This window comes from Phragmites australis, chromosome 15, assembly GCF_958298935.1.
Source record: "Phragmites australis chromosome 15, lpPhrAust1.1, whole genome shotgun sequence".
NCBI classification, from domain to species: domain Eukaryota; kingdom Viridiplantae; phylum Streptophyta; class Magnoliopsida; order Poales; family Poaceae; genus Phragmites; species Phragmites australis.
Window position 1 is genome coordinate 15,813,551 of NC_084935.1, and position 72,089 is coordinate 15,885,639.

Here is a 72,089-nt window from a genome sequence, read left to right on the forward strand (position 1 = left end):
AAGAAACAAGGTTATGCGGATGGACTTACCCAGGCGTTAGGTCCTATCTGGTGCCCTAATAAGGGCATCAAATGCTGGGACATGGGGGATAATCTATTCTTGTTCATGTTCAATCAACCTGGGGATGGAAGAGAGCAATTGTGGATGTCCATGGGAGTTAAGAGGGGATCTCTTGGTGGTCGTTCCCATCAATGGAACTCGTCGCCGAGAAGATCATCAATTTACACACACTCAAGTATGGGTTCATGTGCATAACCTTCCTTTGGGCATGATGATAGAGGAAACTGGAGAAGGAATTGGGCGACATCTAGGAGAATTCTTGGAGGTGGATACAAAAGAAAATGGCTCGACTGCTGGCAGATTCCAACACATCAAGGCGCATATCGATATCTAGAAGCCGCTGATGAGAGGGGTCACCATGATTGTGAAGAAGGAATAGATCGAAGAGAAGATTTGGTGTAGGATGGAGTATGAATTCCTTCATAATTTTTGTCACTTGTGTGGTATTCTTGGCCATGTTGATCGTGAATGTACTAGTACTGGATGACATATGAGGGACAAGTCGTATGGTAATTGGCTCCATGTCTTTCCTGACTAGCGTTGTTTTCAGGAGAAAAAGGAAGGGTAAGATTTAGGGCGGTGGTATGTCGGGGAGTAGGCACACCAAACCTAGACAGGGAATCACTTCTAAGATGCGAAAAGACAAAACTCTAGCAGATTTTCTTGGAGGAAGGAGGTGGTTCCGGGCAACATTAATGTCCCAGCCTTCTGACAAATCCCATGTGGTGCAAAAGTCTTGTGCAGATATGGTGGAGGAAGAGGAGGTGGCTGCGCAGGAGGTAGCGAAATCAGTGGAGGAGAATTGTTCTGGGGAGAAGGCTAGGGATGTTGATGCTGATGTCGGTAGTTGGGATGAACAGACCAACCCTGGGGTGGTGGGGTGCAAGTGCCGCTCTTGGTGCAAGGCACGCAGAGTGTTAAGGAGTTGCACAATACCATGCTGTGGGTTGATAGTGAGTGTATGGAGATGGTGATGAATGATACAAGTGAGGGGATTGAGGCTTCTAAAGCACCTGTGCACACTGTCATGAAGTTGGATCATATACAGGACCATGCAAAGACTAGTTATACATTGGATGTAACTAAGAAGTAAGGTACTTACAAAAAAGCTCACTAGAAGCCTGCTCTTGATATAAGCCTGCATATCATTATTTTTTCCACACTTGCTGAGCGCGTTATGTGCTCACACTTGTTATTTTCCCTACACCATGTGATATGTATGTTGTTGCTCAGTGAGTGACGATGTTGAAGACTATCAAGACGAGGTTGTGACGTTCTAGGCGCGTGTCTCCCAGTCAGTTGCATGCGGTGTTGTTGGGCACCAGTGCTTCTGTTCCGCTGCAGATATCTTCATAGAAGACAATATATGTCAATTGCTGTAAGAGTTTAACGTTTATTTAATAAAAGTATTACTTTTGTTACTTCACCTGTGACGTCCTTATGTGTGTTGAACATCCTGGGCACATATAAGCCGCATCTGGTTTTGGCCGTTAAAACTGGGTGTGACAACTTCATAGCAGTATTACCACGGTCTCGAAAGTAGTCAACCGTTCTATAGAATGTGAGCTCAATGATGGCACACAACAGGAGGGCCCATACTCCCTTTAGGATATTGTTGAACACCTCCGCTATGTTCATTGTCACGATGGTATACGTAACAAGGGATACAATAATTTTAGAATGCCTATTTGCATAAGAAAGGGTAAAATACAATCATTAAAATTCTATGTGCTAACCTGGCACCATGAGTGTCATGGATTAGGGCCTAACGCTCCGTCGGTTTCCCCGCTATCCAATGGCTAAACATAGCATACGAATGGCTAACGATAGTTTGGCCCCCAACCATTTGTGTTCACAGATTTTCCTCATGTGATTGCTACTCTGCCATCATCTTGTGAGTGATCTCATTTAACTATCTCCATATCTCGTTGAAATTCGTCTGATGGTTCTGCAGACACAACTTTTTGAATCTCTTTACAAGAGACTTGATTCGGTACCTTGTGTACAGGTTCGCTCCCAAATGTCGTATGCACCATCTTCTCTCCATATCTGGCCATGCAATGGAGTAGTTTGTGCTATCGTGCGGCACGTGCAACGCATGCAGAAGGCCCTTGTTGCGGTCTTAGATGATGCAAACTTGTTCCCTATTGCCCACGATACGTGTCCTCACCAAGGTGAGGAACCACAGCCAACTATCATTGTTCTCACTCTCAACTATTGCAAAGACGACAGGAATAATCTGATTATTTGCATCTGCCACCATCGCTGTCATAAAGGTACCATGATCCTTGTCGCTCAGAAATGTGCCATCCACCCATACAACCAGTCTGCAATGTCTGAAAGCTTCAATGCATTATTCAAAGGACCAGAATAACCTTATGAGGTATCAATCAGTGATGTTGTATGACCCATCCTCTAGCTTGATCGGTTCATCCGCCATGGGCCACTGAGTCCCTGGATTCATTATGGAAATCATCTGCAATAGCCTCGGAGCCTAGTTGTAAGACTCTTCAAAGCATCCAAATAGCATCTTCAACGCCTTCTGCTTCGCTCGCCATACGGTGTGATAATTGATCAGCATACTTGTCTCAGTCTGCACCTCCCTATAATCGATTTTGGCGATAAACAAATGTTCGTGCCAATAAGGGTGATGAGGAGTTAGGCTATGAACCTCGCATCAACGTTGTGGCTCACATTCCTAATAGCCTCTTCGCTGCATGTATATGGGTGTGTCTACAGATCATAAAATAGTTCTCATATTTTGGCTTATGACTCGTACGAAGTAAGGACAATTTGGTTGCTTGATACACCTGATCTCATACTCTGTAGGGTTATACTGGACGCACTTGTGCTCCCTTCTTGTTATGACGGCATAGTTGCTAATAAAGTGGATAACCTATCCCCTGTTATAAAACTGTTGTCCGATCTGGATGTTGCTATTCTAGTATTTCCAGTTAGATAAGGTGTTATACTCAACGATGACACAATCCAGCAGCCCAATAGAATGAAAGTAATAGATCGTCAGCACCGAGTCATCGTTGTCAGTAGCTTCTTCATCCCCGCTACCACCGGCTTCATCATCTATGCATCCTATATCTATCTCAAAAGGGTGCACTCTAGCTCTCTCTCTACAGGAACTGCCCTCCCCGACTACCCTCCATCCTCTTCCTGCATCACCTGCTGGCCTGATCCTTCCATAGTGGTCACTACATCACCTTACATAAGTCGTAGCACTATATTTACGTACACCCTCATATCAAAGTTCTCTTCCAATACCTTACGTGAGTACAAAGCCCATGTGTTGTTTCTACTCATCTCGAATAACGTATGGACAATGACCGAGCTATTTGGAACAAGTCGTGGTCGCACACCCTCTAGAATAATAGTATGGGACTACTGGTTCACACGCAAAATGCTCATAACATGTGATTTCAGATCATGTAGTTCAATAGGTATATCAACCGAACTCTCTATGTGCTTGCAGCTATGAATTGTTATGAGCCTCCCGTGCAAAACAACATGACGTTCTCCAAAATAAATATGAAAAGTCATATCGTATCTGCTAAATAAATGTACATGTAATAAAATAACTACTCAAATGTTTATACCGTACACAACTAATTACGCCCTTGATAAATAATAAGTAACGGTACTCACCCTATTTAAATAATCTAATTAATAATGTTACTCTACTTAATTTAAGTGATTAAGTTAATTAATCAAATAAATACAATTAAACTAATTAATAAGATTAATCAAATAACTCTAATAATTCTGATTAAATTATGTAAAAAATCTGATTATACTAGTTAATGACATGCATACAATTATACCATGGGAATAATCTAATTACATTGATTAATGAATTTCATATTTTTAAACAAGGTACATAATCTAATTACACTAATTAATGAAATTCATATAATCAAACTATTCAAATAATCTAAATACTCTATTTTATCAACTTAATATAATTTAACAAATATAATTGAATGGATTAAATAATCTACTTACTCTAATTACTATTACTAATATAAGTATTAATTACATACATAATTTAAGTACTTACTGTAACCAGAGGTAACATTCTCAAACTGTTCAACAAGCGCTAGAGCTCCTCTCCTCACGCTGATGCTGCTCCTCTCCTCGCTCCTCACCTCGCACTGATGCTGCTCCTCTCGGTTCTAGCCTCATGTTGTTGCTTCTCTCCTCACCTCGCTATGTTGCTGCTCTTCTCGCTTTGTGCTGCCGCTGCTCTCCTCTCTTTGTGCTGCGTTGCTGCTCTCCTCGTTTTATAGCATGTACGACCACCACGCGACGCACCGAAAGCAAAAAAAAAATAGCAGCACGCGGACACACAACATCAAAACCGGACGATGCGATGTGACTGAGCAGTGACAAGACGACAGCGGCTTTCGGCAGCGACGTGACGGCACGAGGGCCTGCAGCTTTCGGTAGCTGAGATGCCGAATACGGTATTGTTCACCGTATTCGACAGCTCAGTTACCCAAAAAAGTGGGGCCGACCGGTTTTTGGTTTTTGAGATTCCAAAATTTGGTTTTTAATATTTAATGTGCCGAATAAAAATGTTAGATTTTTAATGCACCAGTATATTATCTATTTTAATAAATTCGGCAATATATATTGTTTTTTTTTCATTTTCACTTATGAGTATTGGTAGGGATGTCAATGGGGAATTCCCCGTCGGGAATGGCTCCCCATCCCCGTCCCCGCATGAAGGAAAATTCCCCGTCTCCGTCCCCACCCCCGCTCGCGGGGACTATTTTCTCCCCATCCCCGTCCCCGCGCAGGGAATGGAGACCCGACAGGGAACCCGCCCCGCCCACCTGGACCGAGGCTACCCACTGGGCCTAGCTGGGCTGCGCGCTAGCGCCCACCTGGGCCGGTCGCGCACGCTTGGGCCACCACCGCTGGGCCGAAACGGGTCCCCGCGGGAAAACGGGGACGAGAAATGCTTCCCCATACCTGTCCCCGCTAGACCCGACGGGGATATAATTTGTACCATTTATATCCCCACGGGTGACGAAATCTCCCAATCCCCGTCCCCTAATAGGGGAATTCCCCGCGGGGAATCGGGGATATAATTTGCCATCAACACATTCCCAGCCCTTCCACATAAGCTGGTGCTTCCACTTCTGCTCTCGCACAGCTGCCCATGTTGGCTCGACAAAAGCACCGTCGATGGTCACATTCACCCATGGTATGATCATAGGATTATAATGGAGATAAATATTCATTGATAGGATATAAGAGAAAGGACTAGACTATAGATTAGAAAGATCTAGATTAATTCTTATTTGTTTGATTACCATGATATATGGTTGCCCCTTTATATAGAGGGGAAATTACAATCCTAAATCGGTTTCAAATCCTATTTTTTCTAATTTATCTCTAATTAAATTGAAAACTAATCAACTTTACCTCCTAATCCAAATCAAATCCAACATCTACCAAACTTATCTTCTAATTAAATAGCAAGCATTGATCCCTTACCCATAACATCTCCTCTCTCATTGCGAGACAGTTCGTCCTCCAGCTATGGTGACAGCCATGGCGATATTCTTTGGCAACCTTGTTGACTTTGGATGCGTTTGGTTGCCTGTATATAGCTCAGTCTGACCCATGGGATGCAAACAACAGGTGTTTGATTGCTTGCATGTCACCCTAAGCCTGGCTCTTGGGATGAAAATGCATGCACTCAACCTGGCTTTGCAGATATGGGATGAAATGCGTTTCTACAGAGCTAGGCTCGTTGGATGCAGCATAGTGCCCAACTAATGATGTTATTAGTATGTGATTAGTGTGTATCAAGTGATATTAATGTATTTTAAAGAATATTAAGGCTTAATAAGATAAACTAATGACTATAACAGTACAATGATATAAAATAAATATCATAATAACACTAACTTGTACATTTTTTCTCATGCAATATATCTTCGTGCGAGCAAATAAACATCATCCCTTCTCAGTTAGGCTAAATAGATATAGGCAACCAAATAAATTGCTACTATATGTACTCAGCTTGGCTGAGATGAGCCTAGCTCACAAATACAAGCCAAACTTAAGCATGCGAGCAACCAAACGCCCCTATGTGTAGCCTCACACCTAGACGCCAACGAGTGGCTTCTGCTAAGTTGCGCAGTCCTCTCTGCACATACACACAATGACCGAACTTCATCGTGCACCGACTCCATCTGCGCCCACGATCGAACGAACAAGCAGATGTGCCGGTGAGCCACACCACACTTCAACCACATCGAAGAGGATCCCGAATGGCACCGCCTCACCCCAAGAAGTTGACTATCCTTGTACTGCGTGTGTGTAAACACCGTCGTAGCTCCCCGATCAATGCCAGCTTGCATGCCTCCTTGCAAGATGCCACAGTGGCAAGGTTAAGGGAGGAGCGCACCACCCCAACCTGCTTGTAGCCCTTCTTGGATGTCACCACCCGGTTTTACACCAGGACCACTGCAACTAGAGCAAACGCACCCGCTTCTCCATGCAACAACGCCGTCGTCGCAGAACATCGATCTATAAAGCTGTCATGCCAACGCCGCTTGAGGAGGAAACATTGTCCATGTCAGACAAAGGTACAGTAATAGCAATGATGTTTGTCATGCCATGCGCACCTCTGCCACCACTGCCACATATTGAGGCAACGCAGTGACTACTGTACAAGCCAACATGGATGCTGAGCTGATGTATAGTTGACGCCTTAGACAAGCTTGACATTGAAGAGGAGTCCCAACTAGCCTCCAATCTCATGATCGCAATATGCTGCACCCGGTTTTGCTAATCTATGTCGCACAGCATTGCTTTCACGATGTCGACGCGATCCAACTTCGTTAGCTTATATAGACTTAGAATATTAGAAGAGACTTAGATTAATTTTTCTTTTGTTTGATTACAATAACATATAGTTGTCCCCTTATATAGAGAGGAAAAATTACAATCCTAAATCGACTCCAAACTCTAACTTCCCTAATTTACCTCTAGCTGAATTGGAAACTAATCAATCTCTATCTCCTAATTCAAATCAAATCCAAATTCTACCAAATTTATCTCCTAATTAAATGACAAGCCTTGATCTCCTGCCCATAACAACCCAACCCTCTTGCTACAATTTCCAATGAATTGGCTGCCCCACATGGATCTTTTGCCGTTTCTCCATCAGATGCAAGGGAGATTCCCCTTTTTCTTCATCAGAACCTGCATTTTGTCAGATCATGAACAATGATTAGAAACAGCTTGTCATGAAGTAAACAGTGCCCAAAACGAACTGAAACATGATAACAGAATTGCTTACAAGTGACTAACCTTGAGAACTTTTGATGACTATACTACAAAAATCTTTGGTTCGGAACTAAACTCACAGATAAAACGAAGTAAACTCTGAAAATCAAATGCATAGTTAGTAAATGACAGCCACTAAAAAAATGTAAAGGTGAGCTCTGACTAATCACTTCTTCCACGTTGACTGATAACTATTTGGTGCCGTTTTCAGATAAGTTCTGTTTCTGTCCAGCCAAGCAGTGGTCATGCTTGATTAATCCAACAGGAACTTTTTTGTGATGATAAACTGCAAATGCCTTCATCATTAAACAAACACCAGATGGTCGGGACAGAACACCTGTAATTTGTAACAGCAAGATGAATCAGGGGGCTGGCATGTGACAATACTCACACTTTGTACATTGGACAGAACTGTGTAAAACTGTACATTTTTAAACGACATTACTGGTACAGACTAAGAAGCAGGCTAACCATAGAAATAATTTGGATTGCAGGGCACAACAATTTGACAAGAAAAACATTCCATATGTCACATCTGAGATCACAGAGGAGAAAAGCAAAGAGACCCTGATCAATCTGTACGAGTTGATTGATTAGAATCAAGTCGGCATATTTGAGAGGGGTTAAGCAGGATCAGAGGTTGTGCACGCACCTGTACCATACGCTTCTTGGCGGCCTCATCTTCTTCCCAACAGTACTTGGACATCACTGGAAAATGATAAGCCTACAGCATGACTGAGCCACTCAAAAAACTAATCTAGATTCAGCAACATGGCAGGATTCAATAAATCATTAGAAGGTGGTCTTTTATATCAAATTAAAAATCCCATACAATTGAGCAAAAAGATAAAAAAAAATACATATGTAGCTTGAAACTTACTGTATTACGCTGCCTCATGAAATTTCGGCATCTGAAACATTGTGACTGCAGCACTTGACTGAACTGAATAGAGGAACAGCTTAGATTCCAGCAGTTTTAAAAAAAGTCTGCAATCAAACCAATTTGGCAATATCACTGTGTTCAGAGATGACATGTGCATTTGAGCAAGCAATTGTTTTTTATTTTGTAGCTTGTCCAGCTGCCTGAACCACTTATGATCTTTAACTCTGCAATTTCCACACAGTAGCATCAATTTCAGAAGTGTTACCTGCAACCCACTCTTGCATTGCCAAATACTCTCACTCAGGAAAACAGTTTCTCTCAGTCTTGCAATTACCATTGCCTTGCCAATCTTGCATTGCACTGACTCAACAATCAGTAAGAATAGACCCTCAAACAAACAACAGCACACCTTGCTCGATTGTGTGTGAATCAGGCAAATCTGAACTACAACTGTTTCCTTCAGCATGCTGTAAGACAACAGGTCCCATAGCCACAGAACTGATAAACTGCTGTTAACAGCATGATATTTACTTGTATTGCTCTTGATATCCAACTTGTCTGCCCGGTAAAGAAAACTTCATTGTGGCCGTTATCATTAGTAACCATCAAGCACACCTCCACCTGCTCGGAGAGAAAACCAGTATGCCAACAGCCCCGAGCAAGCATATGACTTTTCAAGTGCCTGATTTTTCGTCAAGCTGGAGGCGGTCATGGGGGCTTCAGAGCCAACTAAAATACCAGCTTGCAGAACCGCCATCAACCGTGGTGAAAGACGGCCACAGCGTGGGTCTTAGATCAGCCCCATCATGCATCACCTTCAATTGCATAGGTGGAGACCATGGCTACTGCTCGACCTTCTTCACCGGCGTCTGCCACAGGGCCACCGTATCCACGCCGCTGAGCTCATGTGCCGATGTGAGGTCAGCGCCCAAGTTGGCAATTGGAAGATGATGTCGATGTCAAGCACCGTGGTGGTCGAGCGTGTATGTGAGGCAGCCTTGGAGATGTTTCCAATCGGCTTCAGGATGATGCAGTGGATGGACTCCTTAGCGAAGATGGAAGCCGCAGGAGGTCGCAGCAACGTCGGCGACGAACTCGGAATGGCGTCGCCGTCAATCGCCTCCATGGCATGGCGTGCTCTCCACTCATAGCCGCCTCCATGGGAAGCTACCCAGAGCTGAGGACACCCAGGGGCCTGTCCGCCCCGGCACCCAACCTCGTCTCCATGTTATCAAACCTCTCCATGAACTTGTCCTCGAACCTTCGGCACATCTTCCTGAACTCGACGAGGAACAATTGCTGCTGCGGATTGAGGAACAATATGGTAGTTGGGGAGTGCGCGGCGGCTTCTATCCTCCTCTCGTCAGTCACGTGCGAACTGCTGCAGCGCGGGCGCGTCTCGATGGAATCACGGAGGGGAGGAAGGAGCCATGGCTCACTCGTCCCCAGCAAGAGTGGATGTTGGGCCGTGCGCGAGGGCGAGGATGGCGGCGGCAGCGGAGATCACGAGTAAAGGTGTGTTTGGCATGGGTAGCAAGAGTGGATGTTGGGCCGTGCGCGAGAGCTACCACAGCAGCTGGGAGAGGACGAGGGGATTCGCCGGCGGCAGCTGCATTTCCTGGCATGGCGTTGAGGCTATAGGATTGACGAGCGGCGGACACGGGCACGAGATACTTTGTGAGAAGATGCGAGCGTGCCAGCGGGAGCGATGCGGGTGCTAGTAAACTTCTACCACTTGGGATGACCATTCTTCCTGCATGTACGGTACCCGTAGGTAGTGTGTTCGATAGATGCGGGCGTGTGTTTGAATTTTTATCTACAGTATAGTGTGTTAGGTATTTGTGAAGTAGTGGGTTAAGTACTAATTTTATAATTTATCCATAGGTATCATAGATACATTCATTAGATACCTTCATTAAACACTGTTGGTCTAAAACTTTCCAACCTAGCGCATAGATCTAACCTTAGTTTTGCTTTTCTTAGTAGTCCACGAGGACCCTTACTCTTTCTGTTCTCCAGCCTCTCATTCTCTCCTCTCATGTCACCGTCAGCTCGTCACCATGGAGGCTGAGGCTGCCGTCTCCACCACTGAGGAGGCCGCGGCTGCCATCACCGTCTCTACCACTGACCGCCCCCTTCCTCGAGCACCCCCGATTGATCCATGTCCCCGAGCGCTGTCCCTGACCATCGCTATACCCGAGCACCACCTCCAGGCCGCCGTCCCCAAGCGCCGCCCCTGGCCACCGTCATACTCGAGCCCTGCCTCCAGGCCACCGTCACCGGACACTACCCTCGACTGCGCCCGCTCCACGCTTCCTACCATTCGCTGGGTAGGAACCACCACCCGAGCTCGTCACCCCGGCTTGGTTGGATCCTCTCGTACGCCACTAGCTTCCTCCCGCACTCCCCCGTCGTCAGCCTCTCATCCGCACGCTACCGGCTCCGAGCGCTAGATCCGTGTCGCTACCCTCGGTCGCCCCCTTCCCCAAGCGTCGCTCCGGCCAGCCCCATCCCCAAGCGTTGTCCCCGAAAGTAGTCGTACCCTAGCATCATCCCCGGCTCCCCGCTCGCCACTCGCCAACCAACGACCCTCATCCCCGTGGGCAACCCGCGGGTTTTGGGTACCCGACAGACACGAGCATGGGCACAATATTGTGCTCGTCACCCTTTGCGGGCGCAGGTCAGGTAACCCGAATCAGGTCATTGGTTGAGCACAGTTCTGCTTCGCCCGCACCCAACTCGACTCGTTGCCATCCTTGCTACTAACGCGGGCGATGCAGAAGGGGAGTGGGTGGGATAGAGAGGGAGAGCGTCGGTTTGGGATCGGCATAGCATGAGCCGTTATTCGGGACTGCAGACCATCGAATCTGAGGGTGGTAACAGGTCGGGTAGAGGTTGAATGGAGCATGAGCATATCTGATCCGAAATCCGAGATCTAAAAGCTGATCCAGCCTTAAAATTGCAAGATTGCTAAACTTTGCCTGGGCAATCTTTTTGGCATTCTCACCCGGATCTGTGTTCGTCTGTTTTGTTCTGTGATGCGCGCTGACGGTTGTTGGCGTGGGCTGTTTTGTTGTCCTTTGGGTGGGCTTGGACCATAAAGACTGTGTCTTTTTTGTGTTTTGTATTTCAGGAACCTAGCATATGTGTTAATTAGGCTAAAGAGTGAAGCTGCTCACATTCCATTTTGTCTATTCACATTTCTGTTTCATTTCTCTTGAGTTGAACTGCAGTTTCTAGGGTTCATCATTGTCTCTCTCTCCCTCTCTCTCTCTGTCCACCAGATCTATTCATTTTGCTGTGGATTTTGAATGTTTTGATCTCCATTTGTCGTTCCCCTTCTTGTTTTCCATGGATTTTGCGATGTCTTGGTGAGAACCCGTTCGATTTTATCTCTCGAGTTGAGTCGTGTAGCATGAGTTAGCGCAGCGATTTTGTGAGTCGTTGGGGATTTGTGTTGTTCTTTTGATCTCCATTTGTTGTTCCCCTCCTTGTTTTACCATGGATTTGCGTTGTCTCGATTAGAACCGTGTTTGATTTTGTCTCTCGAGTTGAGTCGCGTAGCGATTTTGTAAGTCGTTGAGGAGTTTTGTTGTTCCTCTTCAAGCTAGTTGTTCTCTTCATATTTTTTCGATTTTGATGTCATTTTGTTGGATGAGGATGCTATTAGAAGATGTTTATGTGGATTTCTTGTTTGGTTAAGGTTTGGATATCGTATTTCACCTTCTATTTTGGTCATATAGTTCATACTACTTATGTTCGTGTAGTTTGTGTGGTGGATTTGTTGGTTGTAGGTGTGATTAGGTGTTGTTTATCTCGATTCCTTATTTTCCTACTGTTTGGATACATTTCTGGGGCATATCTTAGTGGTTCGTGTAGTTTTGGGGGTGGATTTGTTGGTTCAAGCCGTGATTAGGTATTGATATTTCCTCATTTTGGTATTGTCTCAATAATCTTCACCAATTTATCTATTCTAGTCTTTTTTATCATTATATAGATAGTTGTTGAATAATTAGTTTTTTGATTCATTGTAGATCATTCCAAAATGATTACTCTATTTTTTTTACTTCATGTTGTTTGTTCATTGATTTATCATTTTTAGAATAATTCAATGTTTTATCTAATTCTGTGCAGGAACACATATTCGATTTCAGGAATTTGTTGTCGAATCTGTACATTTCAATTGGTTATGGGTAAATTTATCAGTTTTTAAACTCTTATATATTGCTTTGTATCATCTTCAGTTAAGTTATATAGTTCTTAATGTTTAAGTAAAATTGCAATCTTGCTTTTATATATGAAACTTATGACCAAGTCTTTTGTTGCTAGTAAACATTGGTTCTATGTTTTTAAGAGTTTGGTTTTTGTTTGTATAGGAAATGGTTAATGTTCTGGAAGTTAACTTATTTAGGATAGTTATGAATCAGTTGATGTCTAGTTTTGGTGCTCAGAACTACCTGATTCGTGTCACTATGGTACATATTGAGTTTCACCCTTTGTTTACTGTTGAAAAGGTTCTTTATCGTGTGCTTGGTCATGGTTCTTGCTCACTTCTACTGAGCATGATGGAAAAATTTATGTCAAGTTTTTCTTCCCGCTTAATCTCATTTTATTCATAGATCCAATATATTGTTGAGATGATGCTATTGTCATATGTGATCGTGTTACTTCAGCAGAGCCACATCTTCTACTTCAGCCCAATGTTGGTTGCATAGTTCGCTAGCTGTACTCGAGTCTTTTGTGTAATATTAGATTATTATATGATAGTAGTGTACTGTCATTAGTGTTGTTTTGTAATATTTGAAGTTTTAATGTATTCAATGGGTTAATTGTTGTACTTATGAGACTTATTACATATTTCTAGTGGATTTGTGTGTCATTGGTATTTGTAATATGGATTATTATCGTACTTAATATATAGTTATATATTATTGTAATGTTTATTTTTGTTATTTATTATACTGTGTTGTTGTGTTTTTGATCTAAAATAATTAGATGGCTCAAAAGAGGCCAAGCAGTTTAGTAGATATTGATAGCATTGATGAGTCTGATGATTCTAAGTTTGAAGATAAAGAGAAATTTTTTTCTGGCCCTCATAAAAATACCAGTTCTGATAGTGGTACTGAAGTTTCCTCTGAACCTTAGGTAAGCTATTGTTTTGTAATTTTTTATTTATTCATATATATGTAGTCTTGTTTGTATATCTTAATTATGTTTTCTTTTGTGCTTGCTTTTTTTAGTCTGTCATTCCAGTGATTTTGAACAGATAAATGTTATTTTGTATGACCGTTGTTTGAAATAGGTACTATAATTTTGCTTATTTTCCTTATTTGCTATGTTTTTGAATTTAAAAAATTCATTCTCATGGATTTAACTTTTTTGTATTGTTCCAGCATTCTAAGCTCAAGAAGTTGAAGAGAAAGTTATCCAACTCACTTATCATAAGGTTAATGTTTTCTCCTTTTAGTCTCAATTATTATGCTTCTAGTTTATGTATGAGTTTCTTATTGTTTTTATTTTATTAATACAATTTGTAGCCAAAGAAGTATAAAATGTGACAAGAAGTTGAAGGGTGAATTCACCAGGTTCTCTGTCTCATATTTCTCTAAGGTGATTGAGGCTTTGAGCCCTAAGAGAAAGGACATTATTGGAAAGTATGGGTTTGGCTCTTTGCTGAAATTTCAAAAATGCTTCGTGCCCAACAAATTTTCTATGTGGGTTGCTCCGTAGATTGACTATAGATATGGTGGTATCATATTGAGTGATAAAATCATATCTATTACAAAAGAATCAGTAAATCTTGTTCTTGATTTGCCTATTGGTGGTATCCCTTTTCCATCTGATTATAACAAAGGGAAGTCTATTCTGTTGTCTAGATTTGACAAGGAAACAATGCCCGCAGTTAACTTCTTTGGTGGGAAGCTTATCAACAATGATCCTATGTTTGATGAAGATGTGTTCATATGTTTCATTCTGGTTGCTCTTAACTGCTTCGTGTGCCCTAATTCTTCATTGTTGCAAAGCTCTAAGTACCTTGGTATTTTTCAGTATATTGAAAATGCTAAAGAGTTAGACAGGTGTGAATACATGCTTCAGTGGCTTCTTGATAGCCTAGATTCTTTCAAAAATGGAAAACCTCTTCCATTGCATATAGACAAATAAGGAAACATTGCACGAGTTTGTCCGCCGCTTCAATAACTCTCGGAACACCATCCCCAAGATAAATTATTATAATGTCATCCAAGTGTTTAGTCACGGGGTCAGGAGCCGACAATTCATTGAAGACGTCACCATGGAGGAGCCTGAGACAATCATAGAACTCATGAGGTTGTCGACACGGCGGCCAACGCTGAGGAGGTACTCTTATTCATCAAGGAAAGGGACTAGAACATCAAGCGCCCTCAGCCTAGACTAGATGACGACGTGGTGAAGAACAAGAGCAAGAAGAACTCTAAGAGAGGTAAGGTCAAGAAAACCAAAACTGACGAAGTTTTTGCAGATCTTCCTAATACACGTCTCGACAAAGCTCCGGCTCATCTCGAGGTAAGAGTTACAAGATAGGCACTGTCAAATGTGATGGCAAGCCATGGTGAGACCTTCACCGGACCGATGGTCACAACCTCCATTATTGCCGCACCTGGCAGAAGCTGGTTAAGGTTGAAATCGACAAGGCCAAAGGGAAGAAAGCCCAGGTCGTGACTCAAAATAGGGACTCCAGCTCCAGTAATAGCGAGGATGACTCTGACCTGATGTCCTATTAGCCGAAGGAGAGAACCGTTGACCACATGTTCGGCAGATCCGCGTCCTACGAGTCCAAACGACAGTACAAGACGTTGATCCGAGAAGTCTTAGCTGCTGTCCCCAAGGGCCATCAGGCCGTCAAGTGGTCAAATATCAAGATCTCGTTTAGCCAAGATGATTGCTTAGAAAACTTTGTACAGCCAAACCACTTCTCGATAGTGGTCAAACCTATGATCAACAACTGCAAGGTCTTCCAAGTGCTTATCGATAGAGGAAGTTCTCAGAACATCCCCTTCTTAGGTGGACTTGATGTGATATAGATCTCCTGATCTACCAACAATCCGGTTACACGAGCCTTCCACAACATAGTACATGGGTCTTTGGCCATGCCCATTGGCCAGATATTGCTCCCCGTCACTTTCAGAAAGCACAATGACTTTGGGACAAAGAAGATTATATTTGATGTGGTTGATTTCGAGACGGTATACAACACCATCTTAAGATGACCAACTCTGGACAAGTTCATGGTCACCATACACTATGCCTAACAATTTGTAAAGATCCAAGGGAGTCATCACCGTTTGGGACTACCCTAAGATAGTTATTCGCTGTGACAAGCACAATCTAGACATGGCGTCTCAACGCCAACTCGACAAGGAAGCCAAGAGCTCAAGGATAAATTTGAACAAGAACCCTGCATCGTGACCACAACTAGAGCACCCGAGAAGCATACCCGACAACCTGGGGATCTGGTTCCATGATTAGGCTCAGAACCAATGAACAACAATGCACTACCCCTGAAGTAGAATGGTACATGCATATTGGTTAAATCTAGTCTGTGTGATTTATGTTTAAGATGATAGGTCCACAATAATTCATGGAACGTCAGTTAGATATGTAAGTCCCATATGTAAGTGCTAATAGTATATTCATAATAATAAAGTTCATATGCCCGGAAAGTCACTTGAAACCCTTTTCAACCTTATTTGTCTTCTCTTGCATCCTAATCCTCGACAACGGGGCAAGTCACTTACTGGGTATCTCTGCCCATGCGCGCACCCAGGGTTACGAAAAACTTTTCCACGATTAAAGGGAAATATGAGTGCTTTTTACCTTATTACATTATTTAGCTTTTTAAATTCTTGACTGCCTACCCAGAAAAGTGTTCACGAGTAGACAGTTGGGGGCTTAATGGGTACTTAGTGCTGGAACTATAAATGACATATTGTGTAAGTTTTCAAATCAAATTCCAACAAGAAGTGATGGATCTTTAAGTTGCGACTTCGGGGTTGTGAAAAGGTTCGTTATGGCATCCCATAAGTGTCCAAAGGCTATGATACCTTCCACTCAAAGCGAACCTAACGCTGATCATAATATGCGCCTTGACTACTGACTGATGCGGCCTGAACTAATCGAAGTGAAAAGCAAGTAAGGCTACCATGAGATGTTGTCAAACGTATCCAGTACCAGGCGTCCACGATGTTCTTGATTCAATCACAAAATGTTCAGAATAAAATTCTTAAGCCCCATCAAACTATCAAGTTCTTATTACAAGGCTGTAGGAAATAAGAGTTTCAAGTCAATGACAAAAATGGCATTGCATCCACGTATCCCTTGACCAGCCTGAGCATCTCCTCCACCTTCTAGATCGCCTCCTCCTCCATCTCCTCGGGGAAGTCCACCTTAAGGACATCGGTATCGATGTTCTGGAAGTGCACTTTCAGAAGGGCCAGCACCTAGGCGACTGCCTCCTCCACACCTCGCTGGGCCTAGCTCGAGACATGGTCGGCCACCTTCGACTGGAGGCCTCCAAAGGCCATGGCTAGTTTGGCCGCTCGGACGGCTAGTCCGATGGCATCAACATCTTCCACAGGCTGCACTTGGATCCCGACTCTGGCGAGGGTGTCCTGGAATACATCCAGAGCCACTACAAGCTGCTATCAGATGGAGGACATCCAGGCCCCCTCCTAGGATTGGATCGCTGGTCTCGGATACCTCTACAAGGCATCACACTCAGAATAAGAAGGCGAAGGCATGGCATGTCCAAGATGTCGGGGGCTTACCTTTGGACTTGCCGTCCAGTTTAGAGCACGTCTTCTCATTCTCGGTGGCTTCCTACGAGAGTTGAGAACCCAACTCTCGCAGCCGGCGGTCCTTCTCAGCAAGCTCCCTCTTAAGTTTTGCCACTTGAGAGTTCGCCTACCGGGCCTCACCATAGAGCATGTGCAGTTGTGACATGTACATCTGCAAAATGTCGGGTCAGTACCTATGATTCCATCGATTAAGCCGTCATTTTGCAAGGAAGCACATACCATGAAGGAGCCAAAGATGGCCTCCGGGTCAAGATCACCTGGGCCTTGCCCCCTTCCAGATGACCTCCCTCCAAGGTGTATCACCGGCATCAGATTCGCATCCGTCCGAGGCAACGAAACCTCCACTTCCTAGCTTTTGTCAGTTGGTGCTCGGGGCTCGGTGGACACATTCCCACACCCTTCAAGGGATGAGATATCCTAGATATGGAGTAGTCAAGGCTCGGGGGCTAGGGTGGAGCTCCAAGTGCCCTAAGAGAAGGAATCTGAAAATTGTGTTCCTATGAACAAGAAGAAGGCATCCACGATGACACACATACCTAGACCGCTTTATGCCCTGGAAGGACTTCAGCGAGAGCAAAATGGGAGCTGGCCTCTTTGATGGTTTCTAAATGGCACCCCCTCATTCTCTACTCCTGGTGCAGGTAGGATCATGAGAGTCAACACGTTTGCGAAGGTCTTTCCGCGATCCTGATCTAGCACCTGTTCGCAAGTAAAGTTAATTATCACGGCCATAGGGCTTTAGTGAGAAATCTGACGAGCCACGACCCACTAGGAAGTCATCCTCATCCAGTGCATCACCGCTGACAAAGGAAGAGGCCAACGACATGACCTCTCCGCCTCCACCTTTATCTGGGCTTGTGGCTCCTGTGATCTCGACATGACCTAACTCGTTGTCTTGGATGCCCGCGTTCTCGGCCTTTGGGTCAGGCCACCTACGTCCCGCTCACTTCAGGAGTCGTGCCGATAGTCGCTTAGGACTAGGCCTAGTCAAAAAACAAAAAAAAACAAAAGAAAAAAGAGGGGATAACAATGCTTATCGACAAGACCTGGGCCTGCACGCCAGCCTCCTTCTCCGCGATGGGGATATGAACAACCTAGCGATTAGGCTCGGTGATTGTGTCGAAAAGAGACTTGGTCCTCTTACTTTCGGGGAGAGATTTGCGGATAAGAAACAACTCGTGAGGGGAATGCCCATAGCTCCCCTGATAGCTTGAGCTTGAGCTTGAGCTTCCTCTTGAGAGATATGGACGTCATGTGATGGAAGTGGTTGATCATCTTTGTCTTCATCTTTATCAACTTGGGGTGCCATTGAGGTGTGCGGTATTGAAGTAGAGGGTACATCTTCATCATCCTCCTTAGGCTTGATATCCTCAATTGCCATATTCATCATTGCATCTCTCAAGGGTTCATCATCTACATCATCATAAGAAATATCTTCTCCTTGGGAGCCATTAGATTCATCAAACTCCACATCACAAGTTTCTTCAACAAAATCGGTGGCATTGTTGAATACTCGATATGCTTTGGAGTTTAATGCATAGCCAACAAGAAAACCAATATCACAATATTTTTCAAACTTGCCTAGGCATTCCTTTTTCTTGTAGATAAAACACTTACACTCGAACACCCGGAAGTAGGAGACATTGGGTTTTCTCCCGATGAGAAGCTCGTATGGCGTCTTTTTCAATAGTCGGTGGAGGTAGACTCGATTAGATGCATGGCACGCCGTATTGCTTGCTTCCGTCCAAAACTTCTCCGGGGTACCATACTCATCTAACATTGCTCTTGCAAGTGTGATCAAGGTCTTGTTCTTCCTCTCCACTACTCCATTTTGCTGAGGTGTGTATGTTGATGAAAACTCATGTTTGATGCCTCTTTCTTCAAAAAATCTTCAATTTGAGTGTTCTTGAACTATGTCCCATTGTTACTCCGGATCTTCACAAGTGTGGACTCAAACTCATTTTGAGCCCTCTTTGCGAACTTCTTGAAGATTTCAACGGTCTTGCCCTTGTCATCTAAAAAGAAAGTCCAAGTATATCTTGTATAATCATCAACAATGACAAGACAATATAAATTACCACCAAGACTTTTGTAGGTAGTTGGTCCGAAGAGATCCATGTGTAGAAGTTCCAAGGGTCTTGACGTAGACATCATGGACTTGTATGGATGAGGACTTGCAACTTGTTTTCCAGCTTGACACGCACTACACAACTTGTCCTTCTCGGAAATCACATCTTTCAAACCAACCACCTTCCCATTCTTGAATACCTTCTTGAGTTGGCTCATCCCAATGTGTGCAAGCCGACGATGCCAAAGCCAACCCATAGATGTCTTGGTGAAGAGGCATGTAGTCAAGCTAGCTTCATTAGAGGAATAATCTACAAGATAGATATACCCGTGTATAAAACATTTGAATATTAGATTATTATGCTTCTTACTAGTTATGATAACATCAACATCACTAAATAAGCATGTGAAACCCAAATCACATAATTGAGCTACGAAGAGTAGATTGAAGCTAAGTGATTCTACTAAAAGAACATTGGAAATAGAGAGATCTTTTGAGATAGCCACCTTACCCAAACCTACCACATTTGCTTTAGAGTTATCACCAAAAGTAACTTTATCATGATTACCCACTTCATCTTCTAAAAAGGTGAACATCGTTACATTGCCGGTCATATGTTGTGTACATCCGCTATCAAGTACCCAATATTTTTCACCGGCTTTGTAGTTCACCTACACACATGTGATCAAGTTTTTTGTTTAGGTACCCAACCAAGTTTGGTACCTTTCATGTGAGACACAAGAGATTTAGGCACCCAAAGTTGCCTAGGAAGTTTGCCCTTAGCTGAGTTCCAATGAATTTTGCTATGATTTTACCATTTTTAAGCTTATGCAATAGAAAATGATGATCATTAAATGTGGACTTGTATTTAGAAGGCAAAATAGGAAAAGGTTTAGTAGGAATTGGACACTCCCTTGTGTGGTGTCCGGTGACTTGACAATGTTGGCCATATGAACCAACTTCCTTGATGAAACAATTCTTGATCTCCGGTGTCTTTATGACCCTTTTTACCGGGTTGGAGAAGCATCCAAGTCCTTTCTTGTTGTAGTATAAAGCATTCTTCATGAGGATTTCCTTGTGCTTGTACTCCTCCTTAGTCAACCGGGCTACACAAGATTTGAGACTTGCAATCTCACTTTCAAGCTCTTGCTCCCTTGCATGGTTAGTCTTAGATGATGATGTAACATCACATGATATATCAAGAAGATCATCACAAGAGGTAGATGCATTGACCTTAACTACATCAATATCAACCAATTCATTCAAGCTACGATCAATGGCATCATAGGTATACTCAAGTTCTTGGTGTTTGTACATCAAGCCATTATGCTCAAGTTTTAGCTTGTAGTTACTAGCCTTGAGAGACTTGCTAGATTCAACTACTTCATCATGTTTCACAAGCAAATTATTGTATTTAGCAAGCAACTCATCATGACTAGAACTAAGCACGGAATTAGCATTTTCAAGCAACTTGATTTTAGCCTTTAGCCTTTTGATGATAGTAGCATAGTCATTCATTAGCTTAAATAGATCATTAAGAGAAAGACCATCATCATCACTATCATCTTCCTCACTACTCACCTTGTTGTTACCTTTTGCCATGAGGCACATAGGTGGTGGAGGTAGAGGTGGATCATCATTGACGATTGCGAGACCCGCGAAGTTGTTGTCATCATTATCACTTGAGTCATCACTTGAGCTCTCATCGGAGACCCATTCACCAACAATGTAGGCCTTGCGTCCTCCACCTTTCTTGTTGAAGAGCTTCTTCTTTTTCTTGTCTTGATCCTTCTTCTTGTGCTTGTCCTCATCCTCACTTGCATCAATCTTCTTGGACTTGTTCTTGTTTCTCTTGTCAGGATGAGGGCAATCATATGATATATGACCAAGATTACCATAATTGTAGCACTTCTTCTTGTCTCCACCACCGAACTTGTCAAATTTTTTTGAACGAAATTTGTTCTTCTTGGGATCATAGTTGTAGCCCTTCTTTTGAAACTTAGAGATTATCCTTGTGGTTCTTCTCATGAGATGAGCAAGCTCGGTGTCGGAGTCATCATCATCATCTTCATCACTTTCACTTGATGATGGAAGCTTGATCTTCTTCTTCTTGTTGTCAACCATCTTTGCTTTGAGAGTAAGGTTTTTCTTGGATGAAGGCTCATGATCTCCAAACAAGAACATCTCATGTGCACATATCTTTCCAACGGCATCGGTGATGGTCATGTCATTGATGTCCCTTTTATGAAGAAGAGAGATAACAATATTATATTGTGGCTTGGGAAGTACCATCAAGATCCTACGAATAATGTCTCCATCGGACAACTGTGTGAGTTCAAGAGAATTGATTTCTTCCACAAGCATGTTCATACGAGAATACATGTTCATACGAGAATACATGTCATTGCATAGTTCATTTGGAAGCATCTTGAATTGATTTAGAGCATTCATAAGCACATGATATCTTTCTTCACGAATTCTCCTAGATCCCTCATGAATTTCACAAAGAGCAACTCAAATGTCATGAGCAAATTTCTTACTTCTAACTCTAGAGAAAACTTCTTCACTAATTCCCTCAAATATAGCATTCTTAGCCTTAGCATTCCACTTAACTTCTTGTTCGGTAAAAGGTTGATCAAACCCAACGGAGGTTGCTTGCCAATACTCGGGGGAAATAGCCTCAAGATAGCTCGCCATGCGAACTTTCCAATACGCAAAGTTCTTTCCCTCGAACCTTGGCACGCTACTTCCGCTCCCCAGGACCATTTCTCTAGGATTTTAAGCCTATCAAGAGAACGTGGATCTGATACCAATTGAAAGGATCGAATAGCCCAAGAGGGGGGTGAATTGGGATATTAAATAAAACTTCTACCGCTTAAGCAAATAAAACTAAAAAAGGAATGTGACTACGGGATTTAACAAGATAACTAATTAAGCAAAAAATAACCAAGAGAGAAAATCTTAAAGAAGAACTTGCAATAGTAACAATGCTCAAAGTAAGATGCGAGAAAGTAAATAGTTGGAGAAGAGAACACCGATTTTTTCCTGAGGTTTCGAGAAGTTGGTACTTCCCCCTAGTCCTCGTTGGAGCATCCACCAAGGATGTAGCTCCCCCTTGAGTTACCAAGGCTCAAGTGCTCCCTCTTGATTACCCCTTCTCCATCTCCGGATTGGCGGGTATCAAACCAAGTACACCTTCTTTTCTCGGGGCTCCCACAATTCCTCCAAGAGCTCACCGAGAAATCCTCCGATCACCAAGACCGTCTAGGTGTTGCCAACCACCAAGAGTAACAAGCCTCAAGCTTCACTTGACAAAGACCAAGCCTAGACAACAGCTAGATGCACACTTGTTACTCCTCAAGCACTAAAGAAGTCCTTAATCTTCAACTAAGAACTTTGAATTTACACAAGTGCTCTCTCTCTTGCTTCTAAATGACACACCAAGTGTATGAGCTGCTACAGGGTCGCAAGAGCTGCTGAGAGGTCCAAATGGGTGGGTATTTATAGGCTAAGGATCGAAAATTAGCCGTTGCCTAACAACCCAGAATTTTTCTTAACGCCGAACGGTCCGGTGTGAATAACACGCTTCACATCGGAATATCCGGTGCTAATACTTCTGACAAAATAGCCGTTAACTGTTCCATTAGCCGTTAAACCTCCGGTGACTAATCCTGACTTACGGCGGATCATCCGGCACATTGAGATGAGCCAGATGATAGTTTGCAACCTCTCTGTGTAAATTCATCCAGTGATCATGTTTTGCTACGCCAGACTATCCAGTGTGTAGAATTAGTTATGGACTACACTGCTTTCTATTTCTCTAGTGATTTCACCTTTCGAATGCCGGACTATCCGGCGTGGTCTTCAACAAATTTTCAAGTCAGAACTCTTAGGAATTTACTCCGGTGAACTCACTCTTGATACAGAGGATCATCCGGTGAATTGAAGTTTCGCTGAATTTATTTGTTTCAAAACCATTTTGAGTTCTAACTTCTATATTTTGAACAAAAAGCTTTTTGAGATTGACCTAGCAATATAAAGTCACAAGTGTGCATCGACTGTGTCTAGACTCACTTAGGTCAAGCTACAACTCTTAACCCCTCTTTATAGTACGGTCAAAAGACTAAATAGAAATAGAACCTATACTACTCTAAGTGTCCTTCATCTCCTTATGACACTTAGATCTAGAAGATCCTTATCCTTCAAGTTCCGGTCCTTTGATCGTCCATATAAGCCTTTTAACGGGCAAGAGTATCAAGGCATCATTGTCAAATAAATTTTTTTTATCCTTTACACTGCTCAAAAGCTCAAATGTTAGTCACAATGATATGGTTGTCATTAATCACCGAAACTCTTACCTCTTTCTTAGGGGCCTAGATGCTACAGGGGGGTCACCTGAGCACTCGGAACCATGACCCGAGAACTCTAAGATCTTTGTTAGACGTGACATCCTATCTATGGAGGACAAGCCAATTGAGAAAATTGAAGCCATTTAAACCAACAGGAGCTCTGAACCCTCGAGCCTTCTATATTTTAGATTTGCATTAGCAACCCTACCTGACTACGTAAAAGGGAGCCCTTCAACTAGGTTTAGATCTACCTAGGTTAGCCAATAACCCCTTTGTAATCAGTCTCAGAGATCAATACAAGACCAATAGGACGTAAGGCTATTATCCCAAGGGAGGCCTGAACCTGTATAAAACAATGTGTATGTTGTGTGATTCATCTACAGGAAGTATCTCCTACTCTTTCTACAAGTTTGTAAGATTTACGGTTTACCAATTGTCAACAAGAACCATGCAATTTTATTAGCAAAGTTGGAAATCTACTATTACAATAGACCATACTGCATGGATCAGGGATATTTCCCAATCTTCCATGTGCTGCTTCATGATCCGCTACTTCCTGGCAATGCAGGAGAGCTTCAAGTCTCTATTGTATTTGCTCACACCTCTGAAGTTTGGCCTCCTGCCTCCTTAAAATGTCCTCCCATAGACAATGTTTATCTTCACACCTCTTAAGTTCCTTGGCCTGTCTCTTGCGTTCTTGTTCTCACCGCTAACGTTCCCGTTGGCGCTCTTGACATGCCTTGTGTCACTAGCATGCCTCCTTCATCCTGATCTCGTACTTACATTTAGTTCCAGCCTATCTGATATATTGGCCTCACTATGTCGATCCATTCCTTGAAGCTACATGGTTGTGGATGATAAACATGACATTAGGAGTGTTATTTCGTATAAAAGAGTTCAAAGGTGCGAACAAATTGAAAAAGAAGAACACATCATAAATCATCATCAAGGTCCAGACATATGAAGAATTGCCTACTGAAATCTCAACATCAAAAGATGTCGACATTCAACCTCAGTTGCCACATCGATAGAATAGACGTTCATGCTAGTGTGGCACTCATCAAAATGAAAGAAGGGATCTCGTTCCCACGGCGTGGTTCCTCCAGAAATATTTGATGCTATCCTCCTCTTCCTCTTTTCTCACACACGCGACTCTACTATGCTCACCGGAAAACAAAACAATCTAATGGAGGGGATTTCTCAATACATTCGGAGCAATACCACACCACGCATATTTGTGCATGAAGATGCCTGGCCCGGAAGGAGTCATAAAGGTGTTGGAAGATCAGCGAGTGGCTAGGCGAATCGAAGTGGGAATAGCTCCAGGAAGAAGAAATATCCACAACATCGCAGACCCTTCAACGGGTCGCGAAGCAGGCCGCAACCAGCCAAATATAGGGAAAGATGCGAAGGCTGCACCAGAAGGGGCTACCAGAATAGTACAGCTAAATCATGAAAAAGAAGATAAAAAGGTCACAATAGGAGCAGAGACTCTGGCAGAGGATCAGCCGCAACTTGTAATGTTCCTTCGCGACAACGACAACGTCTTCGCGTGGTCTCCCAAAGACCTGCAAGGAGTAAGTCGAAAAATTATTCAGCACAAGCTAAATGTGGACCCCAAAGCGAAGCCAAGGAAGCAGAAGCTTAGAAAAGCTTCGGGAGAAAGAGAAGAAGCAGCAAAGGCTGAAGTAGAAAAACTGCTCGATGCCGGAGTCATACGCGAAGTAATGCACTCGAAGTGGCTGGCCAACCCTGTTTTAGTAAGGAAAAGCAATGGAAAGTGGAGAATGTGCATCGACTTCACAGACTTGAATAAAGCTTGCCCCAAGGATGACTTTCCACCGCCTAGAATTTACCAGCTCGTAGACTCCGTGGCCGGTTGTGAGATGCTAAGCTTCCTAGATGCTTATGCAGGGTACCATCAAATATGGATGGCGAAGGAAGACGAAGACAAAATGAGTTTCAGAACCTCCTTTGGAACATACTGCTTCATAAGAATGCCTTTCGGACTTCGAAACGCTGGAGCAACCTTCACGAGGTTGGTGCAGGCTGTATTAAAGCTGCAACTGGGACAAAATGTATTGGCCTATGTTGATGACATAGTAGTAAAAAGTACCAGGAGGAGACAACACATCGAAGATCTCCAGGAAACCTTCGATAATCTGCGAAGAGCAGGTTTAAAATTAAACCCAAAAAAATGCGTCTTCGGAGTGCAATTCGGAAGACTCCTAGGGTTTTTGGTGTCGAAAAGAGGCATCGAAGTGGATCCTCAAAAGATATAAGCAATTTTAAATATGAAATCACCACAGAACAGAAAGTAAGCCCAACGCTTGGCAGGAAGGCTAGCAGCATTAAACAGGTTCATTGCAAAGTCTGCTGAGCGAAGTTTACCATTCTTCAAAGTGTTAAAAAGTTCTGACCCTTTCAAATGGGGTTCGGAGCAGCAAGCAGCCTTCGATGAGTTAAAAATCTACTTGACAAAGCTTACAGCACTGATCAGCCCGGAGCCAGGCGCAGATTTGCTGTTATACATAACGGCATCCCCCTCGGCAATCAGCGCTGTACTTGTACAGGAAAAACCCGAAGACAATAGGCTGCGCCAAGCACCGGTATATTATGTATCCGAAGCCCTAGCAGGCCCAAAAAAGTCATACACGGAGTTGAAAAAAGTAGCGTATGCACTAGTAATTGCATCCCGCAAGCTCCGCCACTATTTCATGTCTCACAAAATTACAGTACCAACTTCCTTACCCCTTCGCGACATGTTCGAAAACAAAGAAGCCATCAGAAGAATAGCGAAGTGGGCAACAGAGATTGCTCCATTCATGATCGTTTTTGTGGCACGAACATCATTAAAATCGCAAGCACTGGTAGACTTCGTGGCGGAATGGACACCCGTAACCGAGGCCTCGGATGACGAACCACCAGAACCTATCTGGACTGCGTATTGTGACGGAGCTCAGGGAGCTATAGGAGCAGGAGTTTCGGCAGTAATGTTTTCACCTTCGGGGACGAAGCTACGATACGCCGCCAGGTTAGAGTTCCGCTCCACAAATAATACGGCGGAATACGAAGCTGTACTCCTGGTACTTCGCAAGGCGAAGGCTTTGGGAGCCCGAAGGGTACTTGTCAAAACAGACTCGAAGGTCGTAGCAAGTCAAATTGAAAAAACATTCCAGACAAAGGAACCAGAGCTGATTAAGTACAGAGCAGCGGTGCGAAGAATGGAAAAATACTTCGTCAGATTCACAGTCAAGAGCGTACCAAGAAATGATAACACCGAAGCAGATGAGCTAGCGAAAGCGGCTTTGCAGAACCTGCCAATGCCTCCAGACGTTTTCTATCAGAAGCTGACTGAACCGGCCCTCGAAGACAATTTGAACCAAACGCGCCTGGTTGCGACAGTCAAAAGCGAAGACTGGCGTTCTCCAATACTGGCATATCTGCAGGGTCAAAGAGACATCGAAGATCAAGTCGGAGCGAAGCGCATGGCTCAGAGGGCCAGAAATTATAAAGTTATAGAAGACAATTTGTACAAAGCAGGAGTCTGTGCACCATTCTTGCGATGCATATCTCAGAAAGAAGGCCAAAAACTGTTAAGAGAAATTCACAACGGGTTGTGCGGTTCTCATATCAGAACAAGAGCTTTGATCGGAAAAGCATACAGGCAGGGTTTCTATTGGCCAACGGCTGTAAATGATATGTAAGATACACACGTCACTCCCGCAGTCTAAACATAAGTCACACATGAGAGCCATAAGTAATAGATACTTACATGATTAACTCTAGTACAAATGAAAGATTGTTGGTGATATATCTTGGAGGTAATCATAAATATAATTGTATTACGTATCTGTTTATGTACTTTTAATATGCTATTTAGTTTTTTATAATTATTATTTACATTGATTAGTAAGTATGCGATTTGTTTGTTAAATTCTAAATAATATTTTATTATGATAATTATCATTTATAAAACAATAATGATTCACAGATTAGCACATATATTGATTAATGAGCATGTTTAATATGAGAAATTAAGGACTATAGAGCGTCTATACACAGAATAACCATCATGGTAATATTTGCTTTTTTATTTTAATCTTATGTAGCCAAATAAACAAACTGACATTACGTATACACCATTTTAACTCGAATGAGCGTACGAGTAACCAAACGTACCCAAACAAAACGCAAATGAAACGGTTGAAGTCTCGAAGGGACGAAGTCCTCTTGCAAAAAGAAAGGCGGTGGAGAAATGTGGTCGGCCGCGACCCTTTTCCAAAAGTTTAACCGGCCGCGACGACCCACAGCTGCGTCCATAACGGACCGGAGACCGGCTCCCCTGCAAGAATTACAAAACTACCCTCGTTCCTCTACAATATAGGGATCCATCCACTAAAATATCAATCGAGGAGGACTGGAACACAAGTTGCTCCCAAGTTCGCGTACATCCCCAGCAACCTTACATCGCAAGGCTTTGCCTTCCCCTCCCCCCTTCCGCTTAAACCCTGCGAAACAATTCAAAACTCACCTCCTCGAATCCGTCCGCCCCACCGCGGAATCCCCTCTTCGTCCACCTCGCCCGCCTCGGAACCTTCTCCAACCTTCTCGAGCTGCACGACCCTGCCCGTGCCTCGCTCGCTTCTAGAAGTTTCTTCGCCGCTCCGAGCCCGCCGCCGCGGACGCCATGGCGGAGAAGCTGCGGGATCTGAGCCAGCCCATCGACGTGCCCCTGCTCGATGCCACCGTCGCCGCGTTCTACGGCACCGGCTCCAGCGAGGAGGTAATCGGCCCCACGACCCCGGTTCGATGCTTCTGTTACGGGTCCCGTGCCGGGTGGTTGTTCTGGGGGTGATGATCGCTGGGAGCGATTGGGCTAGGGTTTTAGGCGATGAATGGTGGCTCGGTGGCGACGGGGATCCTATGGTTTTTTTGTCTGTGTTTGATTGCGATCGACCTCTTGCGGGATGGGGGGCGGCCTTGCTGCTTTGGCGTGTCGGCGCCTCTGCATTGATCAGGCGGTTATGTTTGTGAGTGAGCATTTAAGATGGTGATTATCTTACTTGGTTGCAGTGATGTCTATGAAATCCTTCCGATTATTTGAGTTTTATTATTTAGTGATGTCTGAAATTTTATAAAACTAAATAAACTAAAATGGGATTATGTCCAACTTACACTTTAAACACTGTAATTGCATAACTGTTAAACTTGGACCACAAACCATAGTATGCAACACCATTTTTATTCAAAGTTCAAACCATGAACCGAATAACCAATGTTCAATTTAATAAATCGAAAAAGTAAATGAACTGAAAATATACCCAATACAGCATTCTAATGTAATTTGTATATTCTATGCATCTGAAGTTTATTTGCTGCAGTTCTATAGGGCTGTAGACCACTGGATTGCCAATCAACGGTCTATATTGAGCACAGTGGAGAAAATGGATGATAATTGCTTTTCATTTTCTGATCATTGGCTAAATCTAAGCCAATTATTGTGTGATCCGCGAGTGATAGCTTTGTTAAGTAATTTCTTGAAAGTTATTGTGTTCTGCAACCATCACTTTGGTTTTCAGGATAGCTGTAGCGGATGCACTATGGCATGTTCTCTGTGTTTGTTGTTTCTCGGCTCCTGGCCCATTTGGCATGTTGTAATTGTTAGTTCAATCTGAAGCAATCCTTTTTTCCTACACAGTTGCTTCTAGGCTTCTTCTGTGTTTCAAATATCATTTCTCATTGCATGTTGCTTGCATTATTGCATTAGAGTCTGGATCTAACAGTACTGTTAGATGAAGCAGTTTATTTGTATGCTTTGCAACTGGAAATAACTGGAAAAACAATAAAAGCGAAAGTCTAGGAATCTGTTTTTCTTTGGGCATTATTACAATTCATATTACTGTCAAGTCGATGACAACCTTTTATCTTTTTCCTGTGTTAGTTAACCTTGACCATTTTTTTATGTGCTGCTGCTGTGTTTCAGAGGCATGTTGCAGACCAAATCTTGCGGGATCTGCAGAATAATCCGGATATGTGGCTACAAGTGGTTCACATTCTACAGAACTCTCAAAACTTGAATACCAAGTTCTTTGCTCTCCAAGTAAGTTTTGACTGAAGATGTTTTCCATGTGATACAATAAATAACTTGAAAGTTAAAACCGAACAGGGATTCATTCTTTGCAATAGTTCAATCAGTTTATGGGGTGTTTAGTATGATAAATCAACTAATTTAGAATGGGATCATCCTATGATTTTAGTGGACGAACACCATATCAGTAAAAGTGGCTGGCTTTTTACGTTGTCTTGTCAAGCCTATCACGACCTTCCTCCTTTACCCTGGCTTGGGACCGGCTATATTGATGGTAGATCCACGTTAAGTTGAAAAACATTTCATTAGAAACACGGCTGGAACAAGGTCAAGTTATATGGGACCAGCATGATAAGCAACCATAAATGGTATCATGTTTTTGTGGATCATAGTGCAGTAGTGTTTTATTCCCTTGAAACTGGCAAAAACTTGGTGGACTTAAAAGCAATGTACAATATGTATATGCCCTTCTACTAGGTGCGCAATACATTATCCATTATTTCCGTCCTCATGACTCATGTTCAGTAGAGATATTCTTAATTTATGATGAGCACAAAAAATGCTTATTCAATATAGATGCTACTTTTCTTGCCTATAAATTATACATGGCTGATTCCAATCCTATTTTTTAGGTACTTGAAAATGTTATTAAATATAAATGGAATGCTTTGCCAGTTGAACAGTGTGATGGCATAAAGAATTATATATCTGATGTTATTGTTCAGGTAATGATCAATGCGGTATGACAGTTACCTCTGATGCCCCTGATGCCATCTTTTGTGTATCGTAAAGCTGGTTCTAACTGACTTCTTTTTTTTTTCTGTGACGTCTTTTGCGTCTCATAAAGCTGATTCTATCTGACTTTGTTTTTCTATTTTTTGCTTTCTACTAGCTCTCAAGCAATGAGGTTTCCTTTCGACAAGAGAGACTTTATGTCAATAAGCTCAACATTATACTGGTGCAGGTAGACTAAACTTTTTTGATTGTCTTGTAAAGAATTTTCTTGTCTATGTATACTTATTTTTTTTTTTTGCACAAATCGTTACTGTCCATGCCACTAATAGTCATATGGATTTTGATTTTCCCAGTACTGCAGTTCTCTGTTTCTTATGTAGTTATGCTGCCTGTTTGCGTTACAATAGGTTTTAAAGCGTGAGTGGCCTGCCAGGTGGACAACCTTCATTCCTGACCTTGTCACAGCGGCAAGGAGTAGTGAAACGATCTGCGAGAACTGTATGACAATACTGAAGGCAAGTTGCTTGCTAGATTTTTCTGTCACATTTTTGTTTTCCCATATTTGAATTGGTTGTCTGACTGAACAACAAATATTCAGCTTCTAAGTGAAGAGATTTTCGATTTCTCAAGAGGTGAGATGACACAACAAAAGATCAAAGAGTTAAAGGGCTCACTAAATAGGTATATATTTACGCCCCCTTTTGCTAGCTTTCATTTTCTACTTGATAGATCTCCCTCATTGCTTCATGCATTATGTGTTGTTTTGATGACACATTTCTTTTTGCCTGTATGGATTGTGACTTGACTCCTATTTATTTACTCACTTCAGTTATAGCGGAATGGCTGTGCATTGCAACATATCTCAAATAAATGATAGCACAAAATTATTTTGAAAATGAAAAGCTGGGCACTTTTCTGTGTTTAGAATTTGTTGTACAATGCACCCCCATCCTCTCTCTGCAAGTGGTAAAATATCTTGAGACCAGCTGCAAAGCACATGTACTAAGCTAGTGCTCCCAACATTCGACGGTGTTGGAGTACCTGGGTACCATTGTTCTGACTTCTGAACATATGAGCTAAAACTGCCATACAATCTAGTTGCATGCAGCATGTGGTGCAAAATGCAAATACAGTAGTTTGCCATAAAAAAACAGGAACAGGAAAAATACTGGAATGAACTTGAAAACACAATCTGAAATTTCTACCGTTTGTGCACAACTCTGAAACTACATTTTCATATATACTTGACTAGAACATTGACAATTTTACAATTCTGAAGTATGAACATATTTCTTCTAAGCACGACATCAATTGGGGACCCATCGTACATCAAACTAGTATTAAACTGCTCCTCAATCTTGAGCACTGAGCCGTGCTTTCCTGAACTTAGTCTGGGCTTCCATCATCGCAACAGATTAGCTGAGACTAATCAAACGGTCCATATTCTAACTGCATGCAGGTCATGCAAAGGAAAATTTGTAATAGTGACAATACAATGCTGCAGAAATGATTAATAATTAGCTTTACTTTGCCAGCTTAGCATGCAGAACATAGTTCAGCACAGCATCATAGTTTGGCAAACCCATCAGCTGGTGCATCCAATGTTGTATAGTAGCCAATGCTGTACTTGTTGAAGAATATGTATGAATGAAAAGAAATATAAGCTTACAAAAGTAACATTTTCAGAAGCACAAGCTAGTCAATCTTTGCTGAGAAAATCAGGTAGCTGTGCAAGTATAAAACCGCAAGGATGAACTTTGTCATCCAAGAATTGCACAACGGTTCACCTTTTGGGTTCCATTACGATTTTCTTGACAAATTCACCTTTGGTTTTATATTATATCTCAGATAATAAGATGGAGATGGTGGCTTACAGTGCCACCTGCATTGCAAGTTATGTGATCTATAAAAAACATACTTCCTACAAATTAAAGAACACATCATATAGTATTGTTAGTTATCTTTACATGGCAACATCTTGTAGTAATCTGCATGCATAATTATCACTCAAACTAGATATATCATGTCTAAAATAAAACTCAAATGCTAGACATAGGATTCACTTTCGGTCTGCTCTCTTAATTTGAACTGTCTATCTGAATTCAAACAACAGAGTTGGTTCTATGACAAAGCAAGCCAAGAAGTGTGACGGGTCGAAGGAATAGAGTCAGGGTTTTGATTCACATTATGCTTGGAGTCGAGATGATGCATTGCTATGTGGTGATGGACATGGCACCGGTCTTATGTAGGGATAGCAATTGGGCCATTCCCTGGCAATGGTCGGGGAAATGCCCCCATCCCTGATAGATTTATTTTCCCTGTTCCTCGCCACCAAAACCTGGCTCTGGAAAAGCCAAAGCACAGATTTAAAAATTGTCCATACAAAGAGAGGATTTGGCCAAGCATATACAATCACACATCATATCTGTGGACTCAAAACAGAAATAAGCGTATGACTGAGCAATAGTATGAACTCTTGGCAGCAAGTTTGAGGCTGTACTTGATATGAACTGGAGAAGAGAAGAAGTCTTGGAAAGTACTAGAGATGAGGAGGCTGGTGATGGCTTTAAGCTAGAGATGGGCCTAGTGACATGCAGCTTGCTTGCTAGAGCATAGAATGAGGCCGGCGATGGCGAAATGTAGGAGGCGACGGCGAAATGTAGGAGGTGACAGCATTTATTACCGCTAACTGTAGAAGGGGTCATAGACATGTTAAAAATGAACCTAAGGATGGAGTGACCATTGATGGGTTGGAGAAAGCCATTGTATCAAGTCTGGGAGCTATAGAGACGGGCAATTGAGGATCAGCTGGACCAGGAAGCAAGAGTAAAGGAATGAGGAATTCCCTACCGGGGTGCAGGAATGGGGCCCCATTGCCATCCCTAGCCTTATGGGGGCAAGGCGGGCAGGGGGCATGACAACGAGATCGTTAGGATGTTGCTAGAAAGGTTTCTGGTGTGGGAAAGCTAAGAACCAGGTCCCACCTATCGGCATGATATTTACAGCCAGGAGAGGGCTGATGAGAGCATTTACTACCACTTCGTTTTAGAAAGTAGTACAAAAGTTATTTATCTGTGAGTTCTAATACATTGTTGTATGTATAAAAATAGTTTATTTGTGAGTTCTAATTCAATATTTTATGTATAAAGGTGTTTATCTGTGAGTTCTAATTCAATGTTTTATGTTTCTGAACAGTGAATTTCGCCTTATTCATGAGCTTTGCCTATATGTCCTGTCTGTGTCACAAAGACCTGAACTTGTTCGTGCTACATTGTCCACACTTCATGCTTTCCTGTCATGGATCCCCATTGGCTTCATATTTGAGTCACTGCTGGTCTGTAGTGCTTCGTCTTGTATTTGAATGCTCTTTTATGTACAATTGCATCTGCTCCAACCGAGACTAAACCTTTCATCTAACTTTTTAGCTGGAGACACTTTTGAAGGTTTTCCCTATCTCTGCTTACCGGAATCTTACACTTCATTGCCTAACAGAGGTAAAAATGTCAATTTCTTGTCATTTCTAACTCAGGATTCCAGTATAGCAACTAATTGACACACTTCATTTGAACTTGATGATTATTGAGCTTTATCTTTCAGAGTTGAATCAGAATTCATGAACTGGCGGTCTTTACTGATGTTTTAAGCTATTTCAGGTTGCTGCTCTTCACTTTGGTGACTTCTATAACATGCAGTATGTCAAGATGTACACTGTCTTTATGATGCAGCTGCAGGTATACTTCACATTGTCAAGAACTATGATTCTGTTGTAGTGGCTAATCCATGGGAGGGGCGAGGTAATGATGTGGCAGGCGTGGGATAGGGTACTGTTCCCAGTGAAAACAGCGGTGTGGTTATTGTAGCGAAGGAGATTTGGGGGTGGATTGGTGGACGATAATGGCGCTAGTTGCCTTCATCACCAAGAGCGCTCCTCTTTGTGGCAGGAGGCTCTGACCATGCTGGTCCTTTAGCAAACTTTGATTTATTCTTTTATTTAGTGACAACTGATACATAGCTATCTCTTTATAGGGATGGCTTGACTTGACTCCTAAGAAACATATCTCTAACTTATGGAAAGATCTAACCAAATTAATCTAATCCCTAACAAATCAATCTAACTTAAGGGCTAGGGCTAAGTAACTAAAATATCTGATAGATATAGAAAGGATAGCCATGGAGCTACATTAGGTGCTCTACAGTTCATTCTGGGCCAAGGCCAATAACAGGTTCACTTCCCTCTAGCTTTCCGTAGTTCTTTGTTTGGTCGATGATGGCTTCTTGTTCACTCTTTGCTTTTTTTATGAGTAGGCAATTCTTTCTTCTGGATCAATTTCAGATGCCTATGCCAATGGTTCTAATGAAGAACAGGTATACTTTATTGGTTTATCCGGACTAAAGTAGCAGTTTTTTTCTTGTGTCCTCTTCAAAACTATTTATGCATAGCTTGGTATGTTTAGTTGAAATCTTCATCCGATTAGCCATATCTAATCCATTTTACATTGTCTGATGCTTTCATAATTTTTTTCCTACAATCCTACAATATTCTAGAAATCTCAAACTTCCAAGTATCCAACAGGAAGTTTCAGATTTCAAAAGCTTGAATTCAGTTTTGACCAGCCAATTTGAAATGTTGAATTTCAATTTTGTAGTTTCTTAAGTTTAAAAATTTGAATTTGTAAAATCTTATGATTATTCAACACACCACATGTATAATGTAAGGAATCTCGAGTTTCAGAATTTAAGTTTGATATTTAGTGTGGATATTTCGAGGTTGTGCATTAAAAAAATGAATTTTAATAATTTTCTTGTAATTGAAATTTGATAAATTGATAGTGAAGGTATTCCATTTTGATAATCAGACTATCGACCTATTTGGTAATTGGTGCCTTGTACTACAACCATAGCTTTTAGTTATGATGTTCTAATGGGAGTATTTTCTAGTAATGCTAATCTATTGTGTTATAATGGAAATCCTGATAATCCTTATTATGCGGGTCAAATCCTGCATAATGAACATGCTGCTTCCATATAATGCACTAACACATACTTTTTATCTCTCTGAGCAGGCATTTATCCAAAATCTTGCACTCTTTTTGACATCCTTCTTCAAGGTAATGATCACCGCATTCTAAATCAAGTAGTAGTATACCTTTTTATGTAGCTTTGTGTAATATCCTCAGAGTATATCCAGTACATGTATATATACTGACCCGGTGCCTCTAGGGAATACAAGTTGCTATTCCTAATATGGTATCAAAGCTAGGTTTTCCTAGGGACACAACAACTTGTCCCGATTAGATCTACTCCACCTTTCCGTCGGTATACACCTCGCCAACTTCTTCTCGCCACCCATCTCGGTCACCTTTCTCGGCTGGTCTACTCGCTGGCTCGGATCTGGCTCTCTCCGCCGTCCCTGCCCCTCTGCCCATCCCGGTTTGGCTCTGCCCCCATCGTATTTGCCTCCCAGACCGACGCGCCCGAGCCTGACGCGTCTCTCCTTACCGCCCAAAACGTCACTCTTGGTCGCCCGTGCGTTGCCGACTGCTCGAGCCCGACACGCCACTCCGGATCCTGCGTCGTCGAACTCGCGGTGACCTGCGCCGTTTAGTGAGTCCGCTGCCCGCCCTCCTCCAGCCCTGCTCCCCAATCTGGTTTTCGCCCCGAAAACATCACTCTCGGTCGCCCGCGTGTTGCCGACTGCTCGAGCCCGACACGCCACTCCGGATCCTGCGTCGTCGAACTCGCGGTGACCTGCGCCGTTTAGCGAGTCCGCTGCCCGCCCTCCTCCAGCCCTGCTCCCCAATCTGGTTTTCGCCCCGAATCGGTCGCCTGGCTTCGATCCGCCTCGGCCGAGTCTAGGAGTCGACGAGTCAACGAACCGACTTGTAACTAGTAGGTAAAAATAAAGAAAAAAAGGACCCCAAAAAAGAGAAATTGTAGTAGCATGCCGCTTCTTTTGCGTTCTTGCTATTGATTGCTGCTTTTCTTTTGCGCTCTCGCCGTTGCTTGTCGCTATTTGTTTGTGCGCTTTCTGCTTCTTTTGCGCTCTCGCCGTCGACTGCCGCTCCCCTTTATGCTCTCGCCGTCGTTCGTCACTTCCTCATGATATCGTCGAGCACCGTTTCCGTTCCTTGCATATTGTAACCAGTACATGTATATATACTGGCCCATGACCTTTACGGAATACAAGTTGTTATTCCTAACAATTCCAATGCTTTGTTCGACCCCTCTATATATTTGATGTTATGTTCTTATATTCCCCATTTATGGAAAAAAGTTGGGTAACATTATTGACTTGTAGAATGTAGGCTAGTTCCACATCCAAAGTATGACATAAAATAAAAATGCTGATTTTTATTGTGTTGTACAACATTCCAGTCTCAAAATGATACTACTCTTTTTTCATTGTGATAAATGTAGAATCACATTCGTATACTGGAATCGACTCCTGAAAATAGAGCTGCATTGCTTTTGGGCCTTGACTACCTCATTGAAATTTCATTTGTTGATGACACAGAGGTTTTTAAGGTATGAAACAAGGCTAAATTCTGGGATGCATAAAGTATTGTGTAAGATTATATTATACTGTTGGTTGTTGATAAACAGGTCTGCTTGGACTATTGGAATCTGTTTGTTTTAGAACTATTTGAAACGTACAACCAAGTGGGGCGGTTGCTGGGAGCTCAGGTTCTTTTAATTTTAATATTGCTTATTTATCTATACAAGAAATGCCATATTTTTATTGTCTTCTTGCTTTGAGATGTGAGTAGATCTTGATAATATGATTTGATCATTTGTTTTCCTTTCAGCAGCACTTAGTGACATATGTCATAACCAGATACCCATGCTGTTATTGCATTGTGTTTGAGTGTTCCTTCAGTTGCTTCTGATTTTTTAATGTTATGTCAGGTTTTGGTTGTTTTGCTATGTAAAGGACGCATAGCACATACATGCCACTAACTTGGCAGCTCTATACCAATATATATTCAATTTGGGGCCATCTGTGACATGTATGTGGTTACTAGTGTAATATCCTTGTACATATATAAGCTCCTTCCGTTTCAGAATATAAGTATAATCCTACCATATGTAGAAACAATTGAGGTACAAAATTGGAAAAGAAACAACAAGTCTATCCTTGTCAAATGACTGTTCCTGGTACTCAATTTGTTCTACTTAAAAGTAAGGGTAACATGTGGAAGAATGTAATAAAGAACATCTGATATCATACATTGTTGAACAGCTACTCCCAAGAAAATAATTATAGACGAATGAAGTAATTGTTAATATAAAGTGGCACATTAATGTCTCTCCAACTCCACTTACACGCCTCATGTCGCTAAGTTGTAAAATTGTTTTAGTAAATGGGGTGCAACTTGAAATGCTACTATTACTATAGAAGTATAGCAGAGTTTTTGAAAATTTTGATTACGATCTGGAATAAACTAAACTCTCTATTGATCTTTTGTAAATGGTATATTTTTCCTTCTTTTAAACAGTAGCTTTGTTAATAACCTCCTTGTATGTTTGGTGCATTATAGTTCTTTCTTATTTCATGAAATTCTATTTACCTTATTTCAAATCTTTTATCACATGCACAAACTGCTGGTTCAGAGGATTCCTGGAACTGATGATGCTACGCTTATAGCTGTTCAACAGAGGAGACAACTTTATGCAGGTTCCCTTTCAAAGTTACGAACGTTAATGATCTGTCGGATGGCGAAGCCAGAGGAGGTTTTGATTGTTGAAGATGAGAACGGAAATATTGTACGAGAAACGCTGAAAGATAATGATGTCCTTGTTCAGTACAAGGTTAGTAAAAGGATTAGTTGGCGATTCATCACTGTATTTTAGGGATATTTATTAACTTCGTATTGGTGTCATTTGCTGTTTTATTCTAGATCATGAGGGAAACATTGATATACTTGTCGCATCTTGATCATGAAGATACAGAGCAGCAGGTATGTCTTACTTATGGGGCTTTTTAAACTTTCAATCCATAAAATCTAATTCAGCTTTATTAGGATGCTTACTAACTTGTCTGATTATGCTATTCCCGTTTGATACTGGATTTCTGGGTTAGGTTTAAGGTAAAGCGTACATAAACAAGAGAAATAATTGGCCTCGTTTGGGACAAAGGATTTTTCAAAGGAAATGCATAGTATTCTCAATTCTACAGGAATGAGCACTATTTGCCCATTTGGAGCATAGGATGGCCAAATGAATTTCATAGGATAGATTCATTTTGCTTTGATTTTGGAGGAATTCCACAGGAAGCTAAACATCCACTCCAACCTCATTTTCTCTCTTGCTCACGTAGGAATGAGACAACATTTCCTGTGCCCTTCCAGATACTCCCTCAACTTTCCTGTGTTTTCACCTGGATTCCTATCATATTCCTGTTGTTTTTTTCCAACTCTCGTGTTTCTTGTCCTGCATTCCATGCGATACCTTGGATATAGAAAAATGCTGAGTGTTATGCTTGCTGAGTTGTTATTATTTGTTGATTTGGAAGTCCTATTTTATCTTCTTAGTAATCTTTTTGTCACAAAAGTACTACTTTTTGGTACCTTCCAATATATGGTATTTTACTTTCTTTGTATAATTGGTACAGGACTATCTTCTTCATTTGTTAACTTACTGTGAAGTACCTTCAATTTTCAGATGTTAAAGAAATTAAGCAAGCAACTAAATGGAGAAGACTGGAGCTGGAATAACCTAAATACTCTATGTTGGGCTATTGGGTCCATTTCTGGTTCTATGGTGGAGGAGCAGGTTTGTTGACTCTGTTATTCATTAGTGTCAGATCTTGATTTCATATTATAATGGAGCAAATACCCACAACTGTTTCGTAGTCGTGGCTTCCTCTCATTGGTGGACATAGGGGCAGTGGCGGGATCCTCCAGTACAGTAGCACCCCAAACAACTTGAAATGTAAAAAAAAAAAAAACCCCCTCAATAAGTATAATCCTTTTTCTATTGGACTTGTCGTTACATGCAAACAACTAAGATCTTTAGGACTTACAGTTAAGTTTGTAATCCCTTCACTTGCACAACAAGGTCTCCTCTGAAAATGTAAGGATGGGTTGGTCCATAGAGGCAGAGAGGACATACATAATTATTGTAGCATGATGCCATTCCTCATATTTCTATTAACAATGTGACATCTGGTCATGATGAGTGGCACAGTCATAGACCAACTCATTTCATTCGTCAAGCCAAACAAGAGGAGGGATAAGTTAATTGTAGGGGCCCAGGACTGATTCCTCAAACCTATCACCCTTTACATAGAGTCATAGACCAATATTGACTATTTTTCTAAAATAACTGTTTGATATAAAACATGTAAGAGGGGCCAAAAGCTTATCAGCTGTGTACAGTTTTGGGTGTTTGTCAGCGATTGAAAACCATATAGCTGCTGCCTGCTAAGCCACATACTAAGAAATGGAATTGCCCCTCGGGTCTCCCTCTCTTTCACACAAAACAACAACAACAACAATAAAGCCTTTGTCCCAAGCAAGTTGGGATAGACTAGAGATGAAACCCACATGATCTAACTAAAAAAATGATGAAAAAATAATAATGATAATAAAGGTACTAGTAATAGTAAAAAAAAAAAGTATTAACGGTATAACTCCCACGCGTTTCTATCCGTATATAGTTCTTTGGGGATATTCTATTTTTTTAAGTCTCACTTTACAGACTCCTCTCATGTTAGATTTGGTCAACCTCTGCCTCTTTTCACAATATCAGCGCACCTTAGTATCCTGCTATGCACAGGTGACTCTGGATGCCTCCGTTGGATATGTTCAAACCATCTCAACTGATGTTGGATAAATTTTTCTTCAATTGGCACTACCCCTACCCTATCATGTATATCATTATTTCGGATCCGATCCTTCCTTACATGGCCACAAATCCATTGCAACATATGCACCTCCGCTATACTTAACTGTTGGACATGTCGCCTTTTAGTTGGCCAACATTCGGCGCCATACATCACGGGTCGAATCACTGTCCTATAGAACTCACCTTTCAGTTTTTGTGGCACCCTCTTGTCACAGAGGATGCCAGAAGCTTGGTGCCATTTCGTCCACACATGTCGAATTTACCATTTTTGCATCAACAGTGGGAAACGCTTCAGTTTGTGGCAAGATTGACCATACTTTGATTCGGGGTCTGCCACTTCCTCAGATTTACAATTTCCTGTATTCATAGTGTAACGTTAACATCAGTGCCTGTACCTACATTTAAATATATGCCTGTTAAATCTGCTGCAGGAAAACAGGTTCTTGGTTTTGGTTATTCGTGATTTGTTAAACCTTTGTGAGTTCACTAAAGGGAAAGACAACAAAGCTGTGATTGCAAGTAATATTATGTAAGTATTGCTTACTTTGTATTTTGTCATGCATTATTCTAATTGGGATGGGATACACAATAATCAGTATGCTGCTGTTCTTCCTTCCATAATTAGGTATGTTGTGGGGCAATACCCAAGGTTTCTAAGGGCGCATTGGAAGTTTTTAAAAACAGTGGTCAACAAATTATTTGAGTTCATGCATGAGATGCATCCTGGAGTTCAGGTTACAAATTTCTGGTTGTTAAGTTGGTTCTGCAGCTTGTTTGAATGTTTATGTTCCTTGTCCCTATTACCTCCTCTTATTTTAGCAAGTAGGTCTGCTAATCTTTTATCAAATTCTGCTGTATATCTGGCACCAAGGATGTTTGCTAGCTATCTTATTCTGCTGTATATTTTGAACATTTATTTCTTCCTGTGAAGAGCTCATTCGAAGTAATATGGAAGCTAATGCATGTTCTGCTTTGCAGGATATGGCATGCGACACTTTCCTGAAAATTGTTCAGAAATGCAAACGCAAGTTTGTGACACTACAGGTAAATTTGGTATTGTTGAATGATATCTATGCAGATGGCAGTACCAAGTCTCTGGGAATCTAGCTTTGCTATCATTCTCTTAAAATCATGCTCAGAATGCTGTCTTCAACTTGGGTTGCTTTGAGCTAAAAGATTTATGTGACTTGGGTTGCTTTGTGCTGAAGCTTCATGAGCTGAAGTATCGAACTTGGGTTGTTTTGGGCGAAAGCTTCATGAGCTGAAGTGGACTACGCCACTATCTTGTGTTCTGGCTAAAGTCAATATTTCTTTTAGGGAGTCCCAATATTAAAAATTAGAATAATTTGTGATCCAAAGGGTCAGGAACCATGGATAGGTGAAGTTAGCTTCTGGCATCCTCTGTGAAAGGGTAGCACTGTTGTTGTAGTTCACTAAAGAATGTTGTCCTGCATTTGTGATGTGCCTCTGACCAATACCATGATTTCCTTCCAAGTTAATCTCATCATTATGGTCCAACCCCCACTAAATGTCTCCTATTTTCAAAGCTTCATGAAGTATGACTTCATGAGTGTTAGGAATAGCAACTTGTATTCCCTGGAGGCCCTATGCCAGTATATATACACATGTACATGTGATAATATGCAAAGAACTCCTTATAGTCTGGAGATATTAGACAAAGCATTATATATATCTAACACATCCTCTCAAACTCATGGGAGATCAACCACATTGAGTTTGGAGAGATAGAGATAGAACCTGTGTTGAGGTATACTTTGTGCCTTTGTGAAGAAATCAGGCAATTGAAGCTCGAAAAGAACATACTGAAGAGCAATCATCTCATCCTCTACTCGTGTCCGTCTGTAAGAAGCATCAACACAAAAATGGTTGGTGAGTTAATGCTTCACTAGGTCCCGAGCAATATTGATAGTACCTGTACTGTCTGAGTAAAGAAGAGTAGGTGCAGGAGAAAGAAACACTAAAATTCTCAAGTAACCACCGTAACTAACTGAGCTCTGCTGTCAATAATGCTATGGCTCGCAACTCAGCCTCTGCACTAGAACGAGAAACCACGGTTAATACAAACAGAATTCTGACGACGACCACTCTAGGGCTTGAGTTTAATACAAACATAATTCTTGCCATTAATGACCAGTTCACCCCTAATTTAGCAGTAGAGGACTTAGTTGGGAATTTTGTTCCCTGTTGTTACGAAACAGATAATTCTCCCCATTAATGACCATGCCTAAACCTCTTTTCTTGATTGGTACAAGTAATTAGTAATAATAACAGAAGATTTTTTTATCTCAAGCTTTCTACAGTGGGTTGGGGCCTATTTTTATACCATTGTACTATCAAATGCTCAAGAAATTAGCTCAGTCCCTAGGGCTCAAGTTTAAGGGGTGACTGCGCAATCACCCTTTCAACTCAGGCTAGACTTCTTCCAGCTGAGAGGGAGTCTCTCATCGGCAGATTAGTTTGGAAACTTTAGGCTTATTTCTATTATAACCAAAGCAATTCTCCAGCACCACTTTAAATAGGCCGTCCGTAAGAGACTAAGTAATTGATCCAATCTGTAACAAACTAATCTTAGCTAATAACCTCAAGCTATTCTTCTTAACTAATTAAGATAGAAGTCTTATCTCCCAAGCTGTCTGAGTTGTTGGAGCTGTGGTCCTCCCGCATGAGTAGGTGCGGTCCACAAAGGCATCCGTAACATCTGGACTGGAGTTGTAACTTAAAGAAGTCTGAACTGATCTTGTTATTGATGAGATACTGTTGGATTCTGGATTTCTACATCAAGTACATGTAATATATATAATTATTTTTTTTCGAACAACGCAGGAGAGCTGTGTTTTTTAATTAAGAAGGAAAAGAAGCAGTCCAAATACAAAGGCCTAGAGGCCAACAGAATGAAGGAACCAAAAAGGAGAAAATAAAAGAAATAAAACAAGAACACAAAAGGCATCTGGCTGAAATGAAGCAATGCACCCTAGGCCGATCATAACTCTCCCAGCCTCTTAGCGCCGGCTAGGATCCACAACCTGCCTTCTTCCTCAATCTCTCGCAACATCGTTTCTACTCTCTGTGAAGCCCCATTAAATATGCAATCGTTATGATGTTTCCAAAGCCACCACACGCAATAATGATCAAGGAGTTGAGGCCTTTCCAACTCCCTATGCTAGCTCTTCTCTGGGCCTTACGCCACCAATATGAGAAAATCAAATCCCTGCCATTAGGTGCAATCCACTGCAGATCCACCCTAGCAAGCAGGCGAGCCACACTTCACGGGTGACGACACGATCAAAGCAAATGCTGGATCGTCTCATCCTCCTTGTCACAAAGAGGGCATTTTGCCGAGTGGGGCATCCCATGCCGGGCAAGGCGATCAACAGTCCAACAACGATTGAGGATTGCCAACCATACAAAGAATTTACATCGATGTGGCACCCAAGATTTCCACAGTCTCTTCCAACGTTCAAACCGGATGGCACCAGTGAAGAATGAGAGAGATGCAAATTTGGTAGAGAAACAACCAGAGGTGGAATTTTGCCAAATATGTCGATCGGCCACACCCCCGAGCTGTACGCTTTCTAGAGCATCCCAAACCTGCAAATACTGCATCAGTGCCTCCCTTCTGATATCTCTCACCCAACATAGATCATGTAGCGCGTCCGACACCGTCCGAGAGCGAGTGCGCTTCGGCACCGCTTGGAACAGAGCCGACTCAATATCATGAATGGACTGACCAAGTAGCCACCAGTCAGTCCAAAAGAGCGTCGAAGCTCCATCGCCAACGAGTAAGATAATAGAGATACTGAATAAAGCTCTCGAGTTTTCATGTACCTGCAGATCAAGACCAGCCATGGACGATCTAGCTTAATTTTTCGGAGCCATAACCAATGCATCCTTAATGCCCACCCAAGAACATGTAAATCGTGGATACCAAGGCCAACAAGATCCAAGGGTCGGCACACTTTCGAGCGGGAAACCAAACAATTCCCCTTATCGGCCTGCTTACTTCCTTTCCACAGAAATCCTTGACATATCTTGTCGATTAGTTTGATGGCCCACTTGGGAATATCCAAAGCGATGAGATGGTAAATGGGGACAGCGGTGAGCATTGCCCTAACTAGAATAGAACGACCCGCCTTTGTTATGAGAGATGCCTTCCACCCTGGAAGGTAATCAACAATTTATCAATCAAGGATAGCAGATCAACCATGGTGAGTTTCTTAAGGGAGAGGGGAAGTCCCAAATATTTTGTAGGGAAAGAATCAACCTCACAAGGCACTGCCGCTGTGATCTCCTTAATATGGTGCTCCTGACATTGAATAGGCAGCACTGAGGACTTTTGCACATTGGTTTTGAGGCCTGATGCTAATCCGAAATGCTCTAGGGTATCCAAGACAAGGTTCAGCTCCTCACACGGCCTGAGAAAAAGAGCCACATCCTCCGCATATAATGAAAACGATGTTTGATGGACGAATCACGAGCGGGCTCAAGAAACCCTCCTGTTCAGCTTTGACAATAATGGCATTTAGGACATCCATCACAATGGTAAATAGCATCGAGGATAAAGGGTCTCCTTGCCGGAGACCTCTACCATGGTGAATTACTTCCCCCGGCTCCCCATTCATCAAGACTTGAATATTAGAAGAGGAGAGGAGTGCACAAACCAAATTACACCATCGTCGACCAAAGCCCAAATGTGAGAGAACTTCCAGAAGGAAAGGCCAATAGACCGAATCAAAAGCCTTCGAAATGTCTAGCTTGAGCGTGATTGTAGGCTTCTTCTGTCGATGCAAGAATTTAGCCGTCTGTTGGACAAGTAAGAAATTGTCCTGAATTCACCAGCCTCGGACGAAGGCACTTTGATTAGGCAACACAATGGAAGCAAGGGGAGCCGGTTTGCCATCAACTTAGCAACAAGTTTCGTGAAACTATGAATTAAGCTGATGGGTCTGTAGTCTTTCACCAAGATCTTCTTTTATCCCCCCGCTGCAAGGAAGAGATTGCTCTCATAAGGTCTTCTCTTATAATACTCCAGCAAGAACGATAAAAATTTCCTGTATAACCATCGGCTCCTGGCGCTTTATCCAAAGGGAGGTCCTGAATAGTGGCCTAAACTTCCTCCTCTGTAAAAGGATCATCCAAAGAGGAGAGATCATGGGCCGGCTGAAAGGGGTGTCAAGGTTCAAAGTAGATGTCCGAGTTTCAGTCATACCGAGCAGCCCCTCATAGCACTTAAGCACGGCTTGGTGTTTATCCTCCTGCGAGGTGATGATCTGGTCTCTGTTTGCAGCTTGGGTATAAAGCTTTTCTGCTTCCTGTACCACGCATGGAAATGGAAGGAGGAGGTATCCGCATCCCCCTCCTTGAGCCAGGAAACCCGGGAGCATAATCGGGCAATAGTACGCTCAAGAGACGCGAGACCATGATAGTGCAGTTTCAGTTTGCGCCTCAACCAGGCCTCTTCCTCTAAGAGCACACGGGAATCCTGTGCAATCTCAAGATGGTGGAGCACTTCCTTCGCAAGCTGCAGCTGGATCTTAACACAACCAACCTTCCAGCTCTAAGATTGCAAGCACCTGATGAGACATTTAAGTTTAAAGGAAAAACATTCCAGTGGCCCAGAAGCATTAACAGGAGCAGACCATGATGCAGCCACGACCTCAAGAAAGCCATCCATTTTCGTCCAAAAACTTTCAAAATGAAAACGGGGCTTCCCATTGACATTATCTTTGAGTCCAAGAGCTAAAGGGCAGTGATCAGAAGTACCCGTGGCCAGACTTTGCAACAGGCTATCTGGACAGATGAGTTCCCAATCAAGTACAGAAAACTCGATCAAGCCGCACAAGTGTAGGCAAGTGCGAGACATTTTTACTTGTGGCGAAAATAACGTTTGGTGTTTCATGATCATTATGGGCACATGCACACTGGTTGCCATTTATCTTTTTGGATGATTGTTTTGGTATGGAACTCATGCGCATGAGTATCTCTAAGTGTTGTGTGGTTGTTACCATCTATCTTTACATTTATTCATGGCTATCCAGGTGGGTGAGAATGAACCATTTGTTTCCGAGCTGTTGTCCAAGCTTCCTACTACAATAGCAGATCTTGAGCCTCATCAGATCCACACATTCTATGAATCGGTATGCTGTTGAATTGAACACTTTTGCAGTGGGTCAATGCAGGATATATCTCATGTTTTCATTACCTTATTCAGGTTGGTCAGATGATTCAGGCCGAATCTGATAATACTAAGAGGGAGGAGTATCTCAAGCGATTGATGAGCCTGCCCTATCAGGTTTCACACTCTTATCTTTGTCATCCGGTTTCATTATGATTTTTACGTAGGATTCTAGTTGTAACATTGTTGTCTTCTAATCTTGCAGAAATGGGCTGAGATAATTGGGGAGGCAGGCCGAAGTGTTGATATCTTGAAAAACGAAGATGTTATCAGATCCGTTCTTAACATCTTACAGGTAATATAGTCAAGGCTCGTAGCTGCTGATTGGCTATTTATATTTTAAGTTTCCAGTGCTTATTTTATCTACATTTCTAAAAGGCAGCTGCTTGGTGCCACCCTGCCGCTTGCCTAGTGCTTGGCACATTTTAGAACTTTTATCTAAATTATACTGAGACAGTTTTTCATTAGACTTAATGCTCAAATCATAATATTTTTGATCCAATCTTAGATTGCTTGCATAAACTATTTTATTAGAACCATAACCTAGTGCCATTTTAGTACCCACCCTGGTGACATGCTTCTTTTTCTCTGATGCATTTATTAAAAGCAATAGAGTATGCTTCTAATAAAATAAATGTATCGGAGAAAAAGAAGCATGTCATTTTTAAATTTGCTCAGGTCATTTTCTGTTTGGCCTTATCCTTCATTTTCTTGGATTTCGTTTATTACTCTGGTTCTAATTGGATATGTTTTTTTTTTGTGTTTGCAGACGAACACCAGTGTTTCTTGCTCACTTGGGCCGTATTTTTTCCCACAAATTTCAGTAATCTTCTTGGACATGTTGACGGTGTATAGGTATTTTACTTGGAGTTTATTGAAGATCTTGTTATGTAGTTATTTTCTTATATTGAAATTGCTCCAGGTATGCTTTTAGTCTAGGTGAACCAGTTCCAAATTTGGTTTATCTGTTTTATGTTACACATTTGCTAGTAGTGTCATTTGCTTTATTTTATGTATATCGGTAGGAATAACAATTTGTATTCCTTAGAGGCCATGTGCTATTATATATACATGTACATGTGGCAATATACAAAGGAGCCCTTATAACACGGGAATATACATAAAGGTAATATATAGAACCTGTGCTGAACTGTACTATGTACTTTTGTGAAGAAATCAACCAACTCAAGTTCTGAAGGAACATACTGAAGAGCAATAATCTCATCATGTACCTGTCCGTGTGTAAGAAACATCAACACTAATATGCTTAGTGAGCTCATGCTTCATCAGATCTCGAGCAATACTGATAGCACTTGTATTGTCTGAGTAAAGAGTAGGTCCAGGAGACGAAACACCAAAATCCTTCTCAAGCATCGTAACTGAGCTCTACTGTCAACAATGCTATGGCTCGCAACTCAATTTCTGCATTTGAACGAGAAACCGCAGTCTATTTTTTAGTCTTCCAAGCAATGAGAGAACAACTCACCTTTGTCCCAAGTAAGTTGGGGTAAGTTACAGATAAAACTCACAATATCCAACTAAAAAGATGATGAGAAAACAATAATGATATTAAAGGTACCAGTAATGGTAAAAAATAAAAGTAATAACGATATGTCTAAGTTATAGTCCTGCCACATGGATCGTTAACTTCCACATGTTTCTATTCATGGATAGTTCTTTGGGGTTAATTTATTCATAGAAGTCTCTTTTCAGACTCATCCCATGTTAGGTTTGATCAATCCTTACTTCTCTTCATATTATCAACGCGTCTCAGTATCCTACTATGCATAGGAATGAGAGAACCAACAAGAAAAACATAGTAGGTAGAAAGAGACTAATGATCAGAAGGATTACTAGCCCAAGTAGCGTTAGAATAAGCACAAAGTTGTAAAGAGTCGAAACATGGAAAGAAGTGACGAAGAGATATAGTCCTACAAAGATAGTGCGGAACACGCAGAAGATAGTGGAGCTGAGTGGGAGTAGAAACAAACTGACTGAGGATGTGCATTGCATGAGAAATGTTTGTTGGGGAACGGGCAAGCTATTCTAGTCTAATTTTTTTTTCTACCGTATTCACCTAGGATATCATGCTAGTAGGAGATCATAGATCGTTACCGCTCGACGCACAGTGTAGCGGAAGAAGAGTTGTTGTAGATCGACCTAACGTCGTGCGCGTCAAACTCCTCGAGCAGTATCTCGATCAGATTCGCGACCAGCCCCGTGCAGGTGGTCACGCTTCTTGATCTACTCCGAGCAGGTGGTCGTGCTACTCGACCAATTCCAAATAGGTGGTTGTGCTCCTCGACCAACTCCCAGCAGGTGGTTGTTCTCTTCGACCAAGGTTGGTGACCAATCCCGAACACATCGCGTTCAACTCGACGAGAAGATCAGCGCCACAATATTAGTAGCACCTCTACGGTATCCACACGTATTGTTCAGAAACACTGAGTGCTGATGTGATAGCATCGCACGCGTAGCTAGGGTTTTGGTAGATTGTGTGGAAGGCTGCGGCTAGGGTTTTGGTAGATTGTGTGGAAGGCTGCGGCTAGGGCTCTCACGTTGGAAGCCCTTTAGAACTCTAACTTCTTATGGATTACAATCCAATCAAAACTCATATACTAATCCAATTCGCATATTTTGTTGCAACCCATTAGGTGTGACCCGTTAGGTTCATGTACAAATAGCAACGACTCGCAAACTCTTTTCAAACCGAAATCAATGGTGGTCCCTAGCAGGACATGTTGACTCCCGAGTATACAGAAAAGATCATATCGACTGAACTTTGATATGCACATGCACCGATCTCTTCGCCTCACGATACCAGTCAAGCTTAAGGCGAGATACGTGTCACCCTTGTGATAACTCAACCATTCACTCGATCAAGTAGTGGATTCATTATGATTAACTCTTTAATCATATTGGAATGGCTATGCACTTTCTCAATCCAACTACCTTGAGGAGCTTAGAGATAATCTCTCCTGTTATCAAGGAGAGGCAAATTTTATCTTGATCGCTCATATTCCACAACATGTTTCATGATAAACTCGAAAATTACCTTTATGACTATCCACTTACGGAATAGCGTTTGACAGCCTCAAAGTATACCACTACACATTCTGGGAATCAATGACGATCTTAGGACTAGGATCCTGCAGGTACATCATTTGAGATAACTGATGGCACATCATAAATAACAATCTCAGTAGTATCTCAAGGTGGGTCTATCTGACATCATGTTCTCTAACATAATGTCCACATTATTGATCTAGTATCTCTGTACCTATGATTCATGGTCATCAATCAATACATGTGCTAGTTTTATGTATCATCACAATGATATGCGACCAATGATCGACTAAGAATAACATTATGATATAAACAAAGAGTTTCATGAACAAGTCACATACTTGTCAATCAAAATAAACGATAGTCATTATTGGAATAACACATTATTCGGTAGTACACGAACATAGACGTGTGATACAATCTTCTCTATGATTGCCTCTAGGGCATATCATCTTGAATATCCAACTTGCACTAGAGTCAATCATGTAAGTATCTAATACCCATAGCTCTCATGTGCGTCTCATGCTTCGCCCGCAGGAGTGGCTTTGTCAATGGATCAGAAATATTCAAATCCGTGTCCACCTTGCATATCTTCACGTCATCCTGATCTAAAATATTTCGAATAAGGTGATAGCGCCGCAGTATGTGCTTGGACTTCTGATGCGATCTAGGTTCTTTGGCTTGCGTAATAGCTCCACTATTGTCACAATAGAGATCCATTGGACTAGAAGCACTAGGCACCACACCTAACCTAGAAGCAAACTTTCTGATCCAAACAACCTCTTTTGCAGCTTCAGAAGCTATAATATACTCGGCCTCCGTCGTGGAATCGGTCACCGTTTCTTGCTTGGAACTCTTCCAACTCATTGCTCTTTCATTGAGGCAAAACACAAAACCAGATTACGATCTCGAATCGTTCTTGTCGGTTTGGAAGCTAGTATCGGTGTAACTATTTACAACGAGCACTTACTCACCTCCGTAGACTAGGAACATATCCATAGCTCTTCTCAAGTACTTGAGGATATTCTTTACTGTTACTCAATAAGTTTCACCAGGGTTTGATTGGTATCTACTCGTAATATTTAGAGTATATGAGACATTTGGGTGTGTACAAAGCATGGCATACATGATGGATCTGATAGTGGAAGCATACGGGATCGCACTCATCTTCTCGAGCTCATCAGTGGTCGAAGGACACAGACTCTTGCTGAGAGTGATGGCATGTGATATTGGCAAGAAATCTTTCTTGAAATTCTGCATATTGAACCTTTTTAATACCTTGTCGATGTATGTACTTTGGTTTAATCCGATCAGCTTTCTCGACCTATCTCTATAGATTTTTATGCCTAATATGTATGCTACCTTTCCTAGATCTTTTATTGAAAAACTCTTACGCAACGTAGATTTGATGGCTTTAAGCATCGGAATATCATTCCCGATTAATAATACATCATGTACGTATAAAACCAGAAACATAAGTGCGCTCTCACTAGCCTTTTTGTAAACACAAGACTCTTCTTTATTCTTGATGAAACCAAATCCTTTTACCACTTCATCAAAACGAAGATTCCAACTTTGAGAAGCTTCGTAGCATTTTCCAGATCGACATAATCTTCAGGCTGTATCATGTACAGATCCTCATTTAGCTTTGACATTCATCTACCATATCTCAGTCATAATATGCGGCAATTGCTAGGATGATCCGGATAGACTTTAGCCTTGCGATGGGCGAAAATGTTTCATCATAATCAACACCTTGAATACGCCTAAAACTTTTTGCCACCAATCGTGCCGTATAGATGTGAACATTTCCGTCAACGTCTATCTTTTTCTTAAAAACTCATTTGCAATTTCATCAACCAAGTTTCAAACTTGATTATCGTGCATGGATTCTATCTCGGATCTCATGGCTCCAAACCATTTCTCAGAGTCCGGTCCCATCACCGCTTCCGAGTAAGTCTTAGGTTCATTATTGTCTAACAATAATATATCGTGCTGCTCTGTTGTTAGGAACATAAATCTCTCAGGTGCACTATTGATCCTTTCCAACCGTTGTGGGACTGGTGTTTCTACAACACGTTCTGTAACATCTAATTGTGGTTTAGTATGAGCTGAAACACTTTCTGATGGTTCCCAAATCTCTTCGAGTTGCACCGTGCTCTTACTGATATTCCTTGAGAGAAACTTTCTTCAGAAAAACACCGTTTCAGGAGATAAACACTTTGACCTCTTCCCGGTTATAAAAGTAATATCCTTTGATTTCCCTAGGATACCTCACAAAGAAGTTTTTATCTGATTTGGGAGTGAGTTTATCTAACGTTATACGTTTTACATAGGCCTCACAACCCCAGATTTTAAAGGAAAGACAACCCGGGACGCTTCTCGGTCCATATCTCATATGATGTTTTCTCTACAGCTTTAGATGCAATCCTATTTAAAATGAACGTAACAGTTTCTAGAGCGTATCTCAGAAAGATAATGGAAGATCAGATTGGCTCATCATGAATCAGATCTTGTCTAACAAAGTCCAGTTCTTCCATTCGGACACTCCATTCCGTTGAGGCGTCTCCGGTGGAGTTAACTGTGGAACAATTCCACATTGCTTTAGATGATCACCAAATTCATGGCTCAAATATTCACCTCCACGATCAGATCGCAGAAATTTAATTGTTTTGCCAAGTTGATTTGTGCTTCATCCTAAAACTCCTTGAACTTTTCAAAGGACTCAGACTTGTGCTTTATTAGGTAGATGTAACCATATGTACTAAAGTCATCGGTAAAAGTAACAAAGTACTGAAAACCACATCTAGCGATAGAGCTCATTGGTCCACATACATCAGTATGTACAACTCACTCGACCTCTCTCCTTGACCGGCGAAAGGCGCCTTAGTCATCTTGCTAGCGAAACAAAATTCGCATGTGTCAAATGATTCAAAATCAAATGAATCAAGAAGACCATCATTATGGAACCTCTGTATGTGTTTCTCATTTATATGACCTAAGCGATAATGCCAAATAAAAGTGGGATTTAAATCATTAAGCCAAAGCTTCTTCGTAGTAATGTTATAGACATAGACATCCTTAAGATCTAGAATATATAATCCATTCATCAATGGACAATTACCATAGAGCATACCATTTAAATAAATCGAACAACACTTATTCTTTATTTTGAAATCATATCCATCTTCTTCCAAACATGAAGAAGAGATAATATTTTTGCTCAAGGCAGGAATGTAATAACACTTATTTAATTCCAAATCTAATCCTGAGGGTAGCGATAGGGAATAAACTCCGACGGCCAACACAACAACTTTTGCACCATTACCGACACAAGCATCCATCTCACTTCTTGCACACTTCCTAGTTCTTTTCAGTCCCTGCAACGATTTGCAAGTATGAATCATCGATATGGTATCAAATACCTACGAATCATTAGGACGAGTAGCAAGATTAATTTTAATAACATTTATACCTGAAGTGGAAGTCTTACTTCCCTTCTTCTTCTTGAGCTCTTCCAAATCTTACAGTTCCTCCGCCAATTGCCAGGCTTGGCAGTGGTGGCAAGCATCAGAAGCAGCAGCGTTAACCTTGGACTTTCCAATAGGTTTAGGCTTTTAGCTTGAGATCTCATCTGACGCTTTAGACATAGCCTTACGTTTTCTCTTCTTGCTATCTTTCGGAACCATCATCACATGACTAGAGTTTTTCTTAATGCTTTCCTCAGTAGTCTTAAGAATCCTATGCAATTTAGCTATACTCTTCTCCATGCTATTTATATGAAAATTCAAAATGACATGCGACCAGGGATCGACTAAGAATAACATTTTGATATAAACAAAGAGTTTCATGAATAAGTCACATACTTGCCAATCAAATTAAACAATAGTCATTCTTGGAATAACACATTATTCGGTAGTACATGAACATAGACGTGTGATATAATCATCTCTATGATTGCCTCTAGAGTATATCACCTTCAATGTCAGGACGAGTGACACCAAGGTAAACAAGGCTCCTAACAAGATAACGGTAGCTGGTGGGATCCGCAAGAGGCCCATTATCAGTGGCCCGAATCCCTCAATTGTAGAAGAAACCTCAATCCTAAGAACGTAACGAAGAGGATCAATATCAAACATAAGAAGCTGCTCATTAAAATGATCCTTCACAATGACAATATATTCAGAATCATCTCTGATAATGATTATATCATTGACATACAAGAGAAGAGTCCGGTCACGAGACGAAGTCTAAACAAAGCGCATGATCATGAGCACTAGCAGAAAAATCAGTAGCAATGATCGCAGAAGAAAAACGCTCAAATTAAGCTTGAGGGGCTTGCTTAAGAATATATAGAGAGCAATGGAGACGACAAATCATGCCCTCAGGAACATAATACCTTGGCGGTGGGTGCATGTAGACCTCACGTAGCTCACCATTAAGAAAGGTATTCTTGATATCAAGCTGGGAGATTCATCACTGACGCATAGAGGTAACAACAAAAAAGTGTGCGAACTGTAGTCATGTGAGCCACCGGAGCAAAAGTCTCATCATGGTCACAATCTTGCTCCTGCTGGAAACCAGATTCATCACTTACGCACAGAGGTAACAACAAAAAAGTGTGCGAACTGTGGTCATGTGGGCCACCGGAGCAAAAGTCTCATCATGGTCACAATCTTGCTCCTGCTGGAAACCACAAGCGACGAGATGAGTCTTTTAGCGCTTAAGAGAACTATCAGAGCAGGTCTTAACTTTATGGATCCACTTGCACGTGATAGGACGAATACGTGGGGGAAGATGGACTAGATCGCATGTACCGGTGCATTCAAGAGCAGCATGCTCCTCTGCCATCACATGCTGCCATTCCTGATGAACAACATTACGATAAGAAGACGACTCGGCAGGAACAACATCAACAAAGCTAAAACGACCAGGAGGTTGAATCAAATAGCAATCATGAGGGGAATAGAGAGATGGCTCATTAGAAATCGGCACAGGAACAACGAGTGTAGTGGAAAAGAAAAGACTTAATAATGTTAGAATGAGTTTGTGAGGCGGGAGCCAAAGATGTGGAAGGTACCGAAGAAGGCGCAACAGGAGAGGCCACCAACGGTGCTCGGGAAAGAGAAGAAGAAACAAAGATGAGTGTGGCAGAAAAAAATGAAAAAAGACAATGGCTCTACTAAGGAAGCTAAAGAAGTGGAAGGAGCCGACGAGCAGAGTTTGGAAAGGGTGGGTGGGCTAGATCGGGGTGAGTTGCTGTGTCCTAAAGGAAAATCTAGCTCTAATACCATGTTAGGAATAACAGCTTGTATTCCCTGGAGGCTATGGGCCAATATATATACATGTATAGGTGGTAATATGCAAAGAACCCTATAACACGGGGATATTACACAAATGCAATATATATATCTAACATATATCACCTGCTAATGTACTACAGAGGTGATGTTTCAGCTGCTAATATACTCCCTACCTGTTACACATCAGAATGTACAGCGAGCTGGTATCAAGTACTATTGCTGAAGGAGGGCCATTTGCTTCAAAGACATCATTTGTAAAACTTCTGAGGTATGCATTGTTATTCTCCGCACCTCATCATCTTTTGTATTTGCTAACTAGTCTGTTTTAAACAGATCTGTGAAGAGGGAGACATTAACATTAATTGAGACTTTTCTGGACAAGGCTGAAGATTTACCACACTTAGGGAAACAGTTTGTTCCTCCAATGATGGACCCTGTTCTAGGTGATTATGCTAGAAATGTGCCTGATGCAAGGGAATCAGAGGTTTTGTCATTATTCGCAACAATTATAAACAAGTAAGTCTACAGTTCTTTTGTTAATCTGTTTTGGTTTGTGATTTGCATTTTTGTTAAATTTAGATGTGTATGCACCGGTATTTGCTTAAGAATTTATTTTTTGGTAAATGGAATTTGTTGTAGACTACCCTAACTTGCCTGGGACTAAAGGCATTGTTGTTGGTAAGCGGAATTTGTTAGTAACTGTTACGACCACTTTTCTCGTTTTAATGGTAGCATTAACTATGCTCTCTTGTTAATGTCTCCTTTTCTATTTAGGTACAAAGGTGAGATGCTTGAGGAAGTACCTCGCATATTTGAGGCTGTTTTCCAGTGTACTCTTGAGGTACAGATGAAGTTACTCAATATGTTTCTTGTACTGATAATTGTGATCTTATAACAGAAATATATTTCTTATGCTTCATATCAGATGATCACCAAGAACTTTGAGGATTATCCTGAACATCGCCTTCAATTCTTCTCCTTGCTTCGTGCGATCGGTACACACTGTTTTCAAGCTTTAATTCAGCTCTCAAGTCAGGTATGTGTGAAGATATTTTCATCTTTCAGATGTCCTGTAAATTGCAATAGCATCATCATTATCGTTGCAAAGATACCAATATGCTTATTGCTCTAGCAGATTATTGGTTGACTTTTCCCTTTAGCCTGATTATTGAACTGTCTGTTTCAGCAACTAAAGCTTGTCATGGATTCCATTAGTTGGGCATTTCGACATACGGAGAGAAACATTGCTGAGATTGGCCTAAGCCTGTTATTGGAAATTTTGAAGAACTTTGAGGTGCAGTTTATGGTCTATCCTTGGTTAACACACTGTAATTTTACTGAAGCTAAACTGTGTGATGCCATGTTCTTGCAGGCTTCAGGGTTCCAGAATCAATTCTACAAAACATACTTCTTAAATATTGAGCAAGAGATATTTGCAGTTCTCACAGATACATTCCACAAACCTGGTTTCAAGCTTCATGTTTTGGTGCTACAACATTTGTTCTATGTGGTATGTATACATTTACCCATTGTTCTATTCTCTAATGTTTGTGTGTGCTCCTTTGATTACTATCTGTGCTGACATATTAGGTTGATGGTCTAACTGAGCCTCTCTGGGATGCCTCAACGGTTCCTTCTCAATACACAAATAATGCAATGTTTGTTCAAGACTACACTATTAAACTTCTCAGCTCATCATTTCCTAACATGACACCTGTAGAGGTATGATCTCTCCTATACATGCTTTAATAGTTCAACCAGCAGGGAATTTTAAACTCATGTTTTCTACAGGTGGCAAAATTTGTTGATGGACTCTTTAGTTCAAGAACTGATCTTCCAAGCTTCAAGAACCATACAAGGGATTTTCTTGTTCAATCGAAGCAATTCTCTGCTCAGGTAATTTCTTCTCACTCTTACACAAGCATCCATCACCCACACAAAATTTCCTGTATCATCTCAAATAAATTCATCTCATTTTTGCATTGCTGGAATCTGCGAAGTGCATGTATTTGTAATATAGATGACTTGGCCTTTTGGTTCGTCAGTCTAGGTTTGGCCCTTGTATATACACCCATGCTAATCAATGAGGTGAACATCCTCTCGCATCTAACTCGTATCCTGTCAGAGCAAGGAAACTCATTAATCAGGGCATAATAGCATATCAGAAGGATGTCTTATTTCAGATCGTTCTTGTATAACCTTGTTTTTAAGAGTCGATACATTATCGGAGTGAGGTGCTTGTAATCCTTCTGTTGACTTTCTTGTCGTCATCTGGTGGCAGGATAACAAAGATTTTTATGCGGAAGAGGCTGCTGTACAGAGGGAAAAGGAACATCAACGTATGCTTTCCATTCCTGGGCTCATCGCCCCAAATGAATTGCAAGACGAGATGGTAGATTCATAGTGCCATCTGATTTTGTCTGAGCAAGGCGTTTGCATTTGCTTTGACATACAAACTTCTGGAGCGCTTGCATCATGGAAAGGCCCAAATCTTTTGCTAGGGCTATGAAAGAAGTGCCGTCTTTTGTTTCAGCATTTTTCGTAGTTACAATGTGCTGGTTCAGAGGTTTCCCGAAGTTGATAGTTGGATTTAGTTGTCTGAGCTGTTTCAGACTGCCATTGGTATATTGGAGGATGTTGGTTGATTTGGTAGCAGTAGCTCTGTAGCTGTTGTGTTCAATGTATTTAGCTGGGAATGGTGCTTGTGCTGCGCCATTGTGTAGTATTATGATGGCCGGACGGCACCAGTCTTCACCTTTTCCTTTGATTTATAGAGTGAGATTTTACTGTAGCGTCTCGACATTCAGGTTGAAAGGCATTCTACATTGTTATTGTATTATTTTGTCATAAGTGTTTGCCCGTTTCTTTGTGTATAATTTTCTTACGTCGAAGGCATAACGAGCTATGACTGTTATTGTTGCTCCCTAGAAGTCCTGTGGCAGGGTTTTCAGTTTTGGTTCTCGATTTGGACTGGCTGAACATCTTTAGGGAATCTATTAGGTGTAGTTCGTCCGGTTTACGCACTAAATAGTTTCGAAGGTAAGCTATTTTGCCTGGACTATGATTGTAAAGTTGACTCAGTATGCTGGAATTTCGAAGTTCAAACATAAAGAGACTCGGGAAAAAAAGAAGTAAAACTAGAAATTTGACTCTTTGCTTGGAAACTTTCGATTAGTTCGGTTTCCTGAAGTGCGTTTTTTTCCTCTCCCTATGCCTTGTTTAGTACTTAGCACAAGACAGTATAATTTCCTACGGAAGTGCTTGCCTACAGAGCTCCGGAGGACGCCTTGACAGGCCGGCCCATGTATTTAACCTGAAAATATTATTAATTTAAGTTAATTTCTGTGTTCTCGTATCTTTAATGTTACAGATGTTTAAATAATTTGTTGCTATAGTTATTTTCGTATGTTGCATCTCGGAATCTATTGGGCATAGATCTGAATCTGAAAAATTATCTATTTGAGTTAATTCCCATATTTTCGCATCTCTAATGTTTCAGATGTTTAAATTTAATATTTTAGACGTTATGAAAATTTGTTGACATATTTGTTTTCGTATGTTATATCCAATTCTACACCATATAGGTTTTGCATAAAAATGCTATATGAAACAAGCTGTAATGTTGCGTTAGGAATTTTTTTTCTCGATCGGATGTATATGGTGTGCTATTTTTGATGCATATCTTTTTGATGTTGCAAACAGCTATTTTTGATATTGCAGACATTATTTTTTGACGTTGCAACGGATGGTTGGACCATCCGATCCATCGGACGTGCGGGAGCTAGCTCTGCCCAAGTTCCTAGGGTGGTTTCTCTGTACAGATGGAAGTCCTTGTAGTCTAGGAAAGCCGACTAATCGGTAACGGCTGGTAAGGGGAATAATTGGGGAGCTAGAACTGTTGTTGTAGAACTCTTTTAGAAACTAAATTGACTAGGCACTTAGTCTTGCAAAAGTAGTTTTAAGCATGCACATGCTCTTGTGAAACTGTTGAAGTATTAGTGAACTGCTCACTATACCCATCATATTAGGTTTTTGGGGTCAATTGGCTCTTGTATGTAGCTAAACATGGCATCAGACGAGTGTCTGCTCCTGTCGTGCTGCCCCTACAACTCATCTCTAGGATCTCTCGAGGGCTGTGTACCCATAGATGAGTTCATGTTGCTGATCATTTGATTGCGAGTTTTTTTTATTCCATACTTCTTTAGATTTGTTTTTTTTTGCAGTTTTTTTATTCCATACTTCTTTAGATCTGTTTTTTTCACTTTGATTGTAAGGTCATCTTTTCTGATCATAGATCGGTTTGCATCACCCTATCGACTCGTAGATGCTCCTTGGTCCCGAACTTTGCCACTCAGCGTCGACCTCTCTGGTGCTTCCTCTCTTTGACAACATTGAGGCGCAACCAGGCGTACTCGATGATGCCCCCTCCTTCGTGGCCATCCGAACGTCCTGTCTTCTTGAAATCATCACGTTCAATTATTGTCACCAGCTCGTCATCAATAAGGATGAGCTGCTGCATCATTGAGAACCCTGATTTGTGGTCACGTCATCATCGCATCTATCAGCACCACTCCTCCCGGTGCACTCTTCATATTCGATTGCCGATGATGCTGCCCCTTCTTGGGGTTCCTCCTTTGGCTGATGGTTCCTCCTCGATGAGCACGGGCTGTTGCTGCATCACTCTCTTCCGGCTGCGGCGTGGCCAATATGGTACCAGAGGAAGAGTTCTCAAGTTCGAGTCTTGGCTGATACAATTTAATAAAAAAATGCGTACACTTCTATTCCATGTTTGAGGTTTGGAGGAGCCTGCAGGTGAGGATAAGTGTTGAAGTATAAAATGTCAGGACCCATAATCACGAACTGTAGAAATGGGAATGGACTATTAGAGTTCTACATCAAGAACTACTGCACAGTACTAGACGAGGTAATTCAGGCAATTGCGTGATGCCTTTTTCCATTGACGAGCTCTGGTGATATGTCCCTGGGCTTAATTGTTTTACCGCACAGTTTAAATGATAAACAAGTTTACATGCAAGTTTAACTGAAAGAAAAACAGAAATATCGCTGATGACGACAAACAACAAATACGCCAACAATACCTACTAACTACGTACGTCGCTGTTGGATCTGCAAGAGAGGGAAGAGTTGAATTAGGGATTCTAAAACTATTGGATCTGTAAGGACCGCTGCTTGAGTAATGGAGGATCTGATGTGACTCAGTGAAGAGAAGCTTGAAACTCTTGATACAATCCTGACCCACACGATGAAGCACACAAACCAGAGATGAGGCCAAATATGATCAGCCCGTGATCTTTATTCTAGAGTCAATCAACACCACATAGCAAAGAATAACAGAGAACACGATCAAAAGATCAACCCTGGTCAACAAGCAAGAATTCTGAGATCAAAATTCTTGAAGAACAAACAGATATGGTCAGCAACACGTGGTGATGTGCCCGAGTTTATTTCTCAGAAACCTAAACACAATGAATTCATATTCTTGTCTTGTTGATGCGTCCATAGTTCTCTTGGATACACACATGATGAATTCGTTCTTTATTATTCATATTTTCTTTGTAGAGAATAAATTATTACTAAGTTTTGTATTATTTTGTTGCTTAGGAATATGGAAGAAGCACCATAACCTTACCTGGACGTTATCCCTTGAAGGCCAAGTCCACTCGGACTCGAGGCCGAGCTCTAGTCGTGGTCGTGGTAGAGTTTCAGGACAACATGTCAATAAAACAGGCATAACTCTTCCATACGGAATCCAATTGAGATGTTCTTGGACTCGTTAGAAAGGTATTGACGAGACATTTTCAATGGATCTGAGCTCACCCTTAAATTCCTTATAGATCAATCAAAGTCATTAAAATAAGATATTGTATCACCGTTCTAGGCCTTGTTAGGTCTTGTAATCGTGTCAGGGTCGGAGTCCAAGTTGTGTACACCACTTTCAATGGCTGCACAGCCCTAGGTCAACCTCCACACGTCCCCCTATATATACATAGTAGCCGTTGTAGTTTAGGCTCGGGTTTAGATTAGATTAATCTGTTTTAGACAGTTTCTTTGTTTATCGGTTTGTTGAACCCCAACTTGAGTACTTCATTGGTAATTAGTAATATTTAGATTGCATCTACCTATTCTTGCTTGTGTTCTTGATTTATTTGTAGAAAAAGCCTTCTTAGCGAGATCAACCGCGTCTTAGCACGGTTGGTAACCATAAAGTAGTAGTGTAGTAGTTGCGAGAGTTCTCGATCTATTTTGTTTGGAGCATTTGGATCATTAACATCGAAGCTCCACCAATTGACTTATTATATTACCTTTCGGAAGATCGATAAAATGGGCAACTGAGGCTCTGATACCACTTAATGCGCGTTTGCCCGATCTTTCGAAAGGTAATATGATAAGTCGATTGGTGAAGCTTCGACGTTGATGATCCAAAGGCTCTGAACAGAATAGATTGAGAATTCTTGCAATCACTACACCACTACTTCGTGGTTATCAATCGTACCAAGACACGGTTGACCTCACCAAGAAGGCTTTTTCTGCAAGCGAACTGAGAACACAGGCAAGAACGGGTAGATGCAATCTTGAATATTGCTAATGACCAATGAAGTACTCGAGTTGGGGTTCAACAAACCGATAAATAGCAAAACTGTCTAAAATAGAATAATCTAAGTTAAACCCAAGCCTAAACTACGATGACTCCTATGTATATATAGGGGGACGTAAGGAGGTCGACCTAGGGTTGTGCAGCCATGGAAAGAGGCGTACACAATCTGGACTCCGACTCCGATACGATTACAAGACCCAACTAGGTCAAAAACGGTGACATAACACCTTATTCCTTCGACTCTGACTACAACATAAGGAATATTTGGTGGAGCTCATACCCAAATGGAAAGAGCTCATCTTAAGCTTTTCAGAATATTCAAGATTGCTTAAAACGGACTTTGTATGAGAGAGTTATGCCTGTTTTACTGACGTGCTGTCCTAGGACTCGACCACGACCACGACTAGAGCTCAGCCTCGAGTCCGAGTAGACTTGGCCTTCGAGGGGTGACGTCTAGGTAAGGTTGTGCTGCTTCTCCCACGTTCCTAAGCAATAAAATATCATAAGAATTTAGTAGTAATCCATCCAAGAAAGCATGAACATCAAGGGATGAGATCACCTGGTGATCTAATTATCGTGCATGTGCTCTTATAATTGGACCTTGTATGATTTGAGGATTATTGGTGGTATTGATCGTATCTAAAGGAGCCATAGGTTCATCAGACCATCCTTTTGGGTTTGACCTCCTAGCCGGATTCAACTATCCACTCATTTTCGCCTCCACAACCTAGTCAGAGTATATCTGTTTCTGGCTGCTCTTGGACACCCCCATACACCTTTCATATCAAGCGTTGTCCGACAAAGTTCAAGTAGCAATTCATAGCGGAAACAGAGGTAGCCAAAGTTCAAAGAGAGAGGGAGAGTCTCTTTTTATTACCTTTATACCCCTGCTCTCTAGAAAAAATTTGTGACCCACGTACCTCACTTGTTTTAGAAAAGACAGTAGAAGAGTTTTTGAGTTTGTATCACATTTGAAAAAAAAAGAGGAAAAGCAAGCAAGAAGCAAAGAGTGCAAAAAAGAGAGATAATTAAAAAAAAAAGAGAATTATTTTGCATTGCGAAATGTTTTTCCATTGTGCTTACCTCTGTTATAGTTTTTGGCTTGCTTGAACTAGTTCTAGGAATATGTTCGGGCCAGCAACTGTGATGAGTACTATGGATTTTTATTCAGCTTTGTTAATCTGATTTTCATTATTGCCATTCCTTACTACTAAATAGTGCCTGTCCAAGCTACACCTTCTCTCAATCAGAATGGTTTCTCCCCTTGCAATTACCTCACTCGCACCCGATAAGGTATCACGAACCAGCCACCGATTGTGCCAACTGCGGTGATTGGTAAGAACACTTGCAAGAGCTTGGTAAGACGCTTGAGAGTGTGTGACTCTACCTCCACCACCTAGTATCGATAGGGATAATTTATCTTTCGTTGTTTTCTATCTTCGACTAATCATGGCAGGAGAAGACTCGGATTCGAAAGAGGGTGTTTTGAGGGAAGAACTCACAATGTTGTTGGATGATCATTGACAAACTATTAATGACGACATTAACAAAAAGCTTGCGGGAACCAATACTGCATTGCAACGACTCAATAAAAGCATTGCAATGCTCAATACACGCTTTGATCGATTGGTTAATCTGCCACCGAACAATGGTCGAGTGGATCCTCATGGTGCAGCTTATGAACAAGAGGAGTCCATCACGGATGATGGAATTTTGAGACAAGAACATGACACCTTTGATGAACGACAAAGGAACCGATTGAACTTCAACCATCAATGTATGAGAGGTAATAATTTTCCGCAACATAACCCACATATTAATGATGATCCATTTGCTAAGGTTAAGTTTACTGTACCATCTTTTGAGGGTGCTTATGATGCTAAAAGGTATTTAGATTGGGAGATGACGGTAGAACAGGAATTTAATGCTCATTTAGTTTCTGAAGTGCATAGAGTTAGGCAAGCCACTAGTGAATTTAAAATTTTTGCAATCATCTGGTGGAATAGGGTATGCATCGACGGATTAGCTCCTACTACTTGGAATGCTTTAAAGGTTGCTATGCGTAACATATTTGTTCGACCCTCTTTTAAACGTGATTTTGTAAGAAATTACAACGCTTAAACCAAGGTGATAGATCTGTAGAAGAATATTATCAGGAGCTACAAATTAGTATTTTGCGTTGTGATATTATTGAGGATGAGGAGACTACAATGGCACGCTTTTATGGAGGGTTAAGGCGTGAAATTCAGGACATAGTTGATTATAAAGAATACAATAGTATTCCTAGATTGTTCCAACTTGTATATCTGGCAGAAAAAAAATCAATACCAGGATAAGTTGAAATTGTCCACTACACATGCTATTGCAGAGCAACCAATAGTGGATCATATTGTTGTTTCACCTTTGTTACATGATGATTTGCTTGTTGTACCTTGTGATAAAGAAGAGTTCTGTGATAATGCTTCATTTATATCACAACCACGACTTGTGAATGAACGTGTTAATTCTGTTTTACAAATCAATATTTGTTCTGAAATTAAATATGTTCAATGCATTGCTAGTGAGCAAGAAGAGCTGAAATTGCTATCTTCTCTAAACACATTAGGTTATATTGAATTTGATGTTCTTTGTGATCTGAATAACTTAGAGGAGAATTTAAAACTTAATTCTGATTTGTCATACTTGTCACAAAATACTTTCCATGTTATCGGCAAATACAATAATAAATTAGACTATATGGTGCATCGAGTTTACATTTGTTCAAATATGAAACTTCCTACTATTGTTTCATACAATGATCATTTAGAGGATTGTAGCAGCACTATTAAAGTCATATCAAGTTCTTCTAGTTCTATTTGCAATCAATAGAACAATTCTCAAGATACGAACTATTGTTGGATGCTACCATACACCACCATTGCTTCACCTTTCTTTGTACAAAAGATTCAAATTGATAACAGGTTGCCATGCCATATCACTTCTTTAAAAGAAGGGGAGCAAAAAGTGACATGTGCATACATTGTACTAATGTTATCTGCTACAACTAATTATGATAAGATACAATCAGTTCAAAGAGAATTACAATTGTTTGATAAAGAACTTATGATATTACATAACGAGAATTCCTTGCACATTTTACTTTGTGTAGAAATTTATAGGCAAAATAATGCTATACGCAAACCGAGGACAATTTGTTGTAAAGAAGGGGATGATGATGCGCCCATGGCTCCCTCGGGTACACACATGGTGAATTCGTTCCTTATTGTTCATATTTCTTCGTAGAGAATAAACTACTACTAAGTTTTGTGCTGTTTTGTTGCTTAGGAACATGTAAAAAGCACCACAACCTTACCCGGACATCACCCCTCTAAGGCCGAGTCTATTCGAACTCGAGGCTGAGCTCTAGTCGTGGTCGTGGTCGTGGTCGTGGTCGAGTTCCAGGACATCACGTCAAGAAACGGCATAACTCTTGCATACAGAGTCCAATTGAGGAGCTCTTGGACTCGTTGGAAACCAGTTGATGAGAACTTTTCAATGTATCTAATCTCACCCTTAGATTCCATATAGATTAATCAGAGTCATTAAAATAAGGTGTTGCATCACCGTTTTGGGCCTTCTTAGGTCTTGTAATCGTGTCAGGGTCGGAGTCCAGGTTGTGTACGCCTCTTTCGATGGTTGCACAACCCTAGGTCGACCTCCTCACATCCCCCCTATATACACAGTAGCTGTCATAGTTTAGGCTTGGATTTAGTTTAGATTAATCAGTTTTAGATAGTTTCACCGTTTATCGGTTTGTTATACCCCAACTCGAGTACTTCATTGGTAATTAGCAATATTCAGATTGCATCCACCTGTTCTTGCTTGTGTTCTCAATTCGCTTGCGGGAAAAGCCTTCTTGGCGAGGTCAACCGTGTCTTGGCATGGTTGATAACCACAGAGTAGTGGTGTAGTAGTTGCGAGGGTTTTCGATCTTTTCTGTTCGGAGCCTTTGGATCATCAACGTCGAAGCTCCAGCAATCGACTTATCATATTGCCTTTCGGAAGATCGGGCAAACGCGCATCACTTGTCTACCCTGGTCTTGGATGTGACCTTCACTATGTCAAAAAAGCTCATTAATGACGGGTGATTACCCTCATTAGTGAATGGTGCTACATCCGTCACTCCGAACACGTCACTAATATAGACTCATTAGTGACAGGTCTAGACCCAACCCGTCATTGATGATTGTACATCCGTGATGTGTCAGATCTAGATCTATCACTGATGATTGTACATCAGGGACAAGTGTGTTTAAAAAACAAAAAAAGGGAAACTTTTTTGCTATTGACGAACGAACCCCTGCACGGCTCTTGTGGTCGCTCTCACTTGAACCATGCAAATTACATGCCTGTACAGTTTCTAGGTTTCGAACCGGTGACCTCTCCCTCGCAACAAGCTTCCTTACCATCTCACCTCATAGTCTTACCTGATGAATATGTCAAAATTTATTCTTTTGACCTTTCTTGCTCAAATGTTTGGATGATTATTTGGACATCTATATGGCTTTAAATGAAAATTTATCAACTACAAAGTTATAGATCTCATCGAGTTCTACAATGTTCATATAAAGTTTGTCTTCATCTGACTTCGTATAAAAAAGTTTGTGTCTAATCCATGTAGTGTTCAATAAAACAGCTATAACTTTTGCATACGGAGTCTGATTTCGACGTTCGATCTCTACTTTTAAAGCTAATGAGGAGGCGCATCCAAAAAATTACATGTGTTTTCATTTGTACCTTTTTGACTCCCCAAAAAGCTCGAAAGACCCTCAATAGGACATCTGAAGTTTTTGGTCAAAAATTGACTTCTCCAATTTGCCTAATTTTTTTGGAGACATAGTGCTACATCTGAATGTTAGTGCTACAAAAACATTTCATCAATCTGAGTTATCAAACTCATGATTTTTTTAAATTTTCAATTTTCAACTTTGTGGCCCTGCGTGTGGCTTTTTTCAATTATTTCTACTAGCTTTACACTAGATATAGCAATTTACTTTGTGGTCAAGTGTGTGATTTCTTTTGATAGTCTTTAGATGTTTTTTTGTGCATATATATGAATTCAAATAAAAAAACTGATCAACTACAAAGTTGGAAATCTCATCGAGTGCTATAACAGGTTATAGCTATAACCCGTCACTGATGATTGAGTCATCAGTGATGGGTGATAGCTATCACATGTCATTAATGACTCTATTTAGATTTTTGAGTAGCTTTCCGATACTGGTCGGAAGAAACAAGAGTTGGTTAGAAGATGCCCACTGGACGTAATTTGATTCGACCAGCTTAGGCTTAGAACAACAACTTGGATTCTCGACCATATCTTGTGCTACTCTCATCAGCGACGACTTATGGCAATCACTCGTCACTAATGACTCAATCATTAGTGATGAGTATAGTTATCACTTGTCATTGATGAGTTTGCGACGTGTGTCGTCTCTACCCGTCACTAATAATAATGGCTATGTCATTAGTGACATGATTTAATGTGAGCCATCACTGCGGTTTTTAGTGATGGGTGATTTCCTCTCCCGTCACTAATGACACGTCATTAGTGATGTGTCTTGATCGAGTCCCAGCCCGTGGTCACATTATTGATGGGCCATCATTGGACCCGTCACTAATATAACATTAGTGATGCTTTATTTTGTATGATGTCTCCTATGTTGATTTCTTACATAGTAATTAGCATTATATAGGGACTCTCATGTGCATAGGCATAACATCACAAATAGCAAAATCTAAACATCCACTTATTGTAAATTTTACCTTGACTTGATGTGAAATCTCAACATATGAACCCAACCACTTGACCTTGTATGTCTTTGAATGCAAAGTTGAGTGTAATCTGAATGCATGCATCGACATTTGACTTGCATGGATCCACCATAGTATTCTAGGTGTGTTTCACAGGACACAAACACCTCTAAGTCATCTAGGTGTTGTCAAACAAGTAATAAGTGTGGATTACTCACTTGATCTAACTCTAGGTTAATCATCTAGCCTTGATCTTGTGATCATTTCCTTGATCTTCAATATCTTCACTTTGGTGGAAAGAGCTCTCAAATGTGTGTAGCAACACTCCCTCTGGCTCAGCACTTCTTCAAATGGCCTAGGTGGTGGAGTATTTATAAGCCCAACTCTTAAAACTGTATGTTGGGAGAAACTGCCAAGAAATAGTGAACATCGGGTGTTTCGATGAGTGTAGCCCCTAAGCATCAGATAATCTGGTGAGTGCAACTCTAATGACTCTAGAGACTAGCCGTTACTTGCATGGACTATGCATCGGATGTTCTATTGAATGTTTGAACTGTAACATCATAACATCCGGTGAGTATGCCAACCTTGACCTTCACCAACTTTGACTCTGTACAATTGCTTCACTAAGAACCTTTGGTGATCACCAGATCATCCGATGTGCATAGCGTCTGGAAACCTTCCCAAACAATCTCTCTACATAATTGCTCCGACGAGCACATCAGATTATTCGGTGTTCATAGATAACTTGGGACTCGTACAATTCAATCCAAACTTTGTCCCGACTTTGATGGCTTCCCTTTATTGATGTCTTGGGTCTTCCTTTGGTCTATTAGAGCTAGACAAACCAAGTGTGCATCACCTATTAGGTACTAAGCTAAAGACACTAGATTAATCTACTAAACCCAAACCCCTTTTAGTAGTAGGCCAAAGGAAATAAACCTATCTTCACAAGTGATACTTTAAACATCATGATCACTTGTCTAAGAAATATGTTCTTATATCTTCATGAATATCTTCTTTGACTTTGATGTTAACTCCTTTGAGGTGTTTGGAACCCCAAGCCCATCTTCTTCATCCATGAGACTAAACCTTTGCGCACTAGCAAACCTTGTAGTCCTATTGATCTTTTTGACATTAATCACCAAAATATACTAACCCTATGCTAGGGTCATTGAAATACCATGCTTCTTAGATAGGATTCCAACCATTGATTTATCCTTTCTATCCGTCCATCACTTTGGGGGTGATACGTTGTGCTGAATCTTAGTGATACCTAAAATGTTTCAAAAATTTCGTTGAACACATTACTAGTGATATCCTATCTGTGTTAGTGATAATGGCAATACACTACCAGAATCAGGAATTTTCGTGAGGGTGGTCTATTTTCGTGAGGGCAAATGAAAACCGACAAGAAAAATATATATTTATTGGGAGTATCCCTCCACCCTCATAAAAATATGTATTAGTGGCATGTACACTAAAACCGTCAAGTAAAATGCATGTTTCCTTGAGGGTTGACAAAACTGCCAAGGCTAATACTTATTTTATTAGGGGTCGACGAAAACCGCCAAGGCTAATACTTATTGTCTTGGTGTGAATGAAAACCACCAATAAAATATGTATTATCTTGGGGGAGCCCACAAACCGCCAATAAAATTGATTTATCACAATTAAATTTGACTGTAAATATTGAAATTACACAGACATTTGTCATTCATTATCACAATTAAATTTGACTGTAAATACATGAATGTAAATACATTTTCTATTCTCCAATTATGCAATGATGAATGTTATACGATTATGTTTCTACACTAAAGTGAATTAATTAGACACTACTATGGACCACTGATATTAGGTCTGTACATGGAACTTAGTTAATGTTTTGTGCTTGGTTGAAACAAGGTCTTGTATGTCTTGCTCAGGTTGTTGTAATGCCCCCCTAAATGGGCTGACCTCCTCAGGACACTGTCGATTCGACTGCTAATGAGCTATCAGTCCAAATTTGGTTCAATTAAGCAGTCTTAAGCTGCATCCATGCCACTCATGATGGAATGGTTGTTGACTTAACAACATTTAGCTACATAATAATGCTGCATGCAAAGGTGCTCGATCAACTTTTTCTCCTCCATCTCGTTGTCGGTGCAGATGTTGGCTTCGACGTCCTCGCCTGCAGAGGTATTGGGAGGTATATGTGACAATTCAGGTTTTGGTGAAGATGCGATTAGGGGGGGGGGGGATTCTTCCGACCCTCTGGCTTTCTTTGTGTTTCCAGGTCGCTCGATTTTGGTTGGGCGGTGCTAGACTATGGTTTTCCTCTATTGATTCAGACAGTGGAGCTGCTGATTTTTGTTCACCGTGGAAGATGCACCATGGAGGCCACTCTGTGGTGCTGGATGATGCGGATCAACAAGAGAGATGGTTTGAGCCTTCGTTTTTTTGCATCGCTCGGTGTCAACTCGGCGGCGAGATGCACGGTGGAAGGAATCATCTGTGAAGAGGTGATGTTAAGGTCCTCATTGTAATCGCTGTCATTTCCTATGTTGTGAGGAGTCTAAGTGTAAAAAGGGCTTGTACTGTTCTTTCATGTTCAATATAATCCCCCTTTTGCCTAAAAAAATAATGTTGCATGCTACTGCACGCGCTACCCGTGCCGTGCCTCCAGACAAATATCGCTCACGACTGCCTATGCGTGCTAACCGTGCCCATGCCATGTGCGTGAAAATTTGCTGGTGGCCCGTGTAGCCCCAATGACCCCAAGCCACATTTTTTTCTAAGTCCCGCGCCAACAACGTGTGCTGTAGCCAATTTTTTCCTAGTCCTGCATTGAATCTCACCCCGCTGCCACCTTCCACTCCCCAGCCACCTGAGCATGCAGCGACAACCTGTCTCCACCCAAGTGCTTGCACACACACACACTGGCCTCCACCTCTACTCCCAATCCCGCGTCCACCCTATCGGATTTGAGGAAGACCGATCCCCAATTCCATCTGTTCCCTGATCCCGCCTGCCCCCTCCGCCCCCAATCTCCATCACCACCTACGGATTTGCGGAAGACCGAGGACGAGGACCTACTCCACTGCTCATGCATCCATTTGCCTGGATCTGAGGCCTGTCCATTAGTTCGCTTCTCCGTGAATTGAGGCCGACTGGATTCAAAGATGTGGACTAAGGATCTGGTGCTCCGTGCGAGGTAGAGGGTGTGGTGGTGCACGCTTGCCCTCCACCCTCTAGCCCCGTGCACGCTCGCCCTCCTCCCTCCAGTCCCTCCGGTCGTCCTCACCAGCAGGATGTGAGTAATAAAATCCATTTGCTTCTTTTCTATCAACAGCAAGCAAAGGGGGAAGAGGGATATCAGGGTCTGATTTTCCCGCTTCCAATTTTTCTGTAGTGTAAACTATCTGAGAAGCCAACCATCCATTTGTCGCCCCGTGCATTGAGGCAGTCAGGCAGACCCAATTCAAGGATGAGGACCAAGGACGCATCAAGCCGTACACCGGGGACCTTCAACACAGCCTGCCTTTCCCTGACCACTGTGCTGCATATGCAACGTGAGACCCATCCGTCTCCCTCTTCGATGAGCTGATCGATTCTCTTGTAGTAAGATTTGGATTTTCCATTCTTTGACACTTCACAATGGATTATTTTAGTTTTCTTTGCTAAGATTTGTGGGTGACAGATCATCAATTAGTAGGACTATGCATCTTAATTGAATTACTACTTGTGTGTGTGTAGAACTAGTACGCTAACAATCGATCTACTTCAATAGGACATTACTGTTTTTGTTTCCTTTGTGTTAGGTTTGGTAAATGTTAATTGGACATTATTGTATTTGTTTCCTCTGTGTTAGCTTTGGTAAATGTTAAGCGGACATTACTGTTTTTGTTTCCTTTGTGTTAGCTTTGGTAAATGTTAAGTGATTGGGTCTGAGATGCTGTTATTGGTTATTCTATTAGTCTACTTTCTGTCTACTGATATTTGGTAGATTGTTCTATGTCATATTTGTGAAACTGAAATGTATCGTCTTGCTCATCATTTTAAATAGTAAAAATTAATGGTAGATCGGGAGTGGATGTACAACGGTTGGTCTCGTGGCGGGCTTCCTCTAATGATTGGATAGAGAACACCAATCATTTCTTAGATCGTGCATTCTCTATACCTAGTCTGGTTGAGGATGGCACCATTATGTGTCCATGTGCCTTGTGTCGAAATTCTTGTATCAAAATTATTGTAGTTCAAGTGATTTACCATAGTTAGATAGTAGTAATTATGTCATTTGTGCAGAACTGAAATTATTGTAGTTCAAGTGATTAACCATAGTTTATTTGCAAGGTGCATTTCTCAATGTTAACAAACTGATATATCAAAATTATTTGTTGCAGTCAATTCACATATGCTGTTTACAACCTTAAAGGCTATAAGTACCCCTCACAAGTAGGAGCTATTCTCAAACAGGCTTATCCAGGCATTATCACAATATATGACAATGAAGGAAATGAAGTTGTTAAACATCCGACATTTTCATAGAATGATTATTATTAGAAAAAGAATGGTCGTGGAGTGTCATATGCCAGACAAGTGAAGGAGTAGTTCTGGGTAATAAAACTATCTATATGTAGAATTCTGTTATTTTATTTCACATATCAAACTTTGCCTTTTCCTACATATGAAGAGCTTGTTCACAGTTAAGCCGGAGTCACAAGTGAAGTGACGTGCTGACCATAATTTAGAGAACTATCTAGTGAAAAGGGTGATCAATATGATGTACCAAGCATGTTTGGATGATGTCAAGTTGTACTATTTCAATAGGAAAGAGGAATGCAATGACAAGCGAGCACACCCTGAAGAATTTATAGAAGCACAATACTTAGACTGTAGGCTTGAGTGGTGCGATAACGAAGTTTGGCCCCTCCTTGCCAAGTACTAGACCAG

At 41.4% G+C, this 72,089-nt stretch overlaps 1 protein-coding gene and 1 long non-coding RNA gene across 2 annotated transcripts; one reads left to right on the top strand and one right to left on the bottom strand.

Annotated features, from left to right (window-relative positions):
* Positions 1 to 7,013: 7,013 nt before the first annotated feature.
* Positions 7,014 to 9,944, bottom strand: LOC133892954 (uncharacterized). Its single transcript, XR_009904421.1, has 4 exons — positions 8,258 to 9,944; positions 8,030 to 8,085; positions 7,402 to 7,714; positions 7,014 to 7,293 (listed from the first exon to the last, which is right to left on the bottom strand). It is a non-coding gene; the product is annotated as an uncharacterized LOC133892954 (long non-coding RNA).
* Positions 9,945 to 27,935: 17,991 nt separating this feature from the next.
* Positions 27,936 to 57,536, top strand: LOC133892650 (protein EXPORTIN 1A-like). The gene is made up of 32 exons (XM_062333544.1): positions 27,936 to 28,297; positions 29,498 to 29,614; positions 30,235 to 30,327; positions 30,495 to 30,566; positions 30,745 to 30,852; positions 30,936 to 31,018; positions 33,533 to 33,671; positions 33,763 to 33,831; positions 33,991 to 34,068; positions 34,643 to 34,702; positions 35,401 to 35,445; positions 36,755 to 36,862; positions 36,941 to 37,021; positions 37,949 to 38,146; positions 38,236 to 38,295; positions 38,999 to 39,109; positions 40,615 to 40,712; positions 40,809 to 40,917; positions 41,162 to 41,227; positions 46,240 to 46,338; positions 46,413 to 46,493; positions 46,582 to 46,671; positions 47,146 to 47,231; positions 54,933 to 55,013; positions 55,079 to 55,261; positions 55,520 to 55,586; positions 55,671 to 55,781; positions 55,932 to 56,039; positions 56,118 to 56,255; positions 56,336 to 56,467; positions 56,537 to 56,641; positions 57,027 to 57,536. The coding sequence occupies exons 1-32, from the start codon at positions 28,202 to 28,204 to the stop codon at positions 57,147 to 57,149; spliced, it is 3,195 nt and encodes a 1,064-aa protein (XP_062189528.1). The 5' UTR covers positions 27,936 to 28,201; the 3' UTR covers positions 57,150 to 57,536.
* The last annotated feature ends 14,553 nt before the right edge of the window (positions 57,537 to 72,089 follow it).

Bases quoted from the DNA above. Each gene is read 5' to 3' on its own strand.
- LOC133892650 (XM_062333544.1), top strand. From the start codon at position 28,202: ATGGCGGAGAAGCTGCGGGATCTGAGCCAGCCCATCGACGTGCCCCTG. The intron at 39,110-40,614 runs GTTTGTTGACTC...AATCTGCTGCAG, and splicing joins GTTCTATGGTGGAGGAGCAG to GAAAACAGGTTCTTGGTTTT. The intron at 47,232-54,932 runs GTATTTTACTTG...GTTACACATCAG, and splicing joins GACATGTTGACGGTGTATAG to AATGTACAGCGAGCTGGTAT.